Source organism: Pelecanus crispus, chromosome 1 (assembly GCF_030463565.1).
Source record: "Pelecanus crispus isolate bPelCri1 chromosome 1, bPelCri1.pri, whole genome shotgun sequence".
Lineage (NCBI taxonomy): Eukaryota > Metazoa > Chordata > Aves > Pelecaniformes > Pelecanidae > Pelecanus > Pelecanus crispus.
The window spans coordinates 195,133,275-195,196,322 of NC_134643.1; the positions used below are offsets into that span (position 1 = coordinate 195,133,275).

Below are 63,048 nucleotides of genomic sequence, written 5' to 3' on the forward strand. Positions count from 1 at the left end.
ATGCATACTTAGAAGTAGCAATGGATGCATCAACTGATATGCTCTGTCACCGCATGCAACAGAGAGAAAGCTGGAAAAGGACTTAGGTCTTGTATTTTCTTAGCTGCCTTGCTTGCTGTTGTTCTTCTGGATTATTATTAGATTTGTGTTAGAAAAGACCATTTTAAGTGTGGCTTGCCTAGACAATCAAATCTGCCCTTGAATTGGTCTGGTAGCAATCAGAGTTCACTGGTTGCTAGTGAAGTGGACATCCCATGAGAAGACTCTTTTCTGATATTTTTTCCCAGCATCTTTTTGAAAAGATGTTGATTCCAGAATGGTACCTGAGATTCCAGTGTGGGTCTGACTGGTCAGGCAATGGTAGTGACATGTCCCAGTTTGCTGGTGACATAAAGGGATGACTCCAGTTCTCATCCCTCCACTTGCCCATGGATCATGATGGCTTAAAGCCAGGTTGTTTCTTTCCTAGAACAAAATGAAACATATTCTTGAAGTGTTCCTTTTTTTTTATTATTTATTAGTATTCACTGTGCTCTCTGGTAACCTTTTAAAAAGCAGTAAAAATAGAAAGAAAACTTGTAATTCCCAAAGTAGTCAAACTATGTCAGTCTGTATTGCAGAACAACATTTCAAAATGACAGCAGTCTATAAGGGCTGGGGCACTTGTGGACTCTTCCACCCTATCCTTAATCAGGGTCAAATCTTTACATCTGGCTGCAATAATGTCTGTCTTACACCCACCCCACCCCTTTCCTTAAAGACACTCTGTAAAAGCAGTCCATTTCCTCCTCCTCTCTTAAGCAGTGTTTCAAAGCAAGTTGTAGCATGGTGCGGCTTTATAGGGCAGCAATTTTAGTGAGAAGTTTTACAACAGATGGAAACCACGAGCTTTTTCCCCTTTTCATTTCCTTATTTGGAGAGTCAAGAGTCTTGCTGTAAAATGCAAAGCAAACAATAATTCAGCAGGATTTAGCCTTGTGCTGTCATGGTGACTGGGAAAAGGAAGGAGTAACAAACATCACCAAGGTGAAGAAATATACAGTGATTTTATAAAACAAACAAACAAAAAAAAATCTGAACAGTTTTAAGGGAAAAAAACTTTCAGATGTGGATGGGTCCAAAAAAAAACCAGACAAATATACAGTCACATGCCAGCCTGTTTGTAGCCATAAGAACACAGACAAAGTCAACTCATAGTAAATAAACCCAGAAACTAAATTCAGGATACACTGCATTTCCTCAAGTGCCCGTTGCTGCCCTAAGGGAGAACAGCCAGGGAACATGCAGCAGCATCTTGGGGAAGTTGTGGCAAATAACACAGCAAAGGCAGCCCTGTGCAGGCTGCACTTTACCCCTCCTGTTTACCTGTGTCATGCTAGTACTTAATCACAAAATTTTATGGGTTTTTTTTTGCCTTAGGACACTTGCCTCACTCCCTGCACACCATGGATGGCGTTCAGCTTATGAACAGCGAGTCAACATGTTGTTCTCTTCTTGTTGCTCAGAGTTCACTCTTTGACGCACAGTGTGGTATTTAAGCCCTGCTCTGACCACCACAATGTTTTTATGGCCCCATCATTATCACATTGATTCCTTCGCACAAAGCCCCTTTGTGTCAAGGGAGCATTTTCCCATTTCACAGCTGGGAGAAGTGACAAGATGCTGAGGGATATTTGCAAATTCCGAGTCCTCAGGTTGGTAGACCCAGAGTCGGATCTTTGAGTAGCTGGTATTAAATAGCACTTTACATGCACAGTCTGAAAACCCCATGTCCCACTGACCAAAGTTTCAGCTCTTACCATGCAGGTCCTGAGTCACAGTTCAGCTGTGCAGTAAATAAGAAGCATGTGAGCAGGGAAATGCTCAACTGAAAAACATTCATTGTGTCGCACCTACGGCAGAAGCAGGGTCAGGATCCAGCTCTCCGAGGAAGCACTGGGGCTGTTCCTGTGTGCCTCTTGCTTTGCCCATTGCACACCAGCTAATGTCTCCCACAAAATGCACTTTATAGTCCTGTCTTTGTGGATTTTTCAGAAAGCATTGCAGAGAATTGTATTCAAGGTTTTATATGTGAAATCCTGGAAAATACATATAAACCATTCCCAGCTGACTTTCAATGCATGCAAATAGAGTTCCCTGGTAGAATAAACGTCTAATGCACAATAAAACAAAAATGGAGAAACCCTTCTCCTAATATTTGGAAAACATGGGAATAATTGGGAATAATTCTACCTGGATTCCTCCTATGGCATTAACCTCAACCACTGTTACACAAACAGGTGGTTTTGGCATAACACCTGTATTTCTTTTCTTTGGCAGACAAATATAAGCATCCTCTGTCTCTGAGTGGTGACTGCTCAGTTCTTACAGAGCGACCATATCCACTGGACTGTTTAGAGATGGAAAGGATCTTAATGTCCATCCTGAAGAGACTTCAAAGGCCTCTCAGCACACAGATATTTGGCACCTCCGTGTCCAGCAGTCTCTCAGTGCTTGAGTTAAAAGGAACGTGGCAAATGGTTACACTTCTCCAATAACCCAAAATTTTAGTCTTGCCTTGGCAGCTGCAGGACAGTGGAGGATTTGCCTGGACCTCAGTGTACATTTAAGTTGTGCAGATATCCTGGGATTTGCATGCTGTAGTAGATCCCTTACTTGTTCATCCATTTGTGTGAATAATACATGAGTGAAAGACACTTGAGGCTCCTTGTGCCATAATGAAAATACGTCCATTATAGCCTGCTGATTGATTCTTGAATTTCAGCCTGGCAACCCAAACAAACAAGGTAAACATTGCAAAAACAAAACCAGAGCTTATCAACTGGCACTCCTCCACTGCCCGCCTCCCTGAAACAGTGCTGACATTTATGATTATTACTGCAAGTCTCTCTCAAAGCCCTCATCGCAAGTTACTATGTAGACTTTTGAATGCTTTCAGCAATGCCTTGTTATTCACACAATTAATTACTAAATAGCATCCTCAAATGCCATTGTATGAACTTTGCATCTAAAAGCATCTATTTATTCAGTCCAACAGCCCACTCGAGTACATAACATTGCCTCTCTTCCCATGTTTGCAACAAAAGAGACACAGGAGAGTTACTTTGAACTGTCAGCCTTGGATTTCCATGGTTGCTGTAGAGTTCTAATGTGAAAGCAGGGAACTGTATAATTCATGACCACGAGCTGTCTCCATTTGGAATTTTCTCCCGAGGACACTACCCAGGCAACAATGCAAAAGGCAAAGCAGTTGCTGTTGCAAGAGCCTCATCTCCAGGCCGGATGCAGATGGTGCAGATCTCCCTCACCCCCCAACGAAGTCATGCTGAGGAATGAACACTCAGAAGCTGAGAGTGTCTGGGTCCTTCAATGAGCCACCTGCACCACGGGCCTTCTGTCCAAAGAAAAAGGCCCACTTTCTAGCTGTGTGATACGGCTTTTCTTACCACTCCACAATGATTGCATTCTTTGGCAGGGTTGGTATCTGAAGCTGCACACTGTAAATCAAGCCATGCTACATGGCCAGTAAATGAAAAATATCACTCTGAGAAACGGGTCAGTGAGCCCACACAGCACACTGTAAACTAAACATGGTTTTATAATCCTTTTGAGTTGTCATTGTGTAATATGTCTCTGTTTTGAAGGCATGGTCCTGCAAATGCTTTCAAGCACAAGATGCCGAGAAACCCTGGGCACTACATCAGTGTGTCATCAGCTACATTCATCTTAACTTTCAATGGCAAAGTTTCTGCCTGTGTAAGTGCTCAAAGCAGGCCAGTGTATGGCACCATGCTGTACCACCACTTCCTTGTATTACCCACAGCCAGGTTGCTCCTTTTCAGGCAAATATTCTTGCCATGGGATGTGGCTGGTGCTCTCTGCTCAGAGGGAGCTCAGTACTTGGGGAAGACAAGAGTTGCCCTGTACATGGGAGCCTTGCAAACCTGAGCAACCAGCAAAGGGCACAGGAGCTCCAAATGCAGGAGAACCTCCCAGCTCCTGCTCCTTCCTGACCCCAGCAGGTACCTGTGTCAGCGTCAATGCCTCCAACCAGCTGTCAGCAGTATCTTCCTTCTGTGCAAGGGTCCAGCTTGCAGTCATGCAAGGCAACAGCTCCTGCTCAGACCCACGGCAGCTCCTGAGCCAAACCCTCATTCCAGCACCATACCCTGTACCATATTCTGTGGCTCAGTCGTCCTGTCCTATCCCCTTAGGACTGAGAGCCCTCAGGTTTTGGGTTAAACATTCTGATGGATGTAGATGTTGAGGAAGGTCTGGACTTGGTTGAGAATACAGGACAGAGAAGATCTCCTGAAGGCACCTTCTATCTCCTGCTGTCACAGGTCTCCATCTCCTGAAATCTCTTTATCGTTGCAACGCTATCATAATGCAGCCTTTGGAGACAGCCTTTTCTATGGGGTAAATGGCTAGCCTCAAGTGGATTTTTTTTTTTTAGTTGTTGTTGTTGTCTGCAAGTTTTAGCAAAAATGAGACAGCGGGAACATAGGTTCAAGCCTTTTCAGGTTAAAGAGGATTTAGAAACCATGTCTCTTATTTCCTGAGCAAGAACCTAAATAAGTTACTAAGAGGAAGTATTCAATCTTTTCTCACACACGCTTTTCTAAAGAGAAGAGGAGGAGACCCCAACGTACGCATATCAAAAAGCAGGTATAAATACCACGGTAGCAGGTAGACAGTTATTTCAGGAATACCTTCAGTTCTTTCTCATTTCCCCACTGAGACTGATGAAGGATGCTAATCCCACTTTGAGGCATGCAACCCTCCCTCCTTCACTGGTTCAGCCTTGTGAATTCCCCTCCTGGAGACAGCAGCTCTGTTCTGGGCACTGCAGCACTTCAACATTGCACTACAAAAGTCTGCTTTTCACACCTTTCTTCAAAGAGCCACAAGAACAGAGTTTTATTTTTGATGCAAAAGATGCTCCCCAGGCTTCTGGCTTGAAGCATGTTGGCAAGGTCTACCAACCTTCATGATACAGGGATGCCAGTATAGAAGATAAAAATTCATGAAGTGGCTGAGAACTAGAAAAGACTCTGCTTTAAAAGGAAATAAAGAAGCTGGTCTAGAAGCTTTCCTGGGTGAGTGGGTTCTTGCTACATTTTTTTTTTTTAAATGCAGATTTTAGACATTATTTCCAGCTGTCAGGAAAATAATATTGTAAATGCACAGACTTTGCTGATCATGAATGGGGCAGGTGGCAGAAGGAGGTAGAGGAGGGAAGAAAGGGAGAAAAAGATGAAAAGTAGAGGTGAACATGATGACGTCTTGTCCTGGATGCAGAAGGCTCCATGCATAAGCACTCACGTGGATGTATATGAGATAATAAAAATGTTTTTACAAGTACATCAACAACAAAAAGAGAGCCAAGGAGAATCTCCATCTTTTGCTACATGTCAGGGGGAACATTGTCACTAAGGATGAGGAAAAGGCTGAGGTACTTAATGCCTTTTTTGCCTCTGTCTTTAATAGCCAGACCAGCTATCCCCAGGGTACTCAGCCCCCTGAGCTGGAGTACAGGGACGGGGAGCAGAATGAAGTCCTCATAGTCCAGGAGGAAGCAGTTAATGACCTGCTACACCACCTGGATGCTCACAAGTCTATGGGGCCGGATGGGATCCACCTGAGAATATTGAGGGAGCTGGCAGAGGAGCTTGCCAAGCCACTTTCCATCATCTGTCAGCAGTCCTGGTTAATAGGGGAGGTCCCTGATGACTGGAGGCTTGTGAACATGATGCTCATCTACAAGAAGGGCCAGAAGGAGGATCCAGGGAACTACAGGCCTGCCAGCCTGACCTCGTTGCCAGGAAAGATTATGGAGCAGTTCATATTGAGTGCGCTCAACAGGCATGTGCAGGCTAACGAGGGGATCAGGCCCAGCCAGCATGGGTTCATGAAAGGCAGGTCCTGCTTGACCAACCTGATCTCATTCGTGACCTGGTGACCCACCCAGTGCATGAAGGAAGGCTGTGGATGTCATCTACCTGGACTTCAGTAAAGCCTTTGACACAGTCTCCCATAGTATTCTCTTTAGGAAGCTGGTGGTTCATGGCTTGGACGGGCATCCTCTTCGCTGGGTAAAAAACTGGCTGGGTGGCTGAGCCCAGAGAGTAATGGTTAATGGAGTTAAGTCCAGTTGGCAACTGGTCATGAGCAGTGTTCCCCAGGGCTCTGTTTTGGGGCCAGCCTTGTTTAATATCTTTATCAACGATCTGGACAAGGGTATCAAGTGCACCCTCAGTAAGTTTGCAGATGACACCAAACTGGGTGGGAGTGTTCATCTGCTTGAGGGTAGGAAGGCTGTACAGAGGGATCTGGACAGGCTGGACCGATGGGCTGAGGCCAACTGTATGAGGTTCAACAAGGCCAAGTGCCAGGTCCTGCACTTCGGTCACAACAACCCCATGCAACCCTAGAGGCTTGGGGAAGAGTGGCTGGAAAGCTGCCTGGCAGAAAAGAAACTGGGTGAGTTGGTTGACAGCCGGCTGAACATGAGCCAGCAGTGTGCCCAGGTGGCCAAGAAGGCCAACAGCATCCTGGCTTGGATCAGGAATAGTGTGGCCAGCAGGAGCAGGGAGGTGATTGTTCCCCTGTACTCGGTGCTGGTGAGGCTGCACCTGGAATCCTGTGTTCAGTTTTGGGCCCCTCAATACAAGAAAGACATTGAGGTGCTGGAGCGTGTTCAGAGAAGGGCAACAAGGCTGGTGAAGGGTCTGGAGCACAGGCCTTATGAGGAGCGGCTGAGGGAACTGGGATTGTTCAGCCTAGAGAAGAGGAGGCTGAGGGGAGACCTTATCGCTCTCTACAACTACCTGAGAGGAGGTTGTAGGGAGGTGGGTGTCGGTCTCTTCTCCCATGTAGTTAGCAATAGGACGAGAGGAAATGGGCTCAAGCTGCGCCAGGGGAGGTTTAGATTGGATATTAGGAAAACATTTCTTTACGGAAAGGGTAGTCAAGCATTGGAACAGGCTGCCCAGAGAGGTGGTGGAGTCCCCATCCCTGGAATTGTTCAAAAAACAGGTAGACGTGGCACTTTGTGACATGGTTTAGTGGGCACTGTGGTGGTGGGTTGATGGCTGGACTGATGATCTTAGAGATCCTTTCCAGCCTTAATGATTCCTAGTTTTTACTTTCATAAAAAAATAATCCAGCTACCAAGCCAGGAAACATGAAATTGCTACTCTACCCTTAAGTGGTTTAGTGGTGGCCTTGGTAATGTTAGGTTGATGGTTGGACTGGATGATCTTGAAGGTCCTTTCCAACCTAAATGATTCTATGATTCTGTGATTCTATATTGCACCAAAAAGTGTTTCTCCAGTTCTGGCAAACCCAACATCTGATGCAGTCTCACCCCTAAAACCATCCAACCCTGCTGGACCGTCTACAGTACCTTTGCACTTCTCCACAGACACAAATGGCCCATAATCTGGAAGATCTAGGCCCAGTGGAGAGACCAGATTGAAGGCAGAAGAACAGCATTGCAAAAGGCCCTCTTCACCTTGCAGCTTGAACAGGATGTAGGGAAGGGTCTCCACTGTGCCCAAGGCTCTTTGGGTGCCATCACAGTTTCTCAGCTGCACTGATACCTGCTGCAGCTTCCCAAATGCACAGGCAGCTGGGTGGGGGAAAGCCAACCCCAGCAACTGCAGCGTTTCTCCTCCTTTTCCAGCTTCACCCACCACAGATGCTGGGGATCTTTCCCCACAGCCACCTATTCCCCAGCGGGTTCAGTACTGACCCAGAGACTCAGCGTGCTGGATGCATGGCTCTCTTTCAAAATACTTCTCTTAATAGTAAGGCAACAGAATATTTCCTGCACTATTAAATTAGTGATTTTTTTTTCTCCTGCTCTCAAGCCTAGATGGTATCTGGAAAAACTCAGAGAAATGGATGAAGGTTCACATACAAGAAATCATCAAGGGACATATAGCAATCCTGAGGAGTTTGGGTGGGTGCTTTTCCACAGAGACTGAGCTACCTGGTCCCTTCTTCCTCTGAGCAGAGGGATTTAGAAAGAAGAAGGCTTTGCTAGTTTGATTGCATCTCTGCACATTGCACCAGGTAAGGCAATAAATTTGAACAATAAGGTGAAACTCAACACTGTCATCCAGCAGCAGCTTTTCCTTGAAGGTCTACCCATTCCTGTATCAACAATGACCTTTATTAAACATACCAATTAAGCATGGAAGCACCTAATAGGCTCATTTGATCTCCCTTTCTCCCTTGTGCTGTGTTGCAGCAACAGCTGCACATTTCCTAATGATTCCTTCCTTATGCCTTCCCTCTTAATAATGCCATCTCTGTGCCATGGTTTCAGTTTTCATTAATTTCATTCTTTTCTCCAAGGGAAGCTACATTCCCACTGCCTTTTTCCAAAGCATGCATTGGGTGATTGTGCCTATAATTGCATTTTGCACTAGTTCTTTTGGACCATAATCCACAGTTCCCTTGGTATGGAAGAGCTGTAGCTCTTTGAACCATGTTATTTAGCTATTGCTTGGCTGCACTTAAAGAAAAAATCAGCCTGAAGGAGCACACAGCCTCGCAGTCCTAACCTCATACCATATAGTACTTCATTGCATTATTCATAAATAACGACCTCCTGCAGTGTGATCAGGAGCAGAGCTGTACAGATAACACTGGGATGTGCCACGATGGTGCAGCGAGGCTTCAGCTCTGAGACCCTTAGAAAAACCTTTAAGAAGCTAGCACTTTGTCAATGGACAAAACCGGTGGTGGGGAGAATAGTAGGAGTTCTAGGAAATGAGATAGCAGGAAAGTTGATGAATTAAAATTAATTCATTTAACCATACAGGAATCTGATCCCCCATGTTTGAGTATTTTTTTTTTCCCAGAAACTAGAGATTTCTCATTTCTTTTATTAATTGTGAATCTCTTACCACTTGAGTGAAAATTACATTGACTTTATATACAGGACCCCAGAAACCCAGTGTGCCATGAAACTCTAGCAGAGCAGTGTAGAAATCCTCCAATAACACTAAGAGCATTAAAAATGGAGTTTTTACTGAATAAAACATGAAAATGAATAATGTAGTCTGCTCAGTATTCCTTGTGTTATTAATTTGATGGTAACTTTAATTAACTTAATGCTGCCCTAAATTTTAATTTTCCTTCTGCTGCAGAATCTCAGGCTAGAAATGCCAAAGGGTGTTACAGAAGGTTTAGAGAAATCACTGGGTATTGGTGTGGGTGAAGAGGAGACAGCTGGAGTTGTTGGGAATGTAAGGCACGGGCAACTGCACAAGAGAGTGGAGCACAAACTTTGGTACCTGGGTCTTCCAAAATCACCATTAATTAAACAACATACAAGGCTAATGCTGGGGGGGGGGGGGGGGGAGGAACCCCACAGAATTTTTTTCTTCCACCAGCTGGGGTAAGCTGAGGTAGAGTGGGAAGATATGGAGTCTCCCATCAGCCTATGCTTAAGGAGGGTTGCCAACTGAGATGTCTGTCATTGGAGTCACATAATGATTATTGTTCCAATGAAAATTTACATTTCTGAGCCCAGTTCGGTGGCTGACTCATTGCAAAGTCCATAAAGCTGACAGGTGTCAGCAGGCAGCATGAAGGGCATTTTTTATGAGGACAATCTCCAAAAGAAAGCATGCTTTAGCAGCAAGGATGATCATTAATGAAATGGTCTCTTCCCGGTTGCTTGGATGTGAATGTCCCGCTGAGTGGCCTCTGAGCTCTCAGCAATGCCATGATCTGACAGGTTTTATCTCCCTCACAATTTGCCCACAGGGCTGCAATTGTAATCCTGCAGCTGGCACTGCTGTCTTTGTGTACAGACATCCAGCCACTAAAGATCTGCTGTAGGGAAGATTTTTCACTCGCTCTCCAGGCAGAGAGATACAACCCAGGAGGAAACATTCAGGAAATTACCTTTTCTACATATATTTATTTGGCAGGGCTGCAGGTGTAGCGGACTAGGACCAGTGTACCCTTACACAAAGGAGGTCCAAGGTGGTCCAAGGGCTGTCAGTCATGGACAAAGGCACTCAGAAAAGGAGGGACCAAGGTAAATGCAGTTTTACTCTGCACACTCTAGTTACTGTAGCAGCTAGATCTTGTATGGTTCAGTAAATCTGGGTACACAAAATGTATTTTTGTGATCCTTCAAATTTTTCTTGGATTTTCTGTTGCATGAAGGAGAAACACAGTCTGTTGTATTGCAGACCTGCTTCCTAGAAAACTATCCCCATTTCCCCAAAATTTTGATTGGTAAATTAAGTAGCTGTGCTGCTAGCCAGCTGCCAAGCAGCTCTTTTCATTTGCAGCTACAAAACAGGACCCTCCTAAATAGGAACCGTCGCTGACAGCTGAGAAATTACTTTTGTCTAGAAACAACACATTTGGCTCTTTGAGGAACCAACCTTTTTGCCCTGGTTTTCCAGGCCTTTGGAGCCCAATTCCAGCATCCTCATGCACATCTCCCTCAGTGGGTTTTGATTCCCAGCCTTCATCCTTCCAGCATCACAACAAAGATGCTTGGTCCCCACCTGTCCCCCAGTCAGATGGAGGGTTCCTGTCTCCCAGGTCCTCCCAAGACTGGGGCTGCACTGTGAAGGAGAAAAGCCACCACAATCCTCTCCCTGTTCCCCTCCATCATGGTATATACCTCTCTGAGACAGAGATGGCCTGGCAAGAAGTAACTTACCCCCAGCTGGTTGCTTCCATGAGGCAAGAGGGTACCAACATGCCTGGTCTCAGCCAGAAACCAGTAATAAACCACTCACATTAATTTCTTGTATCAGGTATGACCGACAGCTTGTACAGTAATAGGAAACATAAGGTTGAGAGCTTAGAGTTGTTTCACTTTGCTATTTCCACCTAGCCTTCTCAGGGACAGAAGAAACTTTCAGCTTTTGGTGGATTCGTGATTTGTTCCTGATCTCATTGAAAACCTAAAAGGACAGCTGATCTGCCACAGGAGTACGAGTGCTTCCCATATGGAGAAGGCGTGACCTTCACCATGGGTTAAAGATCCATCAGAAGTGGGGGTGAAAGAGGGACTTGGGGAAGATTTAAATCCAAAGGGGATCCCATGAAGACCTCAAAGAAGGGTTTAAATACTAACATATTCACTCTCAGAATGCAAAGTGTGAGCTGTGCAAGCAAGCATGGCCAAGTGCAGAGTAAGAAGGAGACATGATCTTAGAATAAATCAGCAAAATGTAGCTTTCTTTTGTTTTCCTAACATATCTTTATAAAACTACATGACAGACTTCTCTAGTTTAGGTCCATTAACCAGCTACTCTTATTTGCTTTAACTAGAACCTGGCTTGACTTTTAGGGGATTTCATTCAGTTTCCACCAGTGGAGGGACTGGCATTTTGAGAGTCTTCATGCAAAGCCCCTGAGGTATCTCCCAGGCATCCAAGAGCACCATGTTACATCTCCACCTGGCCAGAAAATCTCCAGTGCTTACCTCTGCTCCTGGTATTTGGTGTTCCTCACTCCCAGTAAGTTCCAGACATTTTTTCAGTAATTGGGTAGCGTTCACAGCGAAACCGAGAAAGAGCAAAGGGCCTGCCTGTTAAAGATGCTTAGCTACCCAAATAAGCTGCCAGGCACTGCTAGCTTCTGAAATCAAAGACAGGCATTAAGCCTAATGCTGGCAGTCTTTCATATCATCAATAGAGCCAGGCTCCTCTTAAGCACAAACTTAGGACAGGGGCCTGACTTGGGAGATCTCAGGCACCTTTGGAAAACCTGGAGTGACGTTGCTGCTCCCCTTGATCAAGTTCAATTTTCCCCTATGATTATCAAGAGAACCAGACACTGGCCTCCTGCCACTGAAATTAGCTTCTTATCCCTTCCTCCTCCCAGTACGGCATCTACTTGCAGGTATAGGCAGCAATATGCACTACAGTTCTGTGCAAAAAGCCCTCACATCTTGAAAGCAGACTTTCAAAACCTATGATGAATACATTTTAACTCAGTAACATTTAGACACACTCCAGTATTAACTCCAGCATAAGCAAGAGAAGATCTACCCATAGCACAGCTTTGCTTTATGTACTTCAAACGATTCTATTTGCAGAGTTATAATAGCACTGGTTTTCCTTAAAACAAATGATTGTCACTTCTTTTAAAATGTATTCTTTTTCTTTAGTTCCTTTTTCTAGAGGCTGGTGGATATTTCTTCTCCTCACTGCTTCCATGGGAAGGTGAACAGCTCCCTCAAGTGCCCCATTCAGTCCCTCATCTGATGGAAAAGTAGAGCTGACACCTCCCTTGAGAACCCTTCTGTCTGTTCTGCAATTCAAACTGCTCCTTATGACCCAGCAGCTGGAATATGAATGAAAAACATAGCCCAGGAGAGCAATTAGCATCCAAGCTGCAGCCTTTCCCTCCCTCTTGTTTAACTGCAATAAAAATAGGGAAAATGCTCATCCAAAAATCTGGAAGTTTGGAGAAGGAGAGTAGGTCTCTAAGTAGGAAAAAAAAAAACCCTTAAGAATATGTTTAAAATAATTGTTTCATTGCATGTAATTTTTCTGTGTCTCATTTTGGAAGATTTCATTCTGTGAAAAGTGACATTACAGACATCAGTGGTGTAAGAATCCCACATTTCAAGCTAAGCTTTCTTGGTCCAGTAGGAAATACTGGTAAAATAGATATGACAAATAATAAATACTGCTAAAACAAAGCCATTTGTCTCACTGGAAAAGTATTCTTCATTTCAAGCTGAATTTACCAGTATGCCAATAACTCTTTTTTCACAAAGACTCCTTTCACCCAACAACCCTAGAGGTTGCTCAGGGCCATGTCCTGGCAAGAGTCTCCAAGGCTGGAGACTCCACAACCTCTCTGGGCAACCTGTGCCAGTATTTGAGCACCCTCACAGTAAAGTCTTATATTTAAACAGAATTTGCTGCGTTTCGGTTTGTGCCTATTGCCTCTTGTCCTGTCCCTAGGCACCAATGAGAAGAGCCTGGCTCCATCTTGAGCATCGTCTTCCTCCCATCAGGCATTCATCCACATGGAAAACATCCCCTGAGCCTTCTCTTCTCCAGGATGAACATCTTAAGTGAGAGATGTTCCACTCCATCATCTTCATGGTCCTGCACTGGACTCACTAAAGCCTACATCTCTCTTGTACTGGGGAGCCCAGCACCAGATCCAGCACTCCAGATGTGCCGCACCAGTGCTGAAAAGAAGGGAAGGATCAGGTCCCTCAACCTGCTGGTGACCTTCTGCCTAATGCAGCCCAGGAGGTTGTTGGTCTTTATTGCAAGGGCAGATTGCTAGCTCATGGCCAGTTTGTTGTCCAACAGGAGCCCCGGAGCCTTTTCTGCAGAGCTGCTTTCCAGCCAGTCTTCCCCCAGTGTGTACTGGTGAATGTGGCTGTTCCTCCCCAGGTGCAGGACTTCGCATTTTGCATCGCTGAACTTCATGAGGCTCCTGTCAGACCATTTCTCCAGCCTGTAGAGATCCCTCTGCACAGCAGCACAACCATCTCATGTATCAGCTGCTCCTCCCAGTTTTGTGTCATCAGCAAACTTGCTAAGGGTGCGCTCTGCTATCCAGGTCATTAACAAAGATGTTAAACAGTATTGGCCTCAGTATGGACCCCTTGGGTACATCTCTAGTGACTGGCCTCCAGCTAGAATTTGTGCCACTGATCCCTTGTGCCTGGCTGTTCAGCCAGTTTTGCATCCACCTCACTATCCACTTACCTAGCCTGCAATTCATCCCTTTCTCTTTGAGGATGTTATGGGAGACAGTGTCAAAAGCCTTGCTAAAGTCAAGATAAACAATACACACTGCTCTCCCCTTGTTCTCTGAGCTAGTTGTTTCATCATTTCATTGCAGAAGGCACCATTTGGTCAGGCACGATTTTTCAACCATGTTCCCTCCATTTTGGAGGGTAAGAGGGTATAACAGCATGGGTACAGGCAATCCCACGCCAGTCAGCCTCAGAGCCAGAGAGAGGTCCCATGTGCATTTCATTGACTGTGTGTATGTGGCCAGAGGTTTAGGTGTGCTGTAGGGGATATTTCCTGGAGCAGGCATAGCTGTGTGCTGCACTTGAGTGCTGTTCAAACACCACAAACAAGGGGACAAGATACGTCTCTGCTTTTTCAATTGCTGCCTAGCAGCTGCATGAACTTGAGGCATTTGGTTTATTTTCATTATCACTCCCAAAGATAGTCCATTTGCTCAGCATGTGCATGTGAACATCTCCATGCATGAGACAAAGGTATAATACCAAGAAAAGGCAGTTGCTGACAAAAATCTGACTCCAGAATGTGACCAGAAGCTCAGTCTTGAATTCAGTCAGGGTTTCAGATACTTGAACAAGACAGAAAGATGCAAAGGCGGCAAGTATCAAAACTTCACTACTCTGGCCTTAATCAGTTTGAACACTTATATTTGCTAACAGATTAAAAATTCATCTGGGCAGCACTGTGTTTTGAGTCACTCAGCATCATCTCATCTCAACTCTAGTCTTGGGGCCAGAGACTTTCTTTGCAGCCTACTCTGTTCCTTAAGGATGAACTTCTAATTCCTGAAGGCGCCCAGGAGAGCAGCACACAGCCACAGTGCTGCTCGGCCACTTCACCCTGGCCTGCAGGACCTGTGGAACCTTCGTGTGCAGGAGGTGTGGGACCCCACCATGCAGGACCTGAAGGACGGCCACCTTCCCAGGAGGCTGGTGCTGCAGAGATCTCCTACAAGATGAGAGCTGGGACTGTCAAAACTATTCTCTGCAGCCTGGTTTCTATCTGCCAAATACTTTGTTAACTTTCCAGGCTGCATCCAGATGAAAAGCAAGACAGCTCTACTTATTCCAAGGAACCATTGCCATACACTTGGTGTTAGCTCATGCTTGGGGCAGGTGGTATTGCCTGAAGCCACTAGATAGCTCCAGACTTGGCTGACTCCCTGCTAACCAGCCACCACCAAGTCCTGCATCCCCTGCCCCTCTTGAAACGGGTAAAATTCTTCAGAATGGTCAAATATGGCCTTGTCCAAGTTAAAAGAGGACATGAAAAGGTGGTGAAGGAGGAGGAAAATGAACTCTGAAAATAGGTAAGAGCCTCAAATAAAGTTGTGTCTGTGTATTCATCTAATGGGTGAGGTAATTATAAGGTCCTTCTGAATGTTAAACACAAAGTCATACCGCTCCAGCAGGTTTGGGCTGATTTGACTCCCTCAGTGTGCATCTCAACTGGTGAGAACACTTAAATGCAGAAAACTGCAGATCTGGTACGAGAAGCTGTGCTAACACCGATAATACTTATGAAGTAGTGTAATTACAGGTAGGGACTAGTAAAACCAGGATACTTCCAACTGACTTGCACTTTTTGGAGCAATGTAAATGGGTAGACATGTAGGAAGCCACATTAGACTGTGTGAAGTATGTGAATCAATGACACAGCAAATGGATAATACAGGGCAATGCAATATAGACTGTATAAAAGGGGAGGCAAACCTCTCAGCTTTTGGACTGTCAGCTGATAGAAAATGATGTCATGTTCTCCCTGCCCCTGTTGTTGCTTGCACGTAACATGCCCATGCTCTGCTACCAGGCGCAGTAATTGAATGAGGGAAACCTAAGCCCAGCAGCTGTGCGGTCTGGAGGGGTACAGGGCCAGAGAGAGCTGATGGCAGAGTGCTAGGGCAGAGCCAGCTGCCCTCCGAAAAGGTCACAGCTTCCCACAGTGAAGGACAGCAGAGCAACACGAGCTGGGAAAGCAGGAAAGACTTCAGTAAAACATTTGGATAATGCAATCCAAATACGATGCAGCTAAATGTAAGGGTCATCCAGCTGTACCTCCAGCCTGCTCTCCTCCATTTTTTCTGCATTATTTTCTTTTCATATAACAATGTTTCTCTCTCCCTTTAAATCCTTTGCAATTAGGGAGTGCAGAGTGGGTTTTTGAGAGCAGCAGTCTCAGCGGACTTGAAGGAATCTAATTTCTGCTGTTAAAGAGGCTGAAAATTTGAGGGAGGCAATGGGCTTCCCTGTCAGCTAGGAACAAGGAAGCATTTTTGAACAAGGAGGGATGTGCTTCAGGGGAGAAGCGAGATCTAACTTATGTCTGCTCTGCTAAACTAAATCAGGCCGAGGACCCCTCATTGCCCACCTTGATTACTTTTTAGATCACTGCCTTTCTGTTTTGGGATGCTCTAACTAGCCTTCTCCAAGGCACATCTACCCTGGAGGAAGACAGCCCAAAGAAGGGTCAATGCAAACCTATCCCTGACTCTTAATTATAAGCATAGACGTAACCATGAAAGCCAAGCTGTCTTCAGCGACACCAGTCCTGGAAAACAAAGCTAGTCCAGCATCCAATAAATGCAGTTTCATTAGGAGGCTTCTCAGGAGCCTCTCAGCTCCAGGAGCGTGAAGATGCACCTGTGCCACAGGCTTCGTCTGGAGGATGGGGACAAATCCACCCCCACGGTTAAGAACGTCCCATAAAGAAGGGAGCTAAGGAATGGTGGGGGATTGCCTCACCACCGCCAGCAAGGAAACAGTTCCTCACTGCAGTTAAACACAGAAAAACAGGGCTGAAGGGAATTTGGTGAGGTCTAACCTGCCTCCCCTCTACGCTGTTCCTAAAGCCAAGCTGTCCCAGTGCTCTGCGGTCCTTACTATGAAAAACTCTTCCTACCATGTAACGACAACCAGAGAGTTACTGTTTAAGCCTGGTGCTCCTCATCTTATCTGCCACAAACACGGAGAACAGATTATTCCTTAACCCTCTTTCTAACAGACTTTTGTACACTTTGTCTGCCCTCAGCCATCTCTTCTCTAACCTAAACAGCTCCAGTGTTTTCCTCTCTCTCCTCCAAGGTCAGGTTTTCCAGACCTTGGATCACTCATGCTGGCCTCCTCTTCGCTCTCTCCAACTGAGCAACACCTTTCCAGTTATGCTGAAAATTGCCTGTGTTACTCCATTAAAGATACTGAGTGGAGCAATCCTTCCCTTTAAAATTTACTCCTCTTCCACAATAATACATCTTAGCTATCTCCCTTCTCTCCTTTTCTGCAACTGCTGTCTGACCACTGGTTTGCTGGTGTTTGTTACCACAGTCCAGATGAAACACCTCATGCTTTATCTCTCAAATTCCACCTTGTAAATTAATTTTTAATTTTGTTCTTGTCTTCAAGTGAACATGCAGCCTTTCCTAGCTTTATGCCATCTATACGTTTAATGAGTGCATTCTCCCATCACAAATGCTATTAAGGAAAACAGCAGCTAGAGTCAGACCCAGGACAGACCATGGTACAACCTCGCTGCCTAGGTCTCTTTCCACATTGCAGTGAACCGCTATTCCCTGACTGTGGGCCTGCCTGGCTGCTAATGGTTTCATCAAACCAAGCTCTCCAGCTTGCATAGGAAAATATTGCATTGGAGTGTGCCAGAAGCCTCACAAAACTTGAGCAACACGACATCTACAGCTTCCCATTTATCTACAAGACCTATTATTCTGCTATGGAAGGAAATTGGATGGTTTGGCGCAAGTCACCCAAGGCTATCCAAAGCCATGAGTGCTTGTTTTCTAGCATGTTTCGCTGTGTTACATTCACATGCCATTAAGGCAGATCCAGGCTTCCCCTGAGCTGGGAGAGCATCTGTTTAATGGCACTGCCTCACAAAGCCCTGGACAGATGGAGGTAGCAGCTCTTCAGTGGGATGTCTTCTGTAAAGAGGATACACATCACAACTACTTGGAGCAGTTACCCACCAGCAAGGGAGGCCAGGTGGGATTTTGGTTGAGACAGCACTTTAGAACCAAAGATGAGCGAGTTGGTTTTAGCTTTGCTTTTAAGAAAGGACAAGGAGGAGGTTGATAATCAAATGGAGGGTGATGGGAGATGCCTTGGCTTGCCAAGATGAACATTAAATATGAAAGAAAAGTCATCTGCAATGACAGGTGAAGAGAGCAAATAGCTAAAAGGAAAGGGCTGGGAAGAAGGCACCTTGTTCTTACTATTGTCCCCATCACTCTGTGGGCTATGTATCTTTTCCTCCATCTTTATTCCAGTTGAACTGGAAAGAACTGGGCAGGAACTGTGTATTTTCACCTGTGTGCTATGGTTAAGTAATACAGAGCCCTGATTACAACTAGGACACCCAAGCAACTTCATCACAAAGATATCAAAGAAAATAGTATGTGATGGTGAGGTCAAGCATATGAAAAAGGAGAGAGGAAACACTCTTTGACACCACACCATCTAGGTTTGCAAAACTCAGACACACACTGAGATAGGCAGGTCACGTTCAAGCGTGGGCCAGTTGCTATAAAAATAAGCAAATCGGATCTCAATGGCCCTGTCTGTGCCAAGTCCTAGGTCAGGGGAGTTAGGTGATTGTTTCCCCTTGAAACATTCAGCCTATTACTTCAAAACAAATAGGCAGCACTCATGTCTAGCAGCTTAGCCATTTACAAAAAGCTAGGCAGGAAACAGGCATCTTTCTCTTGACCCGAGGATCACTCCAGCAACCACTCAATAGCCTAACACTTTTTTTTTTTTTTTTTTTTAAACTAGGAACCTTCATTCTAAGGCATGGCTGTGCAGGTCTAGGAGAAAGCATCTTTTAAGTTAGACTTAAATGGCTCTTCACAACATACCGATTCCAAGTGAGTTTTGAAAAACAGTCTTTCTGATGGGTAGAGCAACACATTTCAAGCAGGACCTTTCCACAACTACACAAGCATCCACACAGCTACTTGCTCACTGTCCCCAGTGGGATGGGGGAAGGAACAGGAAGACCAAAAGCAAGACGACTCATGGGTCAACACAGAGACAGTTTAGTAAGTGATGCAAAGGCAGTCACTCACCACCTTCCACAAGCAGACTGATGCCCAGACAGTCTTGGAGCCACAGTCAGCTTGGAAGACAAAATCCCCAGTGTTATTGCTAAGCACAATGTCATAGAGCATGGGATCTTTGGTCAGTTGGGGTCAGCTGTCCTGGCTGTGTCCCCTCCCAACCTCTTGCTCATCCCCAGCTACTCACTGGGGATACAGAGTGAGAAATGGAGAGAGCCTCAACACTGTGCAAGCACTGCCCAGCAACTGCCAAAACATCAGTGTGCTATCAATGCTCTTTTAAAAAAATCGCAAAACCAAAGCACAGCACTATGGGCTGCTCTGAAGAAAGTTAACTCCACCCCAGCCCAGTACCTCTTGATAACGGGCATTGTAGATTAAAAAACCCTTTGCATAAGACAACAATAAATTAAGTACTACCTAAGGATATGTATACAAGGATTCCCTAGCCAGCAAATGATGCACTGGTTAGGAAAGTGGGGTTATGGCATTACTTGTACTGGGCTCAGTGTATGAAAACATCACTTGACAGACAGCTGTGGGGGAAAAACAATCAATCAGCAAAGCAACACAGGGGATGCATGTAGCCAAGCTGCCAAGAAGCAGTGGAGAAGTCAAAGGACAAGCAAAAGGAGAGTAGTTGGCTTTAAACACACAGAACATGCAGCTAAGCTGTTCTAGATGCAAGGAATTAACACCAGAAGAGAGTAACACATGTTTAAAAAGTCTGGGGTTTGTTTTGGGTTTGGTTGGGGTTTTTTTGGAGGGGGAGGGGGGGATGGCAGACAGGTTTTTCTTGTTTTCCTTTTCTGAAGAAGGGTAGTATCAAGCTGTCAGGAAGAGTGTCTGACAGCTGTGCTGTACGGGCATTAGTTTCCTTCCAAGAACACCAAGGACAGGAGCTGCTTTAAATCCATTTTCTTTGAAATGGATTTGCTCCAAGTGATTTGGTGTTTCAAGGACCCTGTCTGATAAAGAGGTCAGGGTCACAATTGCTCTCGGAGGAAAGAAAATGGCAGGTGTCAGAGGTAATCATGTCTGATCACTGCAGACACTGGTCACAGGGCCACTCCAGACTGCAACAGGCCTGCCAGGGCAATGACAGGTTGAGGACATGCTGGGGAGACCAGGAGGGTGAAGGGTAGATTAGTCTGGTGACAGCAATGAGGACACCATCCAGTATCCCACAGCTGCAAGTTTCACTAGATTTAGCTTCTTTTCTTCTTTTTTTTTTTTTTTTTGCCCCTTCTAATGCGAGGACAACACTGCAAGCCGTTTAGCATCATAAATAGGAACACTGCAGCTTGCTTACCTTTGGGATCATGGTAAATTAAAAATGAATGCAAGGAAAACATTAGAAGCATACTTGCTATTCCCCTGAACAAATCAGATGATTAGTTCAAAGAAAAGGGAAGAACAGCTAGCAAAGACTGAAAATTGCTGCTGAAGATTGACGGCCAAGAAGCAGCTTTGGGCCTCCCAGCACCAGCCAACTTTGCAAGGACCATGAACACTGTCCACCTGCTCAGCCACATTGAGTAGAACCCACTGGAGCCACAAGATCAGCTCACATCCAATACCTGGATGGTGAAAAGATTTGATGTTGCCTAGTGCAGGAAAGGTCAAAAGTGTTGAAAAAGAAGAAGAGCGAGCTTTCTTACTGCTAGCTCACAGGACTGAGGACCCCCAAGACCTAGCTTTGTCCCTCAGGTATGGTGTTGTTTTTCAGTGAACACAACTCCATTCTCTCTAGAGTCTGAAATTCCCAAGTGCCGAGTGCACAGCTCGCTCCTAAAGCTACCAACAGCTCTGCTGACCCAGACCTTCTGCGAGCAGCACTGAAACGGGTAACAGAGTTAGTAGTAGCAGAGATGCATAGTGCAACAAGGGTACATCACCTCTCTCTGCCCAAAACAAGAGGCAATACTGGCTCTTTCCCCCAACCAATACATCTTTTCTGTTTAAATGGGCCATAAATACTGAGAACACTTACCATTAACACAGTGTGTACTGCAGTAAACTAATAAACACCATTCCCAAATTCATATATATTAATCTCACTCTCAATATGTTTATACATGCACATATATACCACACAGACATATATACACACATAAAACTGCTGGCATGCTTGCTCTCTCAGAATCTGGGTGAAGTATAAAAACAAAACATGAAACTACTATTTGTAATTTGCAGTAAAGTCTTTTATTCAGGCTGTACCCATTCAGATTCCTTCTCATTTCCCTCCACATGTTGCCCCTCGACATTTGCAGTAATCAGCCATCATTGCGAAGGAAAGGACAGACTGGTGAAGATTTGAAGCAGCAGCAGAAGCTACAGCAGGAGACAGAAACTGCAGGAAAGAACACAGATAAGGCCCCTCACGGTGTTTTTGAACTTTGGTGCAGATGGAGACCAAACAAGATCGTTTTGGTCCAGAGCATGATACAAGTTCAGAAGAAAGTGAGGGGTGCAGAGAGGGGGAAAAAGAAAAACAAACCCAAAACCAAAAACAAAACCCAAACTTACTGAATTTCCCTTAAGGAAACTGAATTACCAGAAATGGTGGCGAGTCTAATACATAGCACCTCGGGCCCTCTTCCTCCACTTTGAATTTCTGCTTTCCTAGAGCCAAGGAGCTAATTACTGCCTGTGAAACAAAAGACAGCATTCCAGAAATTATCTGCCCTGCAGACACAAAAGACCACAACTCTGTATTAGGAATAAACTATCCCCATCGCTGTGTATCTGTTGCTCACACACCATTCCCTCTGTCTCTCTAGACATCTGTAGCGTTTCTTGTATTTTAACACATAAAATTTGGAGTCAGGTTAAAAAAAAACCAAAACAAACCACAAAACACTTCGTCAAGAAATCAATTCTCAGTAAGGTCTGTCTTTCAGATTTTATTTTTCTGAGCAAAAGTGCTTACTGGCCTCATATCATCCACCACAGCTGAGTGACTTTGCTCCTTTGTTCCCTCTTCTTCATGGGAGAAAACACCTGACTACCTCATCATTCCCTGCTCGTGGGAGTATGTTGCCACTGGTTGTAAATGGAAGAGGAAAAAACCCAAAAACCAAACAGCTGAACACCTGTGTGTATAGGCCGCTCATTAGGTTTCTTGCATTTTAATACACACTTGAAGAAATCTTTCATTACATTTTAAGGATTGCTTAATTATGACATACTATCGTACAAAACTAATTATTTGACTAAAAAAAAAAAGTAGTTTAGTTAGCTATTCACCTCAAATGAAAATAAACGCATCTGATGTCCTAAAGCTCACCTGCAGAACAGAAACTCCAGGGCACAGCCACTGCCAGTTTTGAGTAGTTTTGCCTCAGCTGTGTCTACCTCTGACTAACAATACTCCAAACCCCAAATCGCTGCTGACTGGGAGAGCTTATTTGCGAGGCATCATTATTGCTTATCCAGATCTAACACCTTCCCAGGCATCCCCTCCTAGGTGAACATTTTACCTGACCCATGCAGCCAGTCCCTGTCATGTAGAACAGCAGTAACTGAATTTCAGTGGTATTTACAGTTCATATTGAAAGTCTTGCAGCAAGTACACACCAAAGCTGCCAATGTCTACCCAGACTGGCTGGAATAGCAAGGCTTCAAATTAAATCTAGTAATAAACTCTTCTCCTCTTTCATCCTCAGGTGTTTGGTACTTCAACTGACTGCCAGGTAACTTGCTAGGAAGAACAGACAGCTGATGTCTCCTCTTCTCCCTTGGCCCCAGTCTCTGTTCACCACGGAGGTCGAGCTGCACTTTTTTCTCTTCCCTACCTCCCCTCACAAGATGAAAACCATATGAAACATCTTTCACGAAACACTGGCCAGTAAATAAGTTTTCTTACAGCGCAGCTTCCCATGACTGGGATACAGCAGATATTAAAAGCAAAGAGGTTAATCAGGCAGGCTGACATCATGATTTAGAAGCAAGCCTTGGTATGCCGAGGCATGGGTTCCCCACTACAAAATAGTGGCAATTCACTACCTTCCGCCTGCAGTCCTTGCACAGCTCAAAGATGAACTATTGCTTCACGCACATCCTACGTCGACCTCCTCTTTTGTTCGTATCAGCTTGCTATTTGCATTTAAATATTTGTTTTAAAATAGTACTATTAGCTTGCAATTAAGCCTCCATTAAATCCAGGGCTACTCTTTCATCTGCACAAGGTAAGAAGCTAGCTTAGCTGCTTGAAGTTCAGTAGTTTCACTTTCAAGAAACTGGAGTTGTTCTCCTTGCTGCAGGGAGTTCTTCAAGGGGTTACTATACAGGCCTTCCCCTCATTAAATGCATTAGACCTAGTAGTAATTTGAAATTCAGCTTTATTCCCAGCTCCTTCAGAGCTTCATTTTTTACTTTTCTTTCAAACTGTTCAACACTGGCATTCTAGCATAAGAATTGTTTTAACCAAATCTGAGTATGTCCACCAACAGTATCTATATTAATACTACTTAGAATCCTATTGTCTGTTTTTCCATGAAGGTCAATTATTTCACTAAAGTATCACAGTAGAAAGTGGTTTAATACATTAAATAGAAACTGGTTCAGTAGATAACACATTAAAAAAACCAAAAAATATGAGACAATCTTTTTGAATACTTATGGAATAAGTTTCACCCTTAACATCCGCCATCATGTTGGCCACAACGTGCCACAAGTCTAATGCTTGAGATAGCTGTGGAACATGAGAACAGCTAATTTCTGAATTTCAAGGTTGGTAGTGGTTCCACCATTCTTACAAAAAGGCATTTGCTCTTATGATATCTCAAAACAGTTACAAAACTTGATGCAGTTGTTATCAATGCAGAAAGGCAGCAAGTCATCTAATACAAACTCCTTGTACTGCGATTAAAATTCCTGCTCCTTTGAAGCTCTTACCTGTAAGAAATTGTTTACACATTTCATGTTTTATTTACTTTGTTAGAAAGTTTGCTTTTGGCTATATAGACTAATTTTAGTTAAGTTTCCGTTGTTACACATCTTTGATTATTACTATTGCAATACAGTATAGGTAAGGAGGTTGTTTATAAGGCTTTAAGTAGATTCAGATAGTTCCTACATCAGCTTTGGTCCTTTAAATTATCAACTACACACCAAATGGATTAACAGTCCTCGGTTGCAACATACTTTGATTTAGGCGAAACAGTCTGAAGAACGATTAAAACATACACGCAATTAAAAGGTCCCATAGCACTCTAGCACCTTGTTAATGAAAGCAATCTCCATGCCTACTTAGTTTCAAGATACTTAACACAAGACAGTCAATCGCTAATTCTGTTTCTTCATCAAGTGAAATAAAAAGAAATAATGTTTCCAGACCCCTACCTTTGGAAAGGGGCACGCCTGCCAGCTATATAGACCATCCTGGTCACAGTCCTTCATATTACTTGTTCACACTCCTCCCATGCCTCCCCCCTATTCGTGACACCATATTCAAACCCTTACATGCTGCTGTTTCCAAAGGGAAATTAAATTTTTTCCAGTTAGGAAGTATTCAGATTACAAAGCCGTATGCATTGCTGAAGTAACTTAAAGCAACTATCTTTCACTCTATGAATTGTTATTTTAGTGTTAAGAGTGATTTGGTACATTCTGAACACTCTGGTCAGGAAATTGCATGCAGCCACCTTCCTATCCCACACCTATTCTCCATCCTTTGTTAAAGGAATACTATGGGCTTTAGAATTACCCTAATGGCAAAACACTGCTGTCTGTCAAGTCTGTTACTTGCGAATATGTTACTGAGAATGTCAGTATTTTACAGTCCTCTCAAAGATGGAAATGACTTTGCCTTGGCTCCCTCTCCCCTACTCAACTACATTTAACAGTTCAAATAGGGTATAAGGAAATTCTGGACTAACAGCAGGATCTAGTTTTGCCTCCATTCTAGTCCAGTATTTGTACTAAAAGACCATTTCCATTTGTCATTTTTGGCAACATCAAGTCACTTTTGTCTTGTTCCTCCCTCTGATTTAAAAAGAATTAGGCTGGTATGGTAAAAAAAAAAAGACCTCCTTATGAACCTGGAACATTACCATTCCACACAGATTTTAGAAGTAATAAAAAAAAAAAAAAAGGCTAGAAGCAAACCCACATGCTAGAAATTAATTATATTCTCTAAACTATTCAATGCTTAACAAATCTATTCAGACTAGTTATCTGTGCAAATCTATTCAAGGCCATTGAATAAAAGCAATTCCAAGCATACCCACAAGCCTAATTTAGCATGCTGGATCAACAGCACACAGTAGTCAGTTGTGAGGGACCAACTAGGATCGAAAATAATCCAGTTTACATTCAGAGCGAGTTTAATTTTTCCTGATTTTCTTTAGCACTGCCAAAAACCTACTGAAACACACTGCACTAGTTTAAAGTTTCTTCATTTATCATCCTACCTACCTCCAAACTGCATATAATTGACTGTAAGTTTCCCCACATTTCACATAATCTTTAAGTCCTTAGCTCATGATTACGTGATTTCCCACTTTGAAATCCCACCATAAACAAGTCTTCATTATTTCCTGGCAAAACTAAACTATCTTTAGCCAAGAAAACGGCATTTAAAACAAAAAAAAAAAACCTACAAAGTACAAACCAAAAATGAGTAACAGTAATTTAACGTCATTTGGAAACTAAGTGGTAAATGCATCATCATCCAAGTTCCACGTTCTATGTAATGCCAAAATCAACAGCATTGTAAGGTGACAAAAATTAGTGGTCTAATAGCAACGTTTCCCCAAAAAGCAACGTTTTCCTGCATATTTGTGCAGAGATCAGTTATGCAATTCAAGGAGGAAAAAAAATAACATATTGTAAATTTACTCCTAGAATGCTTTTAAGCTCACTATCTTAAATCATGGTTTAACCCACAAGTATATGCAATTTATCAAAATGGTGACATATAAAGAAAAAGACAGACATTTTGGGAGACGTTTTATTAATGTACAATTTTATTAGCGATGTACAATAGACATTTTAATTCTTTATGCAGAATTCTCCTTGAATGCTTGTTCATATATAAAACTACACGATGCTTTTTTGTAAGGACCGGAAATCATGAAAATCTAAGTGCTACAGTATATTTTGTAGTGATTAAACACGTTGTCCAGAAGAGTTACCAGCCACTTCAGTGAAGCACTTCTAAAAATGTTTCTGATCAAGTTCAAATGCACCTGTTCATAAATAATGATTGGTTTGCTCATGTCCATTATACTGCTAAGTACAACTGTCTCCAATATAAAATACCGTTTCAATACATTTCTCCACATGGACAACTAGATAATCTAGTCATATTTACTTTTAACCAAGGCTAATACAAATTTACAAGTGAAGTAACTTCAGAATTTATTCAGAATAATTATTTTTCAACCAGAAGCTTTACTTTGGACAACGCAGAAGTATATTGCAAGTGACATTCTGCAGCAGAAGCTGGAGGCTTGAGAACAACAACTAAGAAGGACTAAATATCAGCAATACACGCTTTTACAAGAACTCCGACCATTCTGAACATTAACATTAAAGACCAGGTACTTCAGTTTGTGCGCCTGTCAAACAATCAAAACCTCCACAAAAAAAAAGAAAGATATCCCACAGAACACAGTATTTCAGAGAACATGTTAGACACTGGCATGACATTTCTCAGATCAAATTGGCAACTGAAATTTAACATCCACCTGAGCTTGTTTTGCTAAGGTTACTATTTCAGAGAGTTTCACCACCTGAAAAACAGAAAATAAAGACTTAATTTCAAAACAATCCTAACTTGAGTGAGCTGGACCAATCTTTTTAAACAAAGTAATGCCAGAGAATCATCAGCAAGATCTTAAAGGGCAGGGGGTAGGGGGGAGATTATTATTTAGTCCATTCCTAATCACTTACAAATGAAAGATCGGTCAAGTCTTTTAGAAAACATCTCACACAGTTATACAATGTCTGGTTCTCATTTACAACCAAATATCTTGATAAAATGCTACAAATTTGAAACTTTATGTGCCACCTTGTTTTCTTGGGAGGTGTTGGGGTACCCACTCACAAGAGATTCTATATATCTAGAAGCTATTTCTCCTTTGAGCTTTTGTCTCAAGCATTTCTGGATCTTACTCTGATACCTTATGGAGCCTCAAGCTCTCTTGCATAACAACTCAAAACCTCTATGAATTATTTCCTTCTTTGAATTAAATATTGTAACTGAGTAAGTGGTTCTTTAGGGAAAAAAAAAATTTGGAACAGTGTTTCCCCATGATACAAAATCCACCAGATGCCCTCTATTTTTTTGCAGATCAAAAATTTTCATCTTCACTGTTGCTACGTATTTGTAGTATGTTTTTCTTATCCACATTACCTAACTTCAAAAGCACCTAAAATATTAGTTAGCTAGAATAATTTACAGACATCTGTTGAATATTTAGGTAGAAAAAATGCTTCTAACATCACTGGTTATAATCACTGCTTTGAATGCTCAGCTTATTACTCTGATCTATCCTCATCCATTTGTTTATCCCACTCATGGCATCATCTTACATAAACCTGTTTAAGGATTACCTATGGGCAACATACAAAAACAATTATAACCCTTCCAAAAAGCGCTTCTACAGGTACAGATAATTTAAGATTACAAAACTAATTTGAACTCCATTTGTATGGATTCATGATTCAGCTGGGAATTTTAGATTCAGCAGCAGCTTTAGCAGATGCATTATGTAGATGCAATACAGCTTAAAGACCCATATGTACTGCTAGGGAAGATTTCCACTGACCTAAGCAAAGCTTGATCAGCCTAGCAGGACTTAATACTATTCCTTAAAACAGAGGGGCATACAGTCAAGCTAAGCAAGTTCTTCCTCCAAGCAATCCACAGCTGCTTCCAAAGCTTCAGGCCCAGGAAACAAAGCAAAACAAAACACACACACATCCCCCCTGCCTCCAAAAAAAAAAAAAAACCCCAAAAAACCAGTAAAAATCACAACCAACCTTGTGAATGTCTGAATATCTAATTATCTCATGAGGCAACAGGACAATTAACTATGTTTGGTTTTAATCATACACACTGAAATACAGTGGTCTATCAAAGGAAGTGTTACATTGCATTTTTCAGCCTCCTCAATTTAAAGTATTTTCTTCCAATCAATAAAGCTAAGCTATTGGTCATTCCCCTACCAAAGGATAATAGTTTCTGAGTGTGTAGTAGTTCTCCTTACAATATGTACTTAATAATTTGTACAACATTTGCTTCAGACCCTGATAATAACTGGCACTGTGATTTATCCTAAGCTACCTTTAGTTGATTGAATGGATTTTCAACTTTTCAATATTCTGCAACAAATGCTATGTTCTGAAAAGAATATTCTTAACCAGCTATCTTACCATTTTTGCAGCTTCATCCAAGTCATCACACGCAAGGATTTTGAGGCCACTAGCTGTTATTAAAGCTTTGGCATCATCAACTCGTGTACCTTAAGAAACAGATAAAATGCCACTCTTATTAAACAGGAGACTACTATACCAGAGTATTCTCATATTTTCTATGAAGCCTATTCCAAAAGTAAGTTAGTGAATAAATCCAGAAGACAACAACTTTAGTAGTTATAAAAGCAGGAAATCTCTTTTTATTAACTTGCCAATCCTCACCATCTAAATTCAAGGTTTGCCTTATTTTTCCATAGTCTTCAGCTTACAGGCAACTTGCTACGCAATATATAAGCTCAAGAACATTTGTCAATGTGGACAGAAATCTATTTAACGTGTACTGAAGCACACTCACCTTGCAACCGTACCACAATAGGTATTTTTAGGTCCAAATCCTTTACTGCCATAACGATGCCTTGTGCTATCACATCACATCGCATAATGCCACCAAAAATATTTACCAGAATAGCCAGTACCTACAGAATCAATGACAATATTCATGTTAAAAATGGCCAGAGGCACATCAGATAAAAGCACCACTCAGCCTTTCAGCCTAAGGAAAATTCAAGCTCCATAAGGGTAATAAGGAACTCTGCGAAACACAGGGAACATTTCTGTTCTAGAGAACATCAGCAACAAAAGCACAGTTCTACAAAGTCACATACAGCATAACAGTTACTGCAAGAAAACCCTACTGCAAAAATGCCCATCCCAGGAAACTTCCACGTTGTCCTTCAAACCAGCATGAGTTGCAGGCAATAGCCATTTCTCTTACTCACAGTGTGTATTCTGTGTACCTACCTGAAAAGACGCACACCCATTTTCTGTATAAAGCCAACATCTGTACCTTACTTCAGAATATTCTGAGCATGGTTAATAAGGAGAGCTGTTTGATTCTCTTCAAGCAAATCAAACAGATGAAACTTCAGTAAAGTCATTTTAACAACTTATCAACTTTTTACCTTTCCATTTCTAATTTTTCTCCAGCAGAGGTACCTCCCACACTGGTACCTCCACATACTGAAGAAGCCATGCTAAAGAACACAGGAAAATTTACAAAACTCATACACAAGACACTGTTTATACAGTTTACTTAAAAGCTAGCTAGCATGCTTAGAGGTAAGCTATCTGAAATATGTTTTATTCAGGAGGACTAAGCCTGAGGTTAAGGGAAAGTCTTTTCCTACGCAAGTGGTGGAAAGGAAGGGTAAAAAGATTTCGGTCAATGGTGAAATATGGAATAAAGTAGGAGCAAAAATAGGCAGACAGGCTTGGAGGACAGAATAAGCTTAGCAAGACAAAACATTAATGTGCAACTTGTTAATAAACAGTAGCTTGGTTCTCATTATCTTGCAATTAGACTAGCTCATCTGTGTGACATTGTTCTTGCTCCTGCTACTAAAGGATAGAAGCAAGACTGGCACCCTAGAAGGCTGTTCCAAATAACCCCTGAACTGAACCCAGAGTGCAGTCCATGGCACCAGTGGGCTGTACTGCTGTTTGACTTTCAGCATCAGGAATCCCAGCTACAGCCATTGTTTTTTGATAAAACAGCGAGCAGCTGAAGGAAGGCAGAAAGGGAAAGCTATATTAAGAAGTCTGTTGGGACACCTTCTGTCCATGCATCAGCAGAGAACTGGCATTGCAAGAACTTGTCCCAAATCAACAACCCCTAGATGCCTCCTTGCTTCTTCTCTTCTCTCTGTAATTCAGGTGCTCTGTGCCTGTGTCCCTCACTTTTCCATCAGTCTGCTGAAAGAACATGAAGAAAGAACAAGTCTCCAGAGGAGCGGCTGAGGGAACTGGGATTGTTTAGCCTGGAGAAAAGGAGGCTCAGGGGAGACCTTATCACTCTTTACAACTACCTGAAAGGAGGCTGTAGCAAGGTGGGTGCAGGTCTTTTCTCCCAAGTAACAAGTGACAGGACAAGAGGAAACAGCCTCAAGTTGCACCAAGGGAGGTTTAGATTGCATATTAGGAAAAATTTATTCACAGAAAGGGTTATCAAGCATTGGAGCAGGCTGCCCAGGGAAGTGGTCAGGTCCCCATCCCTGAAGGTATTTAAAAGACGTGTAGATGTGGTGCTTAGGGATATGGCTTAGTGGTGGACTTGGCAGTGTTAGGTTTACAATTGGACTCAATGATCTTAAAGGTCTTTTCCAACCTAAACGATTCTATAATGCTCTTGGAGAGTGTGTCAGACCCTGCATTTGTTAACAACAAAATCTTTCCAGTGGGGAAGAGACCAAGCTCCTCTGTAACATCCCTATTTGTTTCTGGCCCTTTCCAGAGATGAGCAAGTGGTGCATGAAATTCTGGCGCAAAAGTAGTATACCATTACCAGGTCCTGCAAGTCATTCCCACCTTTTTTGGTTACCTTTTTTTTCATATTTTTCTTTTTTTTTTTTTTTTTAAAAAAAGTCCCAAACTGCCATCGAGCTCCCACTGGGATGAGCACCTCTATGTAGACCATCAATCCAGTCCTCGCATTGTCCTTCTGGGATGGTAAAGTTCTTCCTCCATTTTCAACCAATTTTTTATTTTAATAATAATCATAGAATCATAGAATCGTTTAGGTTGGAAAAGACCTTTAAGATCATCCAGTCCAACCATTAACCTACACTACCAAGTCTACTCTAAGCCAATCAAGGGTAGACTAGACTAAAATTCAAACACTTCTGATAAACTCCTGATAAACTTCTGATAAACTCCTAATAGAATAAAACATGAATGCCCTTCCAAGCCCATTACAAAGTTATTTTCGCTTACTTTATCATTAAAAAATATTGGTAATTTTAATATTTAATTTAATAATTTTAATATTTACTATTAGTCATTAGCACCTTAGAAACTTGTTTGTGCACAGCACAGTGAATATTCATCTCTACAACTTTGCACAAAACAGACCCAGCTGCAAAATGGGCCCCCCCAAAAAAAGAAAACCCCAAAACAAAAAACAACAACAAAAAAAGAGGAACCACATCTGAATACTGGTTTCTGTTTAAACAGCAGGGTGGGGGGAGCTTCTGACTCAAAGATTTCCGGAAAGATTCAAATACAGCTGTAACTTCAACCAGAGGACACAAAACTCCCTATTCAGTACACAGCCAAAGAATCTATTTTTAAAAGAAGGAAAAACATTCAACAGGTTTTCAGGCCTTCTTCATTTGCACCAAGATTAAGCTCATATCTCCATTTTCTTCCCTTTTTAATTCTATGCTTATGAAAACATGTTTTCTGGAGAACATGCACTAAGCACTGTCTTTCAAATCATAGCCTGTTTTACCACTGGTAGGACCTTGATATGCCAACTCTTCCCTCACCTTTTTATCAGAGGTAATAAGCTTAAAGGCTTCTGTCACTTGCTGCACTGTAGCACCACCACCAACATCAAGGAAGTTTGCTGGAGTTCCGCCGTGAAGTTTAATTATATCCATTGTGGCCATAGCTAAACCAGCACCATTGACTATATGAGAATAAAGATAACATTTAGGAACTCAATTTAGAAATCCATTACGTCATTTAGAATTCATTAAATAGAACATACCTAAGCAGCCTATGTTTCCATCCAATCCTATATAGTTGAGATCTGCTTTTGCAGCGTCCCTGTCTCTTTCATCTTCCTGTGTCCAATCCTGCATATCAAAAATCTTCTTCTGACGATAGGCTGAATTACTGTCAAAGTTTATCTTTGCATCCATACACATCACTGAAAGGAAAAAAACCCAAGCCATCATTTAATACTAGAATAATATCTCAACTGCTACATGAATATGTTAAAGTATGTTAAGTCAAACTTAGCAGCTAACTCATGCAGTCCAAACTTAAAGTTTTGCTGAAAGACACACTTAGCACTCCATGCAAATGCAAAATTCTCTCTAGTCTACCCACATAATCAGTTACGTCCCTTTAGCTCCACAAAAAGGGAAGATAACTGTATTTCTTGAGACACTCCAAAAACAAAGAAGCTTACAACAAGCTGTCTGATAAACCTGGGCAAATTATGCATCAGTAATTAGCATAAAATTAATCCCTACAGAAGGTCTCTGGTTCTGGTTTTTTAATCCCTCTTAGTCTTCTGCTTTTAGATTAAATATATAGTGTGCATGTGCATGTGCATGCATGCAAGCACACAGAAACACAATGAGAAAACCATCTGAGTTGGAAGGTGTCAGAAGAATACACAGAAAAGTAAGTTTCATTTAGATATAGCAGGTGACATAGAAAACCCAAAGTATTCTTTACATCAGAACTAAATTTCTGTCTGTATAAACGTCAGACTTCATTTCTACCCCTCACTACAGAGGATATAAAAATGACAAGGCACAAGAAACAGATGGAAGAGACTGCTCCATAATGTTCATTTAAGCAGTATTATTTAAAAAAAAAAAAAAACAAACCAGTAACAGTAGAGTAATTGTAAGCTTCAATGAAGGAGCTACACATGTTTAAATTTAGAAGTGTTGTACCTGAGTTCAAGTATTCTCCACAGATTTATTTTTTGGTGATTGGTGATTTATTTTGGCTGTGATTGAATATTCACTAACTAATCTGCAATTCACACACCTCTAGCCTTTCAATACATCAAACTCGATCAGTCATTCTGATGCCCGAGTAGTAAAGGCAGAAGATTTCTAGAAGGTGCCACTATTCTGGTTACCTTTTCAGTACCAACGTTAAATACACAAGACGTGTCGAGTTTCAAGTAATGAATTTTTAAAAGACCCAATTTCCAAGAATGCCTTATGCTGGGTAGCCAACCACTCAAGAGTGGAAGCTGTGTTCTTTTTAAATAAATAAAAAATTTTTAAAAAGGAAGCTATTTAAACTTAAGATCCTACTTAGCAATTAAGAGCAGGTATTTACTATGCTTAGATTCTCAAATTTATGTGCTTTATTAAATTAGTTTTTCAACATACCATATTAATGATAAGTCCTCTTGCTGTACACAGATGAAGTTTAGCAGGGCGAAGCAACTAAGATTTACAAAAATGTCAAGCTGTTACATGAAGAATACAAAGAAGAAACATTACCAACTCCTGATGCATCTTCCACCATAGGATTTATTTCTATCATAGTAGCATCATATTTCAGAAAGAGATTATATAATTTGATCATATTTTCAGCTGCTTCATCCACCAGATTAGGAGGAAATCCCATTTTTTGGGCAAGCTGAAAGTAAAAGATTAGTTATCAGTTAACTGATGTTCAGGATTTGATTTAGTTACAAGTTAGGAATGTCCCAGTTTAGCTATTATTTCAGTGTCAATTGCATTTGTAGATGTAGAACCTCTCCTGTCTTCCTGGAAAAAAAGAAACTCTTGGGTTTGAAAAGATTGTTTTCAATACAAAACACTGCACTTATCCTAAAAAAGAGCTAGTAAAAAGTCATTATGTCTATAAAAGTCATATGACTTTACAAAGCTATATAAAAACTAGATAAAGCACTCCCATGCAGAGTTGGATTTACATTGACTATCACCTGGAAATACTTAAATATCTAGCTCAAATCTGTTTCAAAATGTCAAAAGGGTTTAAGACAACTCAGCAGGTTGAATGCATGCACACTTCACAAAATTTAGAATCAACCCTCCCATCCTCGCTAATGTGTACTTTTCCACATTAACAATTACCCTAACAGCTTGCTCCTTTTTTATGCCTTCCACTATATCAATGGGTTCCTTAATTATCGCATCAGGATTCTCTGCAGCAACATCTTCAATATTAACACCACCCTGAGAACTGCCTATCAGCACAGGACCCTAGAACAAAAAGGGAAAAAAAAAAAGCATAAGTAATTTTATACCACATAATTGAAACTCAGTTCTTCCCACAAGATACCTCACAGCAATAAAACCTTGTTGTTACTTGGACATTTTTTGATTTGGGCATTTTACTTGTACGCTCCGAGGAGAATGTTACTATGTATTCAATACATCTATATAAAACCTTTTAATAATACTTTCCAAATTTTAAGGTGTACATTGGGTCCAATTTCTTTTAACAAGGAACGCTTTCCTTTGTACACACTGTAGCAACAGAGCAATTAACACAGACATACTAGTTTTAAATTTTGATAGAAAGATTCAACTTAGTAGTCATATGCATTTTATCTTCTAGGTTGTCACCAGAAAAAGAACGGCCTCCTCCTCTCCCCCTTCTCCACTCACCCCTACACAAACACACATCGAATGCCAGGCACTCATTTATTCATTCTGCCATGCTCCAGCTCCAAGGACAAATCTAGGTCTGCAGAACCTAGTGACAAATCACTGCAAACTATTCCTGTTCAGTAAGGATCACAAAGCTCAGTAACTTTAGCCATCACTGAACGTAAGTCAGAGAGTTCTGAAAAAACAGTGCTTAATTATTCAATAATAAAAGAAATTAAGAAACTAGAATTGATAACATTCGCAGCAGAGATTTTTTTTAAAAAAAAAAGCTGTCTAAATCTCAACAAAAGCATCAAGGACTCACTACCATGAAACCTAAAAATCTCTCCCCACGGGAACAGTCCTCCAGTTTACAGTAAAGACATATGCGCTTGTATCACCCCAACCTACCTTCTCTTATCACCACCCATGCATGGATTATGACAGCTGGTGCACTAAGACAGCATTTCATATCAGCACAGGTCTTAAACATTAAACAGCCTTATGACTGTTGACAATTAATTACAGAAAATGTGACCCTGTTTCAGAGAACATGCTTAATAACCATATCACTCCCCTCCTCTCCCATCGCCACCCTTCCAAATGGAAAAATATAGATTGTGAATTATCCTACATCTAATAGCAAGGTTCAGCACAATGAACATTTCTGCATATTCATATCCTGAACAGTCAGGAAGCTACATTATAAAAAACTTGCCATTCCACAGAACTGACCAAAGTGAACAGTTTTACTTAAAACATAAGAAGTCTTGCCCCTAATGGTGAATAACACCCAAGACATCAAGTTCCACTTTCAACTGACTGTTATACAGACTTTTCCCGCCCTTAAAGGAAGAGGTTTACAACATCAGGAATACACACTGTGTGCTATTCAACCTTCACACTTCCTTCTTTTGAAAGGCATTTCTTCATCATAAGCATCCTAGACAAGGCAATTACAAGAACATCTCAAAACATGACTTAAAAAGTCAGCAGTAAAAACAAAGCACATCTCTGTCAAAAGACAATCCACACAGGTATGCTCAATATACACTAATAATGTTTATTTTTATATATGAGAGCAAGAACAAGTCAGGAAAATGTTTCCCTTCTTTATCTAATTTGCTTAAATCAGTTACAGTAAACTTTATTTCCATAAGGATGCTTGCTTATTCCTTACACAATTTTAAGACTATAAAATCCAGCCATTCACAGCATTTCAATGCCACCTTGTGGTAAATCTGGGGCGCATACTGCAACATTTGGATCTTCCCTGCTCTACTATAGAGTACGATAGAATGTAGGTACCCAGGTCATATAATTGTACTAAAACCCAACAGAACTAATACTTTCCTATCAGAAAGAATGCTACAGAGGAAGAAGAAGGAACAAATACAGTATTTAACTCCTTATTTTGCAACAAAAAAAATAAAAGAGTAAGGCTAGTTTCCTCATTCCTCCACAGAAAATTTTTCATTCTCATGCCAGAGAATGCCTCTAGTTACCAAGAGCAGTGCCTCTGCAAACTCTTAAGCATCTGCACAGATCAAACTCAGTTTTTGCTGAGCTCCAGAAAATAAAGTTCCAAGATCTACTTTACCGTGGCTTTGCTGAAGTTATTTAGAAATTCATGCTCTATGCTCCATAATGGAACACTAGTCTGTCAGAAAATACACTGACACATTTCAGTAGCTGGGTTTGAATTGCAGCCTAAAAAACTACACACCCACACATACAGAACATACAAGCAGGAGAGACTATGGCTTTCCTCTTCCTTAAAGCTCTGAGGACAGACCTCTAGGCCCAAATCTTCTTACCAGTTCTCCTGAAGAGTACTGGCATAAGAAAGCTACCAGCATTCTCAAAATTGAGGGGCACACCTGTGCACCTCTAGGAACCTCCACACATTGGAGAAAAAGGAAGTTTGATTTATCCAGGACCACTGGCTCTTCCAAAAGTCTTTTACTTATCTTGTTCCTGACACTCTTAAATAGTGTGCACATGTACAGGCACACACATAGCTGCATTTTTAAACTAAACTCTAGTACGAGCATCTGGTAGATAAGTGCAAACTAAAACCAAAATGAAAATAACCTCCTCATTCCACCCATCTCCCCTTCAGCTATATGACTGAACTTCAACTGGGGCTCCCGATACTCATTTATTATTCCTTAAATTTAAATTGTAGCGTTACGTTTTAAAGCATTTAAACACTAAGGCAATCATATAGTCAGAGATACTAGGAAACAAAATTTAGCTCATGTATATTTCTGATTTTCAAAAGCAAGTGACCAGTACAGTAAAGTTTTGTTGGTTTGTTTTTAAATTCAGCTACAATGAGTTAATTAGTTTACTTCTATTTCTAATATTACTCACTTGAAAAGACCTTTCCATTGTTATTGCAAAATAGTATTCTCTCCTGGGATATCTGCGCTCACAGATAAATACTTGATTGCATATCCTGCCCTTTTCTCCTGTCTGCTTGGTAAACAACTTCTTTCCAATCATTTTGGAGGAGATATCTTTTGCTTCTTCTGGACTAGAATAAAAGAAGCTCAGAATGTGACAAAGAAAATGCTGGAAAACAGAAGTAGCGTTAAAAAAAAAAAATCTTACCTATTTTTTGTTATTTTAAGGTTAATAATTAAACACTGATTTTAAACTAAGCAATAGGTTCAATTCATAATGTGAAACTTAGAAGTTTTTCCACTTGGTTGGATAATTTAGAAACAACTTACGAAAAAACTATTTTCACTCCTCCTTTGAGGCCACCTTCAAATGTTCCTTTTCCTCTACCACCAGCTAAAACCTGTGCTTTTACCACAAGATCCTTTGAACCTAGAATGAAAGAAAACCCAAAATTTGTCATCTGTGACTACTAAAACAAATTGCCCCAGGTAGAATAATAAAGGCTGTTTTCATTTTATCCCCCTTTCTCCACCCCCACCCTCCCCGATTCAAAACACAAATATGTGAATCAAAGACTGTATTGTAACTCACACAGGTTATTCCAAAAGTCTCAAACGATCCACAAATTACAGCTTTAGGCTGTTCTGTGAACAAACCTTGGTGAGTTAGTATCCAAAAGTGTTGATACTTTGACTGTTCCAATATATCTTTAACATGTGTTTGAATCACTAATGATTAAGCACCCAGTAAGAAATGGTTAGTATCTCACAGACTGTTACCAAGATGAAACTGAGTATCTGACACACCATAATCCAAGATCTTCCCCAATCAAGTACAAATACCCTGTAACTGTAACCACTATCTTCTCAGCAATGATATGTAACTATGGCACTTACCCAAGTCAACTTGCAGGTCCACTATGGCTTCCATTCAGCAGAGCACTGATGCATAAGCTTGAGTGCTTTGCAGAAGTCAGAGGCCTAAGGAAATCCACTATTTTTCCCAAAGTAGGCAGAATAAGCCCTCTAGTTGGCTTTAACTGCTTAAAAATCCTTCACAAAATATTCTTCTAGGTAGGGGAGACTGTGCATTTGCGTTTAAAAAGTAAAGTATGAGAATATAATAAAAATCAACTGGGATATTCTGAAGTGTCATTGAAAGACGAAAAGCAAAGAAGAAAGTTCATCAAGTCATTTAAGGTGATAAAGGAAGAAAAACAAAGCCCTGAGTTATTATTCAAGTTCAATTATACTGAATACACTGCAGAGAGCAGCTAAACTGCAAGATGTTAAGAGCTGCCCCATTCACATTTGTGTGGCACATCCCATCTTTTTTCATGCCACCATTAGCTCAGCCATTCTGGTCTTTCCAAGCAAAGAAAGAACTTGCTGTTCTCTTGGATGTGAAAAGGCAACCATGAAAAAGCCTAAGAAAAATTACAGTACTCAAGCAAAACGAGCTGCTATGCATACTGAAAAAGATTATGGCAGTCACAAAAAAGTTGTGTTGATTCCTATTTTGACCTACATCCTGCCTGGCCAGATAAAATTAAACGTGCATAATATCACAAGCTAGGGTGGCTATAAGCAAAGGGAATGCTCAAGTTACTACTCCCAACTAGCTACTTGTAGATTTTACTTCTTGACTGTCTACCTAATAGATCTCTGAATTCACAACTGATATAAAGTTCTTTGGCACAAGAAGTATGAAGGTGCTTATAGCACGCAAGTATACGCTGATTTACTATAGTCTATTATCTAATATTTAATTCAGTTCCTGAAGATATTTATTTTTTATAGCTACTAAGTACTGGCAATCAAGTAAGTTAACATGCTTTATAGAAGCCATGCAAAACAAGACTTTTATGCAACTACTTTAAGTACAAAGCTTGCTTTAGGAAACACTAAGCCTCAGGTATGAGTAAGATTATAAACAGTAGCTTCATGGATAAATGAAGCCACATAGTCCAACATGTGAGCTTAAAAATAAAGTTCCATCCATTTGAAAACAATTTACTTTGTGTGTACATACAAACACAAAATTTGGAGGAGCATGACTTCTTACTGTTAGTATAAAAGAAAGAGGAAAATACTTTCTTGTCTCTGAAGAGATTTATAAAAGAAAAACAGAAGAAAAACCCAAACAAACCCCTACACTTGCTCCCTTGCTCACAGAGGATCCACCTGGGCTCCTTCACAAGGATCTAAAGTAACTCAAATATTCGAGATTTAAAATATTCACAGCATTATTTTACTATTTTGAGCTTTCTACAGAAGTTTTATATCTGACAAAGATTCAGAACTGATATACTTAGTAATCAAGACTAAGAGATTTAACTTACAGCCCACTAGGAAGTTCAGAAGAGAGGGTCCTATTTCTCCACCCTACTTTTCATCTCCTACACTAAGTCCCAGAAGGTAAAAGCTGCTTCTACAGAGAAGTTTTCAGGAAAACCATGAAGCTCACCCACAGGCACCTTCTTTGTAGTGATTACTCTTCCTAGCAATAAAGACCAGAATCTGAACAAGTCAGAACGAGATGCCACTGAAGTTCTGGTAAGATCTCAGCTGGAACATTACGTTTAGCTCTGGGCATGATCATAAAAGCAGTTTTCAATGGGAAAGACTGGTCACTAGGATGATCACTGAAATTGAGTGCTTCCTTTACAAGAAGAGACTAAAAAAGCTTAGCACTTCTTTAAATCTATCAAAGGAGAACAAAGCAAGAACATGATTACGGTCTTTAGCCATACCTGGTGAGGGACAGAGCAAGAACACACAACTATACATGCATAGAATCACAGAATCATAGAATCATTTAGGTTGGAAAAGACCTTTAAGATCATCCAGTCCAACCATTAACCCAACACTACCATGTCCACCACTAAACCAGTTAAGGGTAGAGTAATAATTTCATGTTTCCTGGCTTGGTGGCTAGATTATTTTTTAATGAAAGTAAAAACTAGGAATCATTAAGGTTGGAAAGGATCTCTAAGATCATCAGTCCAACACCATACGTTCCATTTCCAGCCAAAACCAAAAGCCACCAACCAAGCAAAGTCAGTTTTAAAAAGGTGCATGAAAAAAAGACTATCATTACACAGAAGATAGTGAAGCCTGCAAGGAGACATTAAGGAAGAATAGGAGATTCAAAAGGAACTGGGCACAGATGTTCCCTCTGATATTCCCAAGAGAACAATTATGAATGGTGGAGGGAAATGAGGGGTATAGACTGCAAAAAACAGCCAGGCCAACAATCTCCCTAAATAGCATGTTCTTTTGCCACCACGAGAGGCAGAGCATCGGGCAAGATGCACTACTGCCCTGATCCCATAGGGTATTTCTTAAGAATTTAATTATTATGCATGATTACACTTTGGCAACATATGAAGACATCTGAAAAAAAGCATGTGAGAAACAACTTTAAACTTTTCAGTTTTGGCCATAACAAAGTTGTCATTGGACTATCCCTTATGCAACAGAATACAACAATTGTGGCATTAAATGAGCAAGATATTAATGATTTGTGATTTGTTTTCCTACAGCACTGCAAGCAAACTAGCTGCTTGACTGCATAAACACATAACACTTCAAGGGTTATTTGACCAGCTATGTTTACAAGCAACTACACTGCACGGATGTACCTGAAACAAAATTTAAGATAACATGTCCTGAGAAAACCTTAACTTAACCCATGCAGAAAGTTTACTGTTCAATAAACATTTTTTTCCTACAGCTCCTATGTAAAGTGACCCTAAAACTAGAGGACAGGAATATTTGGTCACACACCCCATCTGCAGTGTTACAGCTGCAGCACTAGCATACATTCTGACACAGCAGAGAACTGCTGATACACAGTAACCCAAGCAAAAATTTGAAACCAGCAACGAACATAGTTTTCTACTCAGTCTCAAAAGTCGTGCTCTTCTGTTTTGCTTACACTGCTTTGAAATACTGCTAGGCTTTTGTTTCAACAAAAAATAGCAGTTTCTGCCCCAGAGCAGGTATCTGCATAGAAAGTTAGGACAGTTTATGCCAGCCAACACTACACCACAGCAGCAGTCCTATCCTGCCTCCTATCCTCAGCTTTTCGCTCCAGTCTCCTTTCTTGTGCCAGCATAAGCATTTGCATAATCATGCCCTGAAGCATATCAGAAGAGTGACTCCGCTGAAGGCAAAAGCTAATCCAGCGGACAGTACTTTTGCAAGCCTGCGCGCCATCTGACAAGCACATACACAAGGACACTGCAGTGAGCAGGACAGAAAGCAGGACACCTGCTTTCACCAGCAGTAACAAACTGTAAAGCCTTAACACAGGGCACTAGGACAAAACAACAAACCTTTAGCACAGCTAATGTCTCAGGCAAGCAAGCTACAGACCAATGCACAAAACTCAGAACAAGCATTTGTTAAGAGCTGCATTTCCATATTAATGGCAGTTAGCACTGAAAGCATATGAAAGTAAAACAGCCTGAGCCTGAAAAGAATCAGGAAATGTTTAGAAAGTTAAGAGTAGATGCCAATGAGCACAGGTGCCTGAAATCAGCAGACACACTGAATTAGTATCTATCTGTTCAGGACAAAAAAAATTTATACAGTACTAACACCACAGGTTTCACCTTCAACAATGGTTTATTAACTAGACAGTGAAAGAGTAATACAGCCAGGAAACAGCCCAATCTTAATTTCTAGCAATACTGATATTTATTTATTGGAAGAAATAAGTTCCGATTCCATAACCTAAGCTTTCAAGGTGAGAGAAAGGTGTCTTTCTCCTTGCATGCATGTCGATCTGTGTAAAATACAATCCTGTGATAAGCTTATTAAGAGGCAAGAAGGCATGTTGTTCCGTTTTAGCTGAAGTTTTCTGTGCAAGTAGAAAGTCTAATGATTAGGGCAGAAAACTTTATTAAAATATTCCGCTTTACAAGTTTCCATTCTGACTTTTGTCAAATCGCTTTAACTGCCACTTCTCTGCCCAATATTGACTGTAGCAGCAGTACTGCTTTCTGCACATTATAAACCCCTTCATCATAACTACGCAGGCCTAATGTGTTCTGACAAAACAGACAACAGTAAAAGGCAATGACAGGTTAATAACACAAGTGCCAATCAAGTTCTCAACTACCATTCAACTGCAAACTTACCCTGGGAGAGAGACAGACACCCATAACTTTCGCCTCAATTACTCTGTATTTAAGTTTTTAGTTCCAGGAAGACTATCTCTCCATTTATAATGCAAACCAATTTCCTTCCTGTTGCACAGATATAATAAAAACTCTAAGTTTAAACAATATAGTTGTATTTACAGGAATTAGGGAAGGAAAAGATGGGCTTGTAATTAACAATGTATTACGAACAGAACATAATGACCCTAACTGCCAACACAGGCAGAGAATCTCTTCAGAGTATACTGTCTGCATTTTATTAATAAGTGTAGTTATTTAGAATTTAACTTCAAAATTACATTTTTTCAACATTTGAAACTTTTGAGTGGGTGTTAGAAGAATCATTGCATGCAAATCACAAGTATGACTACCGAAATAATTATGCACCAAGAATCTTCATACTTTCACTGAAAGGACCATACCAGTCAGGAGAGCAAACAAGATGTTTCGCCATTAAAAAATAGTATTTTCTACACAAATACTTCCTGACATTAATCAACTGCATCAAGTTTTTCATCAACTCACAAGACAGGATGAGTTATTTGAATTAGTGAATTATTATCAACAACATGCTTTGATATTAGAACTTCAAAGGAGTGAAGTGCTATAGAAGAAAGCAAAGGCTGAAGCAAAATGTAAGTAAGCTTCAGATCCCAAAAAAGTAGTGTTTGCCTGAATTCAAGTAAATGTTTGGTTTCTAGACTACTACTGCTAGTTATCTAGAGCTTTTGACCAGGTAAGCAGGAACATAATTGGAAAAAAAACTACTTAAAACTGACCACTACAGCAGCGGGGTTTTTTAACACCTGAGGGATTTCTGCATGTTTGCCACCTTAGATCATCATCCATGTCCTACACCATCTGAATAAATGCTCTGGAGCTTCAGACTCCACAGACAACCTAAAAGACATCAGTTAACATAGTCAAGCAGATACTTCACAAACAGAGAAAACTGATAATGGCAAAACAATCAAGATGACCAGCTGGGTTAGCTCAGTTGGTTAGAACATGGTGCTAATAACGCCAAGTTCACAGGTTCAATCCCTGCTTACTGCAGGTCCCTTCCAACCCAAAGCATTCTATGATTCTATGATTCTAAGTATGAAGAACAAAAAACTAGATGTGAGCTTTCAGTGTGGCACAGAACAAAGAAAAAGAACTTAATCACAGACTGCCAAGGAAGGTGTGGCATACACTAAGAAGAAAGCCACCCCAGCTTTTGTCCCACAGTGCCTGGAATACCTATTCTTTTGAAGAGCTAATAGAGAAAAAGCTAGTACTTTACCTAAGAAAATCATTGCACACATTGTACTAAACTTTGGTTTCTGACTAAATCAAGCCCGAGATCAATAAATCTATTTATAAATCCACCCAGATTTATGCATTACTTTTTTTTTTTTAACAGATACAGGATGTATGTTTAAGCAATAGACAGAAAAATAGAACAGTAACATTGAAAAGAACTTAAAAGGTCTGAAAAGAAACATCTACTGATCACAGAACTGTCTACAGGAATACAACCAAGCCAATTACTTGAGTCATTCTGTAGAAAGCATACTGAAAAAGATCATTCCTTATAAACCACACTGGTAAGGAGATGGACTAGATCTCTTAAACTGCAATAGCAAAAGTAAGAGCAGACTCCATTGCTTTCAGCCTCCTTTCAAGAACTCTGGTGTAGAAAGGTGAAATGTTATCCACTCCATTTCTCAACACCTCCTATTCTGTATAGCTTTCTATTTTACTAAAATTTGACAGTCTGCCAAGAGCATGAAGTCTTGGGATTAACTATCGTAAAATCCTACAAAACTACCAGAACACAAAAGCTGCTTCAAGATATTAATCACTTCAGAAGTCTTACGTCTAAAATTACCATGAACAGAAATATAATGCTATAAAAGAAAAGCAGGCTGTTCTACAGGCATACACTATGTCACTCGCTTCCACACGACTGTTAAAAGAGGAAGGTGTCAGGAAGCATCAGAACTTCAGTTACAGCAATACATACACTTTCGTAGGTGCTGTCTTAACAAACAGCAATACTATACATTTCAACGAGTGTGTACTGCTGAGCTATCTGCTATCACACTGATGAAGCATCTGTTCTTCAAGAAATAGCCTTTAGGTTCATTAGTCACGTTCCTGATAACAAACACGTATCAGCTTCTAAATCAGCACTGGTCACAGTGCTAGCTGGAATGCACGCATAGGCTGAGAGTAAACCATAAACTTAGAGGCAATCATCAAAACATACTGCAGCCTCTTATCAACACTCTGGAACAGAATTTACTCAGCTCACTTTTGAAAAAGTTAAGTGAGACACTCATGTAACATACGAAGAGCCACGTATTGCAAAGCCCACAAGTAATACTTTTTTTTTTCCCAATCAATACAGTCTTTAAGGACTTCATCAGATACAAGTCTTCTCAGCTCTGAGAACGCATTCTTCCAGTGGCACAAATGAGATCTGGAGGTCTTGAATGGAGACAATGAACTACTGGAGGAAAAGTAAGTGAGCAGTGACATTTACAGGAGGTCCAAACGTACTCCCAGGGACTGAATTATTCAGTACTAGTTATTTTAAAAGAGTAACAGTTTCATGAACCAGCATGTGATAACAATTTACTTAAAATGAGATGGAGGGCTCTTTATAGGGAAAAGCTGCTTGTGATAAGTAACAAATTCCAATGATAACTCTCAACAAGTATGAAAAGAAAAAGCTATATGCAAACTCATGTTGTAATAATTCCCATGAGACGAGAGAAAATATTTTTTAAAAAGCAAAACAATAATAATTTGCAGAATCCATCTAGAACAGAAATCTGAGTTTGAAAACAGCACTTTAAGAAATCTGATAGCTGCAGCAGAAATCAAATTTTTTAAAAATAGCAAAAAAAAAATTTAAGGTTTTTCCTTAAGACTCAAACCATAAGTGATCTGTCATCATTGCTCAAAAGTTGCTCACAGCATCTAATTTCATCTCAGTTTCCTTTAAAAATATTAGAAAAATGTTACAGGGAAGAAAACAATGCAAGCTCAAATACTGTATTTTACTTCACATAATGTTTCAAAATTACTTCACATATAGGTAAACAATTTGCTCTCTTTAGGACACTTTGGTCTTTAGCATAAAAAAATATTTAGTACAAGAAAGACTGGGGGGGTGGAGAGGAAGCAACCTTTCTGGCTTCCAGACTATTTCATCTAACTTCAGACCTCAAGATAAGCATAACTTCGCATGAAATTCTAACAAATTTCATTATTTTTATTATTTAAAGACTATTTAGTGCACTCCTCTAACTATGGTCTAAGACAAACTGCAACATTCGTATGCCTCAGCTTGATTCTACCACACACTAGTTACCTTGCAGTGATGATAATCCTTGGAAAGGTTAAGCTTTGGTTTCATTCATACAAGGTTACACTGATTTAGCTACAGCCACAGCTAAACTACTATAATTTCTGTTAATGAGAAGGTTATATTTGTTATACACTAGGATAAAAAGTGACCCATTTCTAACTGGAGTGAGGTATCTGCAAAAGAAAGAAATCCACTGCCAAACTCAAGTTTACAGAGAGCAGGTTTGTGACTAAAGGTTATCAGGAGCACGCGGATCAGCACTAGGGAGACAGAGCAAGCAGACCAACTATCTTTGTAATGGTTTAGACAAACATTTGAAAAAACTATGTAACACATAAAAAGAAGTGAAAGATAATCTCATATCTACCGGCAACAACTCTTACACAACAAAAATAAACAATGAGCAGGTGGACAAAAAAAAGCAAAATTTTTTTTCACTCTGCTAGAGATTTGGTTTGGTTTTATTTAAGTACATACTAAATGAAAACTAGTGGGGAAATGGCTACAATAACAAAGAAATCCAAAACACCAGAGCAAAGGATAATCTGTCACCATTCCGAATGAGTTCTGGACAGCAATTGAGCAATGCCTCAAAAACTCAAGCACCTTCAGTGTGTTCTCCTTTTGGGAAGTCTTCCCTTCCTCATCTCAAGCACCAAAGAAAGCCATGGTGTCAAATACACACCAGTTTAAACAAAGTATATGGCTGACAACCAGAAGCCCTGAACTCCTTTATTCTAGCTTACTAAAGGATGCTAACTCAATACACTTCACAACTTCATTTTTCTGACCCCCAAGAAATTGCACAGGGTCGCATACTCCAGATAAAAGGCAGACCTATGATGTCACATGGATTAGACAGAGCTATGAACCAGCAGTCAGACATACCTGCTTTGCTATAGGACTGCTCCCTGAACAAGGAAGAAAACAAAGGAAACCTGGCCTGCAAGTTTCCCTGCTGTCTATTAAAGAGCTGCAGGCAAAGGCTGTCTGCACAGATATTAATATAACCAAAAGGATATACCCAATTTGCAAAGTTTAGATCATGCAAGCAGCTCACCCTTAACAGAAGGCGAGGGTCTGAGTTTTAAACCATTCTCAGAACAGACGTATTTTAACACCTTTCTTTCATACTAATGAATTCATAATTTTGTATCATTAACTCTCTAATGAGAGTAAGACAAAGAAGGCAGGCAGACAATACCTGAATTTCTGGGACATCAGATCTAAAGGAAAAGCAGCTTTTCAATTCCTTTCTATGTTACAAAGCAGCATAACTTGCTCTAGAAAAAAATAGTCTTTTTCAGATCTTATTTCTTGCATTAAATCTACACATGAAACTGAAATGAATCTAATAAAACCTATAACCCCAGGAATCACTACAAATGCATCCATTTGGAGGTGAAAAGATATTTAGGAGTTTGCATATGAGAGTGGAATATGACAAGCAGTGTCCTTCATTAAAAGTGTGTGACAAGTCTACGTTTTTTCCGGGGGGCTTTAAACTAAAGGAAAAAAAAATATCAGTATTAATGCCTCAAATGATAGAAGCTGACTTCTATATTTCATCCAAATTAGAACAAAAGATTTTGCTAAGACACATAGTAGATAAAGTGGCAAATTAATAGGCAGAGTCAACTCCAAAATTAAAGCTCAACTCTTAAATAAAGTATTTAAGCACCAGGCAAACGAGTTTGGATGCTTTTTCATCAACAAGCCAGGAATTTAGTGTATAGCTACAAGCCATCAAAGTTCTTCCCTCGTGCATGAAGTAGTTGCATCCTGCCAGAACAGCACATCCACAAAGGAATAGGATTTTACTCTTCTTCTGCAGCCTAAAGGTAAGTAGGCTTTGCATCTTCTGTTCTATATGAGATCTTGGACTACAGAAGCCTTACCTGCCACCACCACTGAAGCTCTTCACACAAGATTTCCTCTAACCTTGCTTGAGAGCAGAAAGAAATCCAGGATTTGCACAAAGTAAAGTCTATTACTCATCTCAAAGACGTTTAGGTAGTTGTATTAGTCTAGGCTAATACCATTTATACCTGCCCCATTCCTTCTAAACAAGACTCACAAGTTACAGAAAAAGCATCTGCAGCATTTGGGGTACGGGAATGACAGTGCCTGAAATATACGTTCACAGTCTTTAATGGAAGCAGGATCAAGTCCTTCCCCACTGGAATTTCAGGGACACAGTTTAGCTTCATAAACAAGTCTCAATACACAACCAAGAGTGTCTTTAAAACTAGGTCACAACTAATTTCACTGTGTGCTCATGTACTAAGCAATCTTAGGCATTAGAAAACTTCAAATAAGGAAAATGTCAGCTCCAAAGTAAATACTCAAATCTGCAAGAAAGCTGCTTTACTGGAAAGGCTCTCTTAAAGAGAAGGTATATTCAGAACTCCAAGAAATGTCTTACCAGGAAAGACAGAAAAAGTAGTTACAGCTTGTATCTAGCCCATGCCTATATTGTGTATGTTCTCTTTAATATTATACCTATTTCTTTTGCTATTTTGTAAGCTTCGTCTGGTGTCTTGGCAACTACTCCGTGTGGAACAGAAATGCCAGCCTCCTGCAACAGTCCCATGCTCATGTATTCATGTAGCGAAAGTCTCCTCTGTTGCTGTTGTTGCACCTGAAATCCATGATTATTGAGTATTCCTGGAATTCCACCAAGTACCTGAAGGAGAAGAAAAAAAAAAAAAAAAAAAGAAAAAAAAGAACAAAGAACATGACTGTGTTGTGAAAAACTGCCCTCTTTGCTTAGGTTAAAAAAAAGTCTACATATTAAATCCGTACAGTTTAGTGTACCAATGCAAACACCTGAACACTTAATCCTATGCTTGTTGTACGCTACCCTTCCACATTAGTCATTCATGTCAGATCTGGTACTGGGTTTTGTGAGGTTGTATTGGGGCAGCGGGAAAGAGCTGGTGAAGCTGCTAGCACTGACAAAGACTGGCAGGGTTAAAACACCCCTGAGTATTTAGTTAGCATTTAAGTACTTTAAGAAATATATCTGTAGGGAAAAGGACCTTGAGGAATTTTGGAAGCGTAAGAGAACAGGGAAAAGCACATAGAATAGGTTCGTTCAAAATTTTGGTACATTGCCTCTGTCTGCCAAACTAAGAACTAAGTCCTGGGAAGGAGGGGCAGCAGAAACTAAGTTACATCATCTTCACTGGTTGTACATGGTGAATTTCATTCGCTACAGAACAGACTATTCCGCCTTCATACGACTAACGTGAAACAGCAAAATCTAACTATGACCCATTTCAAACATCTACACTGAATCAGAGGGTTGCCAAAAGTGCAAAATAACTTTAACATTTCAAATGCTAAGTAAAATATAACATGCCTAGTATTCAATCCAGGAAGTTCCAGTGTGGAATGAGCCTTAATTTCATCTGCAAAAATGATGTACAGAACTCCATGAATTTCTGATAGATATTTTGTATAAAGTAATTCAGGGAGGAAAATTATTTTGATTATAAAACATCAGAAGTGGTACTACACGAGCAATGCCTTTTAAAAAAGAACAGCTATTCATGAACTTTAAGACAACATAGATTTCCAAAGGGTACCTTGTAAAGTAACTGTATTTTGTAACATGAAAATTATCAACAACAAAAATAAAAAAATGTTTGCTGCATTTTTCATATTTCACTATATAGGAATAAGACCTTAATTTTATACACACACGAAACAGCAAACCTACTGAATTCAGCTAGCCCATGAACAGACTATCACTGAAAGATTCCAGGTAAAAAGACTACAAAACAAACTTAGATACAAGCAAAATTTTGCATTTATTTTTATTTTTTTAGTATGCACCATTGGCACAAGAACCACAAAAATCAGTCTGTATCAGGAAGTTTCTCATAGACTGGATTTTTAAGGTTTTGTTTCATTTTAAATAAAGCAAGCACGCAGACAACACAAGAGCTTTACTACAGCATTTCAAGCTAGTGAATCGACAGAGCATATTTAACCTCCAAAGGATTCCTTCTGCAAACAGGAGGCCCTTTCCTTGGCATGAAACCCAAGCAAGAGGTGCTGCCCGCTGTAGCTGCTGTTTCTGGCACTGACTGACCAGCCAGGCCCTGAGAAGCTACGCGTAACACGAGAGGGGAACTCAAAGCGACCTTCCTCCATATGTGGAAGGAGAAGAAAGTCGCAAGGGGCGTTACACACTTCGGACTCCCTAGCTCTTTTGTTTGTCCTGCCTTCCAGGGGTTCTGCAGCCAAAAACAAGACCATACCCCGAAAAGGCACTCCCAAGAAAAAAGAGTGGAGACTGGGGAGATGCGAGGTGGAAGAAGAGTTTACTGGCACAGCCCGACCCCTCGTATGAGTAAGGTGACGGCGGAGATGGAAACGTTAGCATATCCAAGCAAGTTAGGGGAGGGGGTTTGGAAAGGAAGGAAAAGGGAACCACGCCGGGAAGACCTGCCACAAGCAAGAACAGCAGCTGCGGGGGGACGTACGCCAAAGGCGGGCACACGGCTGCCAGCCCAGCCGCCGCGACAGGACAAGGCAGGGCAGGAGGGCGGCGGGAGCGGGATGAGGCGGCCGCTCCTCCCGCCGTCGCTTCGCAGGGAGCGACCCCGACCCCAGCCGGCCCGGGCCTGGCCCAGCCCTGCCCGCTCCGTCGCGCCCCCGCTCCCAAGCGGCCGCTACCTTCGCCGTGGCAGTGCCCAGCGTGGCGCGGAGGCCGTTGCCCCTCAGCCCGGCCGACACCCGGCTGCAGATCATGGAGGCCGCCATGGCTGAGCCCCTTCGCCCTCAGCTGCCCCTCGCAGCGCGCAGGCGCTACCACCGAGACGGGGCGGGGGACAGAGGGACCGAGGCGGAGCCGGAAACGCTCGCGCGACTCCTCGCCCTCAATGACAACAGCCCGCGGTGGGGTGGGGCGACTCTATGGTCTCCGAGGGCCCCGCCCGTCCCCGGATCGCCCGTGCTGCCCCCTGCCGGGGAGGACTGACGGGGGCGGGCAGCTAACCTCCTTGCCAGCTTCTGGTTTTTCAACGACTTTGGTTTTTTTTAAAAAAAAAGGTTCTTTTCCCACAAGGATCCTAAAAAGGGTTGTAATCCCCCCACAACCGTCCCGCCCACGTCGGCCCCGGTTGGCACCGTGCATGTTCAGAGGGGAGGAGAGGGCCCCAGCTCCCTTCTGCCATCCCTGCCCTGGTTCTGCTTCAAAGTGGAAAATTTATCCATATTTTTTCCTCTGAGGAATTTTTTTTTTTTTGTATTTCAGGGTGTCTTCGTGCAATAACTCAAGCATATCAATTACCAAACTATTGACTAAAGACCCACTATTTCTAGGTTCTCCTTTTGCAGCCCATCTTCACTCCCCCTGTACCAGGCTCCTCCATCATAACACAAAACCATTTCTGCCTCACACCGCGCTAAGCTGCGCCTCCACCTTTGCAGTTTAGTACGTGTACTTCTACTGTGGCCGCCTTGAGTCACGTCACTAGCAAACCTAAGTGGGGGACAGACGTCCCTGCAGAATCATAGAATCATAGAATCGTTTAGGTTGGAAAAGACCTTTAAGATCATCCAGTCCAACCATTAACCCAACACTACCAAGCCCACCACTAAACCAATTAAGGGCAGAATAGCAACCCCACGCCTCCTAGCTTGGTGGCTGGATCATTTATAATGGAAGTAAAAACCAGGAATCATTAAGATTGGAAAGGATCAGTGAGCAGCCCTTGATACTCACAAGGAGGCGAACCTTTTTCCTTTAAAAGAAAACAGTAATTAGGAAAAGAGTAGTGGCCTGGGAAACCAGAACGAGAAATGTCCTCTACCAATAATAAAGAAAAATGCTGTTATTGCCGTACATCACGGATGTCAAAGCTAGATCTGATCTGAACAGAAGCCATGCCCAAGCTGTGATTCTCATGAGTTTTGTAACTGGAATTACCCAATAACCGGACAAGTTGCATTTTTTTGTTCTGAAAGTGCACTATCATAGCTTCTCCTTGGGTGAGCATTGCGAAAGACAGAGTAACCATGGTTCAGGTATTTTGCTTCTGGTCCTCTGCTGTCTGTGTACAGTGTTATTGCCACCTGTTAGCATTGCAGTGAGCTCAGCAGAGTGCTTAGATCTGAACCTCTGATGTTCAGACATGCAAGGTAGGAGTACATCTCACTGAACCTGTAAGCAGCTGCAAAATTTTGATAGACCGTCCAAAATTTTCCACCGCAGCTGATAAAAGCCTTCCCTCTGCCAAGGGGGCAAAAGAAAAAAAAGGCACTTAAACTCTATGCTCTTTCTCTACTGTCGTGGTTTAGCCCCAGCCAGCAACTAAGCACCACGCAGCCGCTCACTCACTCCCCCTACCCTGATGGGATGGGGGAGAGAATCGGAGGAGTAAGAGTGAGAAACACTCCTGGGTTGAGATAAGAACAGTTTAATAATTGAAATAAGGTAAAATGATAATAATAATAATAACAATATAATAATGATAATAGTAATAATAATATACAAAGCAAGTGATGCACAATGCAATTGCTCACCACCCGCCGATCGATACCCAGACAGTTCCCGAGCAGCGATCGCTGCCCCGGCCAACCCCCCCCAGTTTATATACTGAGCATGACATCATATGGTATGGAATAGCCCTTTGGGCAGTGTGGATCAACTATTCTGGCTGTGCCCCCTCCCAGTTTCTTGTGCACCTGGCAGAGCATGGGAAGCTGAAAAGTCCTTGACTAGCATGAGCAGTACTTAGCAACAACTAAAACATCAGTGTGTTATCAGCATTCTTCTCCTACTAAATCCAAAACACAGCACTATGCCTGCTACTAGGAAGAAAATTAACTCTATCCCAGCAGAAACCAGGACATCCACCCAGCTACCTCTCCTCTGTACACACAGTGGCTCTTTGCTAGTCACCAGGCCTGCCTGTGGCTCTGTCACAGGACTGTGCTGGTATGTCATTTCCACATACAAACTTCAGGAAATCTCACAACTCCGGGAGACTCTCCAAAATGACATCCCCCTTGGAAAGGGGAAGAAAGGGTATGCAACCAAGTTTGCAAAGACGATGTAATGAAGCTGGGCAAAACTTAAAACCTTAAGCTTAAAAGCCCAAAGCTACTGTTCAGAGACCAGTACTGGCTGCAGGTCAGGAAACCGGACTTGTATCCTCACTCAGGTGCTTGCTACTGCAAGAAAGTTGGACAAATCTCTCTGGGTTTAGAATTCATTCTTGCCTTTGCAAAGAGCTGCAAGACATTCAGAGTACAATTACTATTCTGTATTATTCGTCTCACTACAGGTGACTTCTTCCAGTTTTAAGATGAAGATTTTTATCTTAAACATCAAAACTAGAAATGTTACATGGTCTTGCAATATTGAAGGACTTCTAGAAAGATTGTGGCAGCTGCTGCCATTGTCTATAGTCCGATAAACAGCTGTATGGAGAGCTTTAATTATTTGGATGTTGCATTGTCTGATTTCCTTGTCAGGTGTGAGAACTGATCTAACTGGGATTCATTGTAAAAACGCATGAATTTCTGTCTGCTTTCTGTCTGATCACCAGTGCCACCGTCCGGCTAAAACTGTCAGCACAAGGTGGTCGGAAGTTAACACAACTCAAACTTTAAAAACATCCATTCTTGGAAATGACATGTTCACCTTTTCTTTGCTTTCTTAGAGAAAGAGGAAAAGACAGTGATCTTGGCTACAACCAGGCAAACTTCTAGTGAGTCCAGTTAAAGTAACTCAGGTTTGCATAGGATCAGCCTGGTTCAGTACCTGACCCACACTTGCGGAGATTGTGCAAGGAAAGGGGAATGCACTGTAGGATTCTGATAGATATTCAGATGTTTTTCTAAATCTCCAGAAAATTCTAGATATAGCTTTCTTCCTATTTGAAGTTTAAAATGGTGAGATTTCTTGCTAAAGTCAGAATAAGCTTTTTAACACAGGATTGAGGCCCTTCCGGAAGCTCTATTTAAAGCTATAAAGAAGGAGGAAAAAGGTACATTGCAAATGAGGTAAAAGGAACAAAGATGTTTTAACAGACAGACAGCTGTTTGAGGCCAAATAAAGCATCCCAGAAGGCTCAGGCAGTATTGAAATAGATATGAATTTGCTTTATTATGGATTTACCACAACTACCTAGTGACAATGGTACAATCTGATTTGCTTCCCAGACCTTGTAAGCTCCATTGGTTGCCATTTAAGTCGAAAAACATTAGAACACAAGGTCTTGCCAAGAAGGACAGTGAGAAAGCCAAAGCCTCTGCCAAGGACATGAGTTTAGAGGGTATAAAATTTCCAAGAACAAAAGAAGAGATTTAGCAGGGGCTTATAAAGCATCCCAGTACCCGTGGAGAAAACCTCACTGAGCTTTCCAGAACACTTTTAGTTGAAGACAGGAGGGAGGAGCCCACTTTTTTGGTATGGTAGGTGAGTAAACTGGTTTAGTTGCCAGACCAGCCAAGGTCAGAGCAAAAAACCTGACTTGAAGCAAAGTGAGAAGAATTCTTCAGTGGTGTCTACATAGCTTTACATAGCACGACTTGCAGCCAGTGAATTCTCTCTGCATTGCTTGTCTGCAGGAGTACCATCAGAGTTGACTGGACATACTGCAGGTTGCTAAGCGGCCCCTCAGGAGCATCTAATAACATGAAACTATTCACTGCACCCATTTGCAGTATGAGCAGGTTATTCCATCTGTTCTTCCAATGACTGTCATACAGAAAAGGCAATCTAGGATCCTTCCCTGAAGGTGCTCCAGTGTCTCTCCTGCAAGGATTCTGACATCTTCACCTGTCCTTGCAGCAGGCATTTGTACACAGTCTCAGGTCTGGGGGGACAGTATGAACATTAAGTACCATCTCACCATCTCTCCCAATACGGGGAACTTCCCAAGAAATGGAATACTTCTTCCCAAGAACTGGGGAACACCTGGGATGGCTGGCAGGTGAAATGTTCAATGTAAGCAAAAGGATTTTGCTTGCAAAAGTGATTCTTCACACAGCTAAGCTGTGGAGCACTTTGCCATGGGTGCTGCAGATGATGGAAGTTTACATGGGCTCAGGAGAAGTCTTGGTAGGTCTAAAGAAGATAAACGAGAAGAGGGTTAGTAAATACACAGAAGCCACCTCTGCCTTGAGAAGTCATTGAGCCACAGATGGCTGTAGAAGAGTAGTCAAAAGCGCTGTCATTATTTCTTGCCTATTATATTCCAGACATCCACTCTGGACCACCAGGTAATGTCCTAGATGGATTTTTGTCCTGAGCTAATGGACACTTTTATATTCTTCTGTCTCAGTCTGCCCTGGAATTGACTACACCCAGAAGTTTCATAGAAGCTGGAGCACAATCCATCTTTGATAGAATATGAGTTGCCCAAGGTCACTTAAAATGTTAATGGCAGAGCTACAAATAAAACAGAATTGTGTCACCACCTACACTCATTCTGATGACTCAGTCTTGTCTGTAAATAGCAAAGCAAAGAAATAATTAACAAGCACTGAAGACAGTAAAACTTTCTCATCGTAGTACAGCTCTAATTTGTCCTATTGCTCTTGCATATGCACACCATTATTCTCTGAATCATTGTGAAGACAGTGACCACTTTTGGGCTGACAGCATGTCTTGATGACAAAGAGTGCTCTTAATGGAACCAGATATGAATGATAATTCCATCACTGACATAAAAAAGAATATTCCAGTATTTAAAAAGTACAGGAGGTCATGATAGTCAGTGAGGGTTATAGGAATCAACATTTTTTTTTTTTTGCTCAGCTAGGCCCTTTCCAAAGTTCAATATTAAAAGCAAGGATTTTCTGTTCTATGATAAGGTACTATGTAATGTAGAAAATCTCATAGGTCTCCTAAATTGTGATATGAAAAGGTAATGAAAAAACATTGTTTGGAGTTCAACGTGAAACCAGGATTGTGGAGAATGATGCAGATCATAAATTTATAATAAAGGTAAGGTCAGGGCATGGGCATAGGCAAAGGCAAAGTAGACTAACTTTGTCAAAATTTCCCTTCTATTATTTGAGGATCCTTTCTTAAGTAGAGAGATCATTTGTGGACATTCCAGTATTTCAGCTGCAGGTGAGCAGTATTTATTTATTTTCTTTCTCACTCTTCTCCATTGCTTCATTGCTGGTTGCTCCATCAAATCACTAATTACTCTGACAGACAGGCCAGTGGGACACTAGGGATACTGTGAACCCTTCCCTACTTTTTATCCACAGATTTCCTAACAAAGAATTTCTCTAGCAGTATACTGTTTAACAGCTGTGGAAGAGGAAGAGATCAAGTTCAGAAGTAAAGCCTGGAAAGGAAGTCAGCCCACATGGGGCATAACCAGTGAACCCATCACATCAACACATCTTTCTTCCTTCACTTCCCAATAAGTTCAGGCAGGCGAATCAAGTTCATTTCATCTCTGTATTGGGTTTGCATGGCAAGGTTGCGGTAGCGAGGGGCGGCTAGAGGGGTGGCTTCTGTGAGAAGCTGACAGAAGCTTCCCCTATGTCTGATAGAGCCAATGCCAGCCGGCTCCAAGATGGACCCACTGCTGGCCAAGGCTGAGCCCATCAGCGACAGTGGTAGTGCCTCTGTGATAACATATTTAAGAGGCGGGGGGGGGGGGAAGCCACTGTGACACAAACTGCAGCTGAAGTGAGGAGTGAAAAATATGTGAGAGGAACAACCCTGCAGACCCCCAGGTCAGTGCAGAAGGAGGGGCAGGAGGTGCTCCAGGCACCGGAGCAGAGATTCCCCTGCAGCCCCTGGTGCAGCCCATGGTGAGGCAGCTGTGCCCCTGCACCCATGGATGCCCACGGGGGAGCAGATATCCACCTGCACCCGGGGAGGAGCCCACGCCGGAGCAGGTGGATGTGCCCAAAGGAGGCTGTGACCGCGTGGGAAGCCCACGCTGGAGCAGGCTCCTGGCAGGACCTGTGGACCCGTGGGGAGAGGAGCCCAGGCTGGAGCAGGTTTGCTGGCAGGGCTTGGGACCCCGTGGGGGACCCACGCTGGAGCAGTCTGCTCCTGAAGGGCTGCACCCCATGGAAGGGACCCATGCTGGAACAGTTCATGAAGAACTGCAGCCCATGGGAAGGACCCACGTTGGAGAAGTTCTTGGAGGACTGTCTCCCGTGGGAGGGACCCCATGCTGAAGCACGGGAAGAGTGTGAGGAGTCCTCTCCTGAAGAGGAAGGAGCAGCAGAGACAACGCATGGTGAACTGACCACAACCCCCTTTCCCCATCCCCCTGCGCCGCTCGGTGGGGAGGAGGGAGAGAAAATTGGGAGTGAAGGTGAGGCCAGGAAGAAGGGAGGGGTGGGGTGAAGGTGCTTTAAGATTTGGTTTTATTTCTCATTACCCTACACATGTACTCACTCCTCTCTCCCACCCAGTTTTGATTGGTAATAAATTAAACTGATTTTCCCCAAGTTGAGTCTGCTTTGCCCGTGATGGTAATTGCTGAGTGATCTCCCTGTCCTTACCTTGACCCACGAGATTTTTCATTATATTTTCTCTCCCCTGTCCAGTTGAGAAGGGGAGTGATAGAGCGGCTTTGGTGGGCACTTGGTACCCAGCCAGGGTCAAGCCACCACATTCTCCTGCAGTGAAATTTGGATAAATATTGCAGCACTGACCCATGAAGCTGGTCTTTATCATTGTAATGTACTGACTACATCTTTAGGCCTGAATTCTACCTACACTTTGGAAATCAGATCAGAGGTACATAGCTCAGGGTCAACGTTCAACTACTTATTGTTCATGCTAAAGTAAACTGTCTATTTGCAGGTAAGAATCATTGCAAGACATTATCACAGAGGACCTGCACAAGTACTAAGAAATAAAGGCATTACTTCTTAGTGTTGGGGTTTTTGTAAAGAGTTGGAGCAAAAGCTGTTTTCTCACCCACCTTCTTTCCTTTGTCTTTATTACTATGAAAATGCATTTTGTGGACTTCCGGAAATTTTAGATGGAGGCATACAAAATATCAAATCTGCTATAAACTGAAGGGGAAAAAATTATTTGACAAGCAATTAATATTAATTATCAGTATGAAAGCATATTTGCAGTTGCAGAGAACTAATATCAAGGAAATTAAATGAAACAATCTCAAATTACAAGAAAGCAAACTAAAGCAGATCTAAAGACCACAAGAACTGTTGCTTGCCACATATATATAAAGGGGGGGGGAAGTGGATTTAGGGATCAAAAGACAACAGATTTGTCTTGGTAGATGCACTTGCATGGTACTGCATCTTGGCTTAACAAATTGCGTGAAAAGCTGTTGAACAGAAAATAGCTCCTGTCAGCTATTCTGTGATGTTTTACGCAAGTAATGATAGGAATATATAAAATATTCAGACATATCTTGCAAGAATCTGAGTTCTCCTAAGTTATGTGAGAGCAAAGAGCAAAGTCTAGTTTACTGTTGTAGAACCAGACTCTACTGGAGAATCCTGTTTTATCTAAAATCTCCAAAGCACTTATTGCACAATATCCTGGTAAAAGATAAAGCTACCAACTCCATGAAAGACTCTGCTTATAAGCACGGCAGCAACTGTCCTGTTGAATCAGGACAATTTAGTGATTGAATTTAAATGGAAAATGCAACCCCCCAAAATTGCATTCCGTTTCTCTCTCTGATTTCTCTAAAGCAGCTACTCTTTACATTTGGACTGCCATATAAAAAAAAAAAAAAAAACCCAACAAATTAAATGTGTAGGTAAAATTTGCATTGGCACTTTCAAGTGTAAAGCTTTGTATGCTTGTTAGTATAATGTGTATCTTTAGTGCAATTTTGTATGTTTTTAAGATAGCAAGCTTGAGGAGAAAAAAGGATAAGTATCAGTAATGGAATTATATTATCCCCATAGAAGGAGGAAGCTGTAGATTATCAACCTCTCCTAATTACCACCTTTCCTAATGTAAAAAGTGGCATAGCTGGAGTGGTGCTCTAGCTATATTTACATGGTCAGTGCAGAACCACAGCTGCATAAAGCAGGCTGGCCATCCTCATGGAAAAGACTCTGGCACGTGACTAAAGCTGAATGTCGATAAAACAGCCCAGCAGAGAAAGGGGACAGGAGCTCCTGTCTTAGTGGTGAGTGTGTAGCATCCTACTGTGGAAAAAAAAAAAGCCAGGATTTTAACTCAAAAACATGGAGACTAAATACTCTCTTGCCATCACCACATCTCAGAGGCAGCGTATGACAGCTCATTAGATCATGTCTCGGCTTTATTGACTCTGTAAGAAGTTTTTGACTGAACACTCGCTTCTGGTAACTTCACTCACTTGCTGATACTGAACGTGACAAGGGCAAATAGTCCTGCTTTCTCAGCTGTGAGGCAAAACTACCTCTGAGTTCTAACTGACAACATCTCGAGGAAAAGTAAGTGGGTAAATTTAAGCTGAAGGGACTGGAATATGCCATATGAGGTGAAATACTCAGGTAGTAACAGCAAGCCTTTAAAAAGCTCTGTGCACAAATGGCATGGGGATTTACTGACACTAACTTGAATAGATTTTCACCCTTTAACCAAGTGCCTTTTTCCTCATGAAAGGCTTTTTTGTTCCCAAACCCAAATTATATTTCCCCAATGTATCTCCTAGAAATAACTCAATTGGCTTTGCTGAAATTATACCCAAAAGTTGATGCACAAAGATGACATGCTAAAAACTTATGGGATTAATATTTATGGTTTGGTTTAGTTTAGTAAACTTCCAAAAACTAAGCCCAAGGAATTAGAAACTACTAAGCAGCTTCAGTTATACCTGGTATCTCCACAAGAAATAAAAATCATGTACACATGTTCATATTTCTGTAGCACTGTTATGCCGCAGGAGATCCCAAAGGACTTAACAGATCCAGGCCTCTGTGATCTTACAAGCTTCGTCATCCTTTCTTGGCTTTAAGGAGATGAATGGTCTTCAAATTAGTGTAGCTGCTCATACCAGAGTTAGGAGCTACTTGCTTCCATGAAATTAGAAAGTAAAAACATTCTTTAAATCAAAAGGTGCGGACCTTTTAACAAATTTCTGTATTTTTGCAAATACTAAGTACATGAGTTTGTAAGCAGAAATCTTACCGGCTGCCAGAATAGAATCACAGAATCATAGAATCATTTAGGTTGGAAAAGACCTTTAAGATCATCCAGTCGAACCATTAACCCAACACTACCAAGTCCACCACTAAACCAGTTAAGGGTAGAGTAATAATTAATTTCATGTTTCCTGGCTTGGTGGCTGGCTTCTTTTTTAATGAAAGTAAAAATTAGAATAGAATCATTAAGGTTGGAAAGGACCTCTAAAATCATCAGTCCAACCGTCAACCCAACACTACCATGCCCACTAAACCATGTCCCAAAGTGCCACATCTACACATTTTTTGAACATCTCCAGGGATGGTGACTCCACTACCTCTCTGGGCAGCCTGTTCCAATGCTTGACTACCCTTTCTGTGAATAAATTTTTCCTAATATCCAATCTAAACCTCCCCTGACACAACTTGATGGAACAGTTTAGGTTGGAAGGGGTCTCTGCAGGGCACCTGCTCCAACCCCTCCTCTTCCCCTCATGCCACTCCTTGCTCAAAGCAGGGCCAGCTTCCAGCAGGTCACCCGGGGCAGTGTCCAGTTGGGTTTTCAGTCTCTTCAAGGATGGAGGTTCCATAGCCTCTCCAAGCAACCTGCTCTAGTGCTCTGCCACTCTCACCCCAACACTCTGCGCCAGCGGAGACAAGTCGGTCTTGAGGAGACTCACTTCAGCTCCTAAATCAAAGGAATTCTGGCACTGCTTCATTAGGCAAGGTGAGGCTCTCTGCACAGTAATACACAATGGTAGAAATACACTTTCCATCCAACTAAAATTGCAACAGAACATTACTGATTTCCTTTAAAAAAAAATTACAGGATTTTATTATGTACATGTGATCAGAACTTATTTATGTTTCAACATAAAAACAATGTATCATACATTTCCTGATTTCTGGTATTAATTGCTATCAAGCCGTAACATTACAGCAAGGGATGATTTATGCTAAGGAACTTGGCAATTTAGTGGAAGTATGGGGTGTCACGGAAATATTTTGGCTAACATACAAGTGAGGAAACAGTTAACAATGTTAAATTTTCGGTATTAGGGTTCAGGATAACAACCAGCTGCTTGAATGCAAGTGAGGGAAAATCCATACATCTTCCAAGCTCACATTTCAGTCAGCCTGCTGGCAGGACTTTGATGCCATGCACTGCTGTCACATTCCACACAGCTTCTGAATGCCAGCTTTGCAATGTAAAATATTTCAACATAATCCTTACATCTTCCAGTTCATACTTCTGCCAAGTGAATGTACATATGCAGTAAATTCCACAGCCAGGGAACCGCGTGCACAAGATTCTCCAAAAGACGGGTGTTTTCTGGTTGTGTAGCTGCTTTTCAAGTAGCTTTTGTACACCGTGTGCTTTTCTGGCCTGGTTTCTCTATGTGTGTTCTTCTTAAGGAACGGCTGTATAGTCATTTTAATCTGACATAAATCTGGCCTGTCACTAACATGGTTAGTCCCATCGTTCTTGTTCCCAGCTGCTCATGCTCACTGCCTCCCTTGTGCCAACTTAATCACTCATGTACCCAAGCGGTAAATCGTATCAGGGAACCCATCCCGCTGAGAAAATGATCTTTTTCCCAGTTTGCTGAGTTCAGTTTGGCTTCATGCTATGTTTAATCTGATCTAACCCTGTCCCATCCCCTCCCTGTGCAGCCCACAGCATGCTAGAGAACAAATTCATTTAAGAAATCTTTTTTTTTTTGGATCCAGATCAGTTCACTCATGCAGTCCACTGCACAGGCACTTCAGTAACAGCACAAGCATGAGGAACAAGTGCTTGGGCCTGAAAAGTAGGTGCCTCTCTTTCAATAGCAGCCTGGATGCATGATGGTTTAAATACAGTTTTAGCTGTTTATGTCACAGAAGTACTTTGTCAGATGAAATATTAATAAACAAGTTGACAAGACAGGCTGGATCGATGGGCCGAGGCCAGTTGTATGAGGTTCAACAAGGCCAAGTGCCAGGTCCTGCACTTCGGTCACAACCACCCCATGCAACACTGCAGGCTTGGGGAAGAGTGGCTGGAAAGATGCCTGGCCGAAAAGGACCTGGGGGTGTTAGTAGACAGCCGGCTGAACATGAGCCAGCAGTGTGCCCAAGTGGCCAAGAAGGCCAACAGCATCCTGGCTTGTATCAGGAATAGTGTGGCCAGCAGGAGCAGGGAGGAGATTGTTCCCCTGTACTCGGCGTTGGTGAGGCCGCCCCTGGAATACTGTGTCCAGTTCTGGGCCCCTCAATACAAGAAAGACATTGAGGTGCTGGAGCGTGTCCAGAGAAGGGCAACGAAGCTGGTGAAGAGTCTGGAGCACAGGCCTTATGAGGAGCGGCTGAGGGAACTGGGGTTGTTTAGCCTGGAGAAATGGAGGCTGAGGGGAGACCTGAAAGGAGGTTGTAGTGAGGTGGGTGTTGGTCTCTTCTCCCAAGTAACAAGTGATAGGACAAGAGGAGATAGCCTCAAGTTGTGCCAGGGGAGGTTTAGATTGGATATTAGGAAAAATTTCTTCATGGAAAGGGTTGTCAAGCACTGGAACAGGCTGCCCAGAGAGGTGGTGGAGTCCCCATCCCTGGAAGTGTTCAAAAAACACGTAGACGTGGCACTTTGGGACATGGTTTAGTAGTCATGGTGGTGGTGGGTTGATGATTGGAATGATGATCTTAGAGGTCCTTTCCAACCTTAATGATTCCTAGCTTTTACTTTCATTAAAAAAGAAGCCAACCACCAAGCCAGGAAACATGAAATTACTACTCTACCCTTAATTGGTTTAGTGGTGGACTTAGTAGTGTTGGGTTAATGGTTAGGCTGGATGATCTTAAAGGTCTTTTCCAACCTAAACGTTCTATGATTCTAAGACCACATAAATCATAACCTTGCAAGCTTTTCAACATACTACTATAGTAGAAGATGCATTTTTACTCTCTCATTCTTTGCTTGTTCTCATCTCTTCAGTTCACCATCACGCTCAGAAACACTGGCCTATATTTATTTCATGATGTGTGTCTGGGCATGAGAGCATGCCCAGAACCAAAATAAGTCCTGAAGAGAAACCTGCTAGAACAGATTCAGTCAACAAAACATGTTTTATTTTCACACAGTATTCTTTATGTTAATGACTACAAACATAAGATGAAGAAATGGAAACAATTAAATATAAATTATCTGTTTAAAAGCAGGTTTCAATATGTTACCAAAAAAGCAATTTTAAAGTCCTGTAAAAGAATATTCCGTGTTCTTGTTGTGATCAATAGGCTGGTAGGGAAAAATGCAAAATCTTATCCTACTAACAAGTATTACAGTTGTTTATAAGAAATATGAAAGTTTTTCTATTCTACATAATTATCTTTACATAATAAAATATTTGTAACAAATGGTATCCTGCTACCATTCTGACAAGCATAATGACGGCATGAATTGGGGGGGGGGGGGGGGAGGTATTTAAAAAGGTATGAGTAGAAACACCCTCCAACTTGTTTGTAAATGCTGCTTGGTGTGAGGTACACGAAAATGGTGTATACAGAAAGTAGAGTGTTTCGGGTAAACAGCCTTGTGGTGTTTTGATATATTGGACCAGAATGACCTT

The 63,048-nt window shown here is 41.6% G+C and overlaps 1 protein-coding gene across 2 annotated transcripts; it reads right to left on the minus strand.

The window, feature by feature from the left end:
• Nucleotides 1–25,786: 25,786 nt before the first annotated feature.
• Nucleotides 25,787–50,125, minus strand: SUCLA2 (succinate-CoA ligase ADP-forming subunit beta). 2 transcript variants are annotated; one of them, XM_075710092.1, is made up of 11 exons: nt 50,039–50,125; nt 47,855–48,038; nt 37,154–37,253; nt 36,792–36,954; nt 33,897–34,025; nt 33,297–33,435; nt 31,811–31,972; nt 31,587–31,729; nt 28,619–28,739; nt 28,222–28,310; nt 25,787–26,576 (listed from the first exon to the last, which is right to left on the minus strand). In XM_075710092.1, exons 1-11 carry the CDS (start codon nt 50,123–50,125, stop codon nt 26,502–26,504), a joined length of 1,392 nt encoding a protein of 463 aa, XP_075566207.1. In that variant the 3' UTR covers nt 25,787–26,501. The 2 variants fall into 2 exon arrangements, with proteins under 2 accessions (XP_075566207.1, XP_075566212.1); XM_075710097.1 differs by lacking the exons at nt 47,855–48,038; nt 50,039–50,125 and adding an exon at nt 37,721–38,415.
• Nucleotides 50,126–63,048: the final 12,923 nt, after the last annotated feature.

Excerpts from the sequence above, each read along its gene's own strand:
- SUCLA2 (XM_075710092.1), bottom strand. The coding sequence starts at position 50,125 with ATGGCGGCCTCCATGATCTGCAGCCGGGTGTCGGCCGGGCTGAGGGGC. Across the intron at positions 36,955-37,153 it reads GGAGTGAAAATAGTTTTTTC|TCCAGAAGAAGCAAAAGATA; the intron begins GTAAGTTGTTTC and ends CTTTTATTCTAG. Across the intron at positions 26,577-28,221 it reads TGGATGAAGCTGCAAAAATG|GTGGTGAAACTCTCTGAAAT; the intron begins GTAAGATAGCTG and ends TCTGTTTTTCAG.